We start from the raw sequence: 72,089 nt of genomic DNA, 5'->3' as shown, positions 1-72,089 counted from the left end.
CACCAGTAGGGGCAAGTGGTTTTTATCTGGCAGAGGCTGAAGAAAAAGGAGCAGGTGATATGGCAACCCCCACAGACTGGGTGTACATACGGGTGTGCATTGCAGAAATGCAGGCCCACACACACTTGCCAGCTTAGCTGATTGCCCTTGTGCAAGTGAATGGGGCAGAAGTGGTTGGATTAGTTGACTCTGGGTGTAGCCTGTCGATCAGCTCAGAGGTGGTCCCAGGGGAAACAATTTTTTTTACAATGCATCCACAGGGTTGTGAAACCCTAGATTATCAGCTCAGCCTGCCAGCTAGGAGGGAGGCACAGCAGGTCTCTCGTGGTAGGACTGACCCCAGAGCTTGCTTATCCAGTCATCCTAGGCCAAGACTGAGAACCCCTTTGAAGAAATCTTGAGAGACTGGGGTGGATTTTGTTGGAAGAAACCCTGGAGACCCAGGATCCTGGTGAGATTACCTCTGCAACTCAGCATCCCCTTTGCATTCTCAGGCAACCAGCAGCAGCACCCTCCGCCCCAGCACCTAACCCTAATCCTGGCCTGGTGGAGAGAGGCATCATGACGGAAGGGCACAGAGCCAAAGCTGACCCTATGTGCCAGGTTGCAATGCCTGGAGTGGGAAGCCTGGCCCAGCCCCGCGGGACAGGAGCAGCCATTGCAAGCTAAGCCCCCCTCCCACCCTGGGGCCTCCCCTTCCCTCTGCACTGGATTCAGATTAAGATGCCAGGGCAGAGGCTGCTGCTGCAGGTAGTTAGTGCTCCCAGAGGGGGGAGGAGGTGGCAGCAGCAGGGAAGGACAAGGATGCTGGCCTATGATTTGGGCGGGGCGGGGTGGGGGGGGGATTTGGTCCATGCGAGGTCACAGGGTTCAGAAGGGTCTAACAGATAGGGTGAGACTAAAGGGTCCTGGAAATGAATGGTGGTTAAGGAAGGAACCCTGATGCTGTACCTTTAAGGACAAGGGTCTCCTCTCACCCCATCAACTGGGAAGGAGTTTGGAGAAGGGGGCCAGCTGCCTCCTCCCTCACAGCAAGGAGAGACGGACAGGAAAAGACTGGCTTGATGAACACTCCTGACTGGAAGGTTATCTGGAAATGGTGTTCAGTTGAAGGAAGCTAGCAAAAGCCTTGCAGCTGACTATTCCAAGGCAAGAAGCCTGAGATACAACTCCCAGTCGCAGAGAGAGGAATGAGGGAGAAACTCCTGCTTGAAGAAGGCAAGAAGCATAAGATACAACTACCAGTACCAGGGAGAGGGCTGGGGTGGGGAGAACTCCTGTCTGGAGGAAGGAGATATCAACTGCTTTAAAGGACAAATACACTGCCCACAATACAGCCCCACTGCTGCAGAGAAGGCTCTGAGTGGTCTTTGAGAAAGCCAGCTATGAAGGGGCTAAGGAGAAGCTGTGAAAAACCACAGATCCAGAGTCTAGAGACCTGGTGAAGACGTCACCAAGCAAAGCAAAAGTAGGAGCAGCAGAGGGATGGAAAGAGTCTGATCCACCTAAAATAGGGTCCCTGGGTTGCAATCCAGAGGAGGGGGCAGGCCTGGGTTTCCCTGCTTTGCTCCAGACGTACAGGGAAGAGCACCAAACAGAATCACCTGCTCCCTCTTGCAGAGGAAGTACTTCCTGAGTCCCAGTGTGGCTTCAGACCATCAACATGATTTTCACAGCCAGGCAGATTCAGGAAAAATGTCAACACCACCAGGAGCTGTATATGGCCTTTATCGATCTGACCAAAGCCTTTGACTCTGCCAACCATGAGGCTCTGTGGAATATCATGTCACAGTTTAGCTACCCAAGCAAATTTATCACCATTGTAAGACTCCTCCGTGACCAGATGACTGCCTCCATCCTGTGCAGTGGCTCTACCTCTGAGCCCTTTGTCATCCGAACTGGCGTAAAACAAGGTTGTGTACTGGCACCCACCCTTTTCTCCATTTTCTTAGCAGCTATGAAAACACTAACCGAAGACTGTCTCCCACAAGGCACTGGCATCCAATATTGGACTGATGGCAACCTCTTCAACCTTTCTAGTCTCCATGCCAGAACTAAAATAATATTGGTGACAATAACGGAACTCCAGTACACAGATGATTGTACTGTGGTTGCACACTCAAAGGAGGATCTTCAACAGCCCTTAATTGCTTCTTTGACGCTTACAAAAGTCTAGGGCTAACTCTGATCATCGGCAAAACAAAATTTCTTCATCAGACCCAGCAAGGAAGATCTATATCAACAAAGAAGAACTGGAAAACGTAGAACACTTTGCCTATCTTGGCAGCCATCTCTCAGAGGGCAGACAGACATTGAGATTCAGCACAGAATTCGCTGTGCGAGCCTTGCCTTTGGCGAACTGTCTCGCCAGGTGTTCAACATCAGAACACATACTAAACTTTTAGTTATAAAGCGGTGGTAATCCCAACTCTCCTCTGCGGCTGAGAGACTTAGGTGACCTACAGAAAACACCTGAAAAACCTGGAACGCCAGCACCAGCACTTTCTTTGGAAGATCCTCAACATAAAGTGGGAGGATCATCGCACTAATGTCAGTGTCCTCACAGAGGCCAACATCTTCAGTGTTGAGGCCCTGATTATCCAGCACCAGCTGAAGTGGAGCAGGCACTGTGTGCGCATTCCTGATGCACAGTTACCAAAACTACTGTATGCCCAACTCACAAAAGGAGAAAGGAAACAAGAAAGCCAAAAGAAACACTTTAAGACACCCTCAAGATAAACACCAAGAGATGTGGCATCGACACCGCACACTGGGAGACAGCAGCCCAGGATAGGGATAACTGGCGAAGACTTGTCACGCAGCAATTGTGGTCCAACCCTGTCTTCCAACACCACCTACAATGTCTGCCAATGAGCCTGTGGCTCAAGAATCGGACTCTTCTGTCACCAAAGGACCCATGAAAAATTAAACCTGTGAAAGAGATCATTCTCAGCCTCGAGGGATTGCTGCCACCATCAACGCTCATTAAATAGAACATGCTGGGCCTGGTTCTCCTGACACACCAGTTGCATACCAGCATTGACTTTAATGGAGTTACTCCTGATTTACACCAGCCTCTCACCAGATGACTGACTGTGGCCAAACATTTAATTTGGATGTGCAGACTCCAATTACATGAGAATACTAACTGATCCTAATTCTTGAAAGAGCAATAGCCCAAGTTCCTTGTAAAAATGTGTGTCCAATGGTATGGACAATTTATATGTGAAATTCTCATAAATGTGTGTACATATGAGGTACCTGGAATAAGAATAACTAGATAAATGTCTAGCTAGCCATCTGCATCCACAAATACATGATCTGCAATTGTGGAAATTACACATGCAAATTAGACATATAATTGGAAACTCATCCGGTGTGCAGACCTGGGTTTCTTCCCTTTTGAAAAATTGCCCAGGATGTACAAGTTATTCATAAATGACAGGTAGAAAAATACATATGAAAAGCACAAATATAAAAATATGTAAATAGACTAAAACTTAAGTTATAGAAAACATGCAAGTACTTACCTTCCAAGCATAAAGAGCGAGCAGACATAGCAATGGATAGGTTTGTGTCTGTAGTATGAAGTCTCAAAGAATCTCCTGGAATTGCAGCACTCTGTTGGCTACTTATCCAGGTGGTGAATATACTCTCTCACCACACTTTTACAGAAAAATGTATTGATCTCCTATGTACTGATATTTACAGGTTCTTACTGGATGCATTGAAATACATCAGCTCAAGTTTGCTTCAAAAACAGCAACTCTGAGTGGTTTCCCCAGATGTTAAGAAATAATGTGTTTAAAAGTTCACTTCAGGGAGACTCCAGACAAGGGCAGTACTCCTCTCAGGATGCAGATTCTGTCTGGCTTTGATGTGAATCCACTGAGCCATCCTTGAAACCTTCCTATGTCTGTTGTCATTGTGCTAAACTGTTAGTTGTCCTAGCTTTCTACGTAGAGTGCATTAGTCATTATGATCCATCTCTCTCTTTGACAGGTTTTCCTCTCTAATTATTGTCTGTTTAAAATAGCAATCTGACTTTTAAGGGTCCTGAGCATCCACAACTCCCACGGAAATTTACTATTTACTCCAGTGGGAGCAGGAATTAGACATTAAGTAAGACATGAAGGATTTTCTGGATAAGAACCTAAAATTACAATATACAAAACACTTTAAAACAGGAAGAATGTGCTCACTTTACTGGGAAGTTCCAAGATGAGCTTGTTTATGCTCTAAAATGGCTTAATGTTTTTTCTACAACCTTATTCTATGGCAGGGGTGGCCAAACCGTGGCTCACAAACTGAATGGAGCTCTTTTACAGATAAAAAAAGTGCAGCCCCCTAAACCCACCCCCATACTCCACCTACCTAACTGGGGGGAACGTGGGACCTCTACCTTACAGCAAGGTGGTGGGTAGGGACTTCTGCCCAGCAGGGAGGGGGGTCTCAGGGCTTCAGCCCCATGAGGCAGGCCTGCAGGAGCTCAGGGCTTCAGCAGGAGTGGGGCTGAAGCCTCGAGCCCCAGCAGGCGCCTTCCACGGGGCTGAAGCTCTGAGCCCCTGCAGGTGTGCCCCAGTTCTCAAACTTCTGAAGATTGTTGTATGCTGCTCACAGGGTCAATAAGTTTGGCAACCCAAGTTCTATGGCAATATGTTGTTAACAGTTTGAAGGAGTGTGACAGTGCACACTCACCTCTCACAGGTGCCTCCTGTTGGCTGGGTGTGAACCCTGCACTCTTTCCTTTTTCTGCTCCCAGTAGCCCCTGTTGATTGTAGCCTGCATCAGGCGGGTCTTCAGTGGCTTAGCCCTCCAGCTAAGTCATTCAGTTAATAAGTGAATGGATGAAAGGCCCAACAGGGCCTGTCCCTGTGCCCTTGTTAATGTCTGTAGCCCTGTGTCTGGGCTCAGTTCTCAGCATCTTCTGGGCTAGCTTTAAGTCCATGCCTGCCCTGGTACAGAGCAGTGCCCCCAGGGCTCTCTCCCTCAAGACTCTTTGCCTTTAGAAGTTCCCTGGAGTCCCAGCTGTCCAGCCAGGTCACTCCCTGGGCCTTTGAAATTCCCAGCCCCTTTCTTGGGCTTTTAATACAGAGTCTTAGTCTCTTCTTGGGGCTTAGGCCACTTTTCCAGTGGGGGAAGAAGGCATCTGGGTCCACCCATATTCCAGGCCCCAACCCAAGGACCCTATATACAGCAGCCATATACTGCTTTCCTTTAATGGTTACTGCTGCTTTCCACTCAGTTCCACCAGATTCTTGGGTTCTCTGTCTCTTCTCTGTCTGACCAGGATCTTTCCCAGGCCTCTTTACCTGTAGAGCTTTACCTGTAGAGTTTCACAGCCTTCCATTCCTTCTGACCCCTTCTGGTCCCCACCAGCAACTTCCTTGTTTAAGTCCTGCAGTTCCTTTTAACTGAGCCTTCTGCGCTCTGATTGGCTGCTTCCTTGCATCCTTTCTAGGCAGGCCTGGAGGACCCATCTTCACTGCTCCTTTTCTGGGGCTGTAAGTAGTAGGAGGGGGCCTCAAAGGGCCTGGTACATCCCATCACAAGCAGACATGAGGGCTCCTTGAATGGATGTACTATGTAGAATGGTCATATGATTAGCTTTGTGTTCTCTGGTGCATCTAGTCCTTTTATATGAAATTTTGTTACCAAAACAAGTCACCATCTCGAAAGTTTTTGGGCCAGATTCTGTTTTCACTTATAGTGGTGTAAATTTGGGACATCTCTATCAACTGAGATCATAATGTGTAATGTAATTCCAAATTAAGGGGGAAAAGTGTCTATCAATGGTCTGACTGCTTTCCTAAACTGGTTCACGAATGTAGAAATACTTAAATGGTCATAGGTTTCAGAGTAGCAGCCATGTTAGTCTGTATTCGCAAAAAGAAAAGGAGTACTTGTGGCACCTTAGCGACTAACAAATTTATTTGAGCATAAGCTTTCGTGAGCTACAGCTCACTTCATCGGATGCCCCACTATATTTTCCACTGAATGGATCCGATGAAGTGAGCTGTAGCTCACGAAAGCTTATGCTCAAATAAATTTGTTAGTCGCTAAGGTGCCACAAGTACTCCTTTAAATGGTCATAAAATTTCTTGTACTGCTTCAATAAGAAATTAATAGAATTGATTAGCTACAGTATCTCAAGGCTCAGATCCATGGTTTGCGGAAGAAATTCATACTTTCCTGAAAGTGGAAATGCTGAAATATGATTTTACTGCTGTGAATGAGACCAAATCAGTTATTCATTGCACTGAGTAAAGATACAATACAGTGAACAGAATGATAAGCCTAGACACTGTTAGTACTGTGACGAAAGCTGCAAACCATGACTAGGTTAATCCCTGCCATTAAGAGTAATTCTAACTCACCTTGTTAATGTTAATATTAATATGGTGTCTGAGCTTTATTTTATAAAAGGCTGAACATGTCATAGTGTGAAGTTCACCCAAATGCTGCTGATGCATTTCTGTCATGGTGTGATATGCCTGCTTTGCAATTGGCAGAGTAGGATGCTCTGGAGACCACAGCGTCTTAGTCAGAAATTAAAGCAGCTATCACAGATCTAGATATGGAAAACCTCTAGGAAATAATGTATTACCTTAGAGTTTTACAATCCTGCTCAAGAACTGTTCTGAGACCCACAACACAGTTTATGGGACTCACGTTCAAAAAGCTGGACACTTTCTTTCTCTAATCTCTTTCACTAGCTTTTGTTTCTCTGTAATAAAAAAAGTAAAAATCCACAACATTATGTTTTCCTTCTAGCCCATCCATTTACAGGGAATACTTGCAAACCACCACTTCAAATGCTGAATGTACCAGGAACGTAATTAAAAATTTCAAAGGGAAGATATATTCTCTCTGGGTGCTGAAAAAATATCACCCAAAATACATGATGGGATGTCAACTCTGACTGTATGTTATGGGGAAAGTTAGGTGTTATCTGTGATCTTAAATGGCTGACCTGCTGAAATGCATCAGGATAAAAAGCCTGCCCACAGGGCACAGATCCATAGCCAATACTTTAACTACTTAACAGTAGCACACTGAGTAATGTGTACATGACAACCATCAGTTCTTACTGGATTGCAAACATCTCATTTATTTAAAAGTGATTTTTGATACATCCCAATATATAAGAAGTTAGATCTGAGCAAACATTTCCTAAGAAGTCCTCTATTTAATTAACTTAGCCTCTCTTTCAAGGCAGAAGTTCTCTATCATCTGTTTTCTTAATTATATTAATTATTCAAAATTATTCACCAAATAATTTCAGCAAATAATTCTTAGTTTTCATATTGTTTACAAGCAATTCATTGCAAGTGTCAGCTATGTGTGCTGAGTCCGTTGGTTTTGATTGGTCACATAGATCACATGGTATTTTTAGTGTCTCCATTCACACTGCTGGAGCATATATTCACACTTACCAGTTTTAACAATGCATACAATAGAAATATTCTCTAATATTTGCTTATGATACCCATGGCACCTGTTAAAAGTGAAGAAAGTTCACAGTCAAAATCTGTAAAATCAAGTCCTTGCCTTCCCTCAAGTCCCTCCTCAAAACTCACCTCTTCCAATACACATGGAATAAAGTACAATGTGGTGATCTGTGATGGGTTCCCCCTGGGGTGCCACTGAGCCCTTTGACCCACCAGCCTGAGCTCCCTCTCACACTGTGCTGCTGTGACAAGCTGCAAAGCCCTCCAAGCTTGCACTTTCACCAGCATTCACGCAGGTAGGGACATACACAGCTGCAGATACATGCAGGCCACCAGCCTCCCAGCCTAGGACCGCAGAGCAGTACCATCCTGCCCTGGTCTGAGAGGTTTCTATCACACACAGTTCCTGGGGCAATCTTTGTGCTTGTGTGCATTTCCTCAATAAGCCATTAACATTGTTTGGCCTTTTTCCTCTTGAACCTGAAAGGCTGCTTGTGCGTGTTTTCAACCTCACAACACGGTTCAGTAACACATACAGAGCCAAACTTCATAACTTCATAACTTCACCTACTATGATACCACACACAATCCAATGAGTTAGTAATGTCTAGGAGATCAAGACTTTTAGAATGATACCTCACAAGGCATACTTTGTGCAAAACATACCTAATTATTTGACAGTGGTGAATAAGAGTGTGCCAGGATGTCACAGAGGGGGCATGTAGAGAGCTGTGATCACTACTACAGACCAGCTAAGAATTGTGCACATCCTATTATAGCTGTTACCCCGTCTTCCTCACCATAGCCCACCCCACACCAGCTTGCTTGTTTGTCTCATTCACCCATCACATGTTATTTTTTAGACAGTAAGCTCTTAAGACAGGCACTGTCATTTATTATATGGGTATCCAGTGTACAGCACAACAGGACCCAAGATGGTTGTGGCCTTCTGGCACTGCCACAATGCAAATATAAGCTATTGGCTAGAATATCTGTGAAAAGTGAAAACAAAAAGAAGTATGAATACAGATCAGATGGATTCTATTTTTACAAAAGCAAATATTCACAGAAAAAAGAATGGTTTTGATATATGCCCAGGTCAAATGCTTGACTCACAGAAAACAAAGCTAGTACACCAGGGCCAAGAGATGACACACATACAACCAATTGGTTTTCCATTTTCTCAGCTGCTGCCATTCTTTGCATATGTTTATATATTAAGCTTTCAGTATGGTGCTTCTAACTATCCTATTGCTTTCTCTTTCTATCTATGGGCGTCTGGGGGTCCAAGAGTCTTTCTCCTGTTTCTTGGCTGATGTTGTTGACAATCCCAGCAACACTAAATTGGCTACAAGATGAGCAAGTGGATAATAGCTACGCTATGATTATATAAGACAGAAAACATAGCTTCTCACTGCATTGTGGATTTGTGACACAACTTTTTAAAAAACTGTACTAATAGACTTTTCTTTCTTTATCCCATAGCTTATGGTAGATCCTGGAAGATGGGGAGGGTTGCCTACCCTAACCTGCCCTAGCTATGCCACTGATTTATCTGTAATGAAATTGTTTATTGGAAGATTAAGGGAAATTTAAAGATTGGAAAAATTAAAATCCATGGTTGGTGAAGGGAGTTAGAACTGCCCCATGCTTCATTGGAGTGATTCTCCTTCCTCCCTCCCGACACACACACACACACACACACACACACATCTTATACAGCATGTTAGCTGCAAAACAAATTACTGGTAAAATATTTCTAAGCTATTCCTATTATAAAAGACATGTGGGAAGTTTCTGAGAAAGTTTGAGTGCTGTTATCACCATAAATAACACTGTTTACATGACCTTCTCAGCATGATTCACTGTGCATCACTAGACACTCAGTATTCACTATAACAGAAGGTCATTCAGTGTTGCTGGGTGAGTCACAAATAGAACCATTTCCTACAGAACTTGTGTGCAAAAATTTTGATTGAAAGAAATAACAATAAAATCATTTGATGGTTGAGGTTGTTGCTGAGGTCTAAGTGAAACAATTATTTTAAGCTGTAAGACAAAAAAAAAACTTTCCCTTGTTTTTCTGCTGGCTTTTCCTTGACTTTCAGAACTGAAAGAGGACTGAAGGCATTGGGGCAGCAAGGCTAGAAAAGTAGCAGTGGCAACTAGTTTCATACAGCCATCTTTGCAGCAGAGACAGACCAGCGATGCTGAAAAATCAAGTTCTGTAGAGGCCATTCCACCCTGCTGAGACATGAGAGAGGTTATTGGTTTCTGTGGAGAATGAAGTAGTTATATGTATTTTTATAAATATCATATGCCCCTCAGTTAATCTGTTTGAAATTAACTCCTTGCAGTCAGGCAGGATAAGTCAAAGGAGGCTGTCAGGCTTGGCTCCAACCAGGCTAGAAAGATTTACTTTTCCCCAGGCCTAAGTTCAGGATCAGAGGGAAGACTAAAACCTTAAAGGTGCTGGACTAGGCAAGAAGAAGAGTGAGAGGGTTGTCAGAGGCACACAGAGAGAGGGAAAAGCTACAGCAGTCTGCTTCTTCTGGCCAGAGAGAGAGGTTAGCTCGGCGGAAGGGAACTTATAGAAGCTTGCAAGGAAAGATTAATGTAAGATTATGTGTACAGGCCTTTTGTTATTTTACCTCCTCGCTTGGCATGCTATGTACCTTTGCGTGAAGAAATAAATAATGCTTTGTTCTGAAGAATCTATTTTTTGAGTCCCTTTAATCACCCATTGGCACAGGCTCCCAGACTAAAAGGGCAGTTACAAGTGCAAAACCCAGTTGGGCCTCTTGTGTTGGGAAGCAGGGTTGGGGGGCTAAAATCCAGAGTGGTTAACTGAAGTGCTTCCACCCTTGAGAGAGGTGAAGGAAGCCAGGTCCGTCACTTGAGGGGTGCACTCAAGAAGGTCTAAAGTGCAACTCACTTAATGACTATGACACTTCCATTTGGTGAGATTCTCATCCGTGCTTCATCCCCTTAACATCAGATAAAAGGGCTGGATCAGCCTAAAGGAGGTCTGAAAGCCCCAGATCTGGCTTGGGAAGGATTCCCCTGCTGTAGGAACTCTGATGACAGCCATAAGGCTGCCTTCCAAGATCCCTTTCCACATCCTGGCATAGGGATGGGTGAGGCTGGGGAGCAAGAAGGGCCTGTCAGGGGGTGAAGCCACAGTATACAGTGCAGTAGCCCACAGGGCAGCCTGAGAACAGGCTGCTATAATACAGACAGAGCTGGGGACCAGAGAACAATCCAGAATTGGGAGGGCACACAGGTGACTTACAGCTGCCATAGCTCGCTGGACTGTGAGTTCTGTACTGCACCTCTTAGAGATGCAGCACATCCATTGTCTCTAGATCAATTCAGGAAACCGACTCGTTTTTTGTTTGTACAGTTGTTCTGGCTGCTATTTCCCCTTTGCTCCTTTGCCCCTAATCCTACTATACTGAATGGACAGGTGCACTGAAGCAGAACTTCCTGTCAGTACCTAGCAGACAGCACTCCCTCCAGCAAGTGCCAGTTCAGTATGAAAACTGGCTAAAAGACAAGCAGTAGCAGCAAGACGGATGACAGGAATACTTAGATTCAACAGTAGCCTTTTCTTTTTAAGAAAGAGGGTAATATAGAAAAGGAAATATAATGGAAACCTAGAAGGTGGAAAGGAAATTTAGAAAGAGAAAGAAGGGAAGCGAGAGTAAAAGGAGGTAGAAGAAAATAAGTTAGAAAGAGGGATTAAAAGGGCAAAGATAAGAAAGGGAGAGGAAGATGAGGGAGAAGAAAGGGAGAAGGAAAAAGAAAACAAAACGAGGGAGACTCTCATATGTGCTCTCTTTTCAGCTAGTCCTGTGCTCCTTTCCTGTCTTATGTCCCTTTCTTTTCAAAAGTGGCAAATTTAGCTCTCCATAATCTCCAGTCAATGGCTAACATCACTTGCCCCACACATACTGGCTAAGACATACTTTTCTTTCTTCCAAAGAATGCTGACAAATACTGTATAGTGTTCAGTTTCTGGGACAAGAAGTTGTTGTACTAATTGCCCAAGGCTACAATAAGGTCTTATGTAGAACTGTGCAACCGATCTTGGAATACAGCACTGACTCTTCACTCAGCTCCTATAGAGAGTGAGTGGAGATATATTCCTTCTATTTAGAAAATCTTTTGTGATAACTTTAATTTTTATTTTTCCCCACAGGTTTATGACCTGCTTATGCATACACAAGAGTTTCCTAATTAGTTTCCATAGTCACAAGGTAGAGGACTACTTTATGGACTATAACTATATACATATCAGCATATAGCATTCACATGGGGTTGTTCTGATTAAAATTCATATTCAAATACCTCTCAACTGTCCCTCGTTAGGGGAGACATACACCTCAGATTAGCGTGCCATGGTCAAAATCTGACTTTCAGGCCAATAGAATTATTCTTGATTTCTACTGTAATTAAGATCAGAATCCTGCTCCAAAATATTTCCATCCCACACCAACCTGGTAATATCTCACTTTCATCATACTAAATTGTTACCTCATAATCACTGACTCAAAGACATTCAGCTAGAGACATTTTTTTCTAAATATATTATTTCTAGGTTGTTTAAAGCTGCACTGTGTTTTTGTGTCTCTCACATCTTGTGACCTCTTCCCAAATTGGGTTGCACATTGAGGTTCCAGTAGGTTGAGAGGTTTATTCATATTAATATATTTTCTTGTGATTTCTAAAAGATTATAACAGATCCAATTACAATAATATATTTATGCCCAGACTTAGAGATATGTACACACAAACACATACAAACCTCTTTTAGATCAGCTGTTTATAAATGAATGTTTAGTAATGAGTAGCTTATTCTTCCCTTATTGCAATGAGGTAAAATTACATGAAACTCACAAGGGCAAATCCAGCAATGACCTAAATGGTGGTATAGGTCGCATGTGGGTGAAAATATTGCAGTGTATTCCTTTAAACAAAGCACATACTAAGTCAGGAGTTATTAGGTTACTATAGATTTACTGAAAGATTTGTAGCTGTACATTGATAAGACGTGTGCCCCTCCAGCTCTCTGAGCACTGTGCCTGAGGGACAAAGATTAGAACACAAGTTCTAGACGCAACTATATTCACCAGCTTAAATTGTATAGGACTGACTTTCTCACTTACATTGGCCTTGTATTAGAATAATTCTGTTGACTTGGATAGATTTATAGCCAGTTTGCACCAGCATAAGTGAAAGGAGCTCTGTATGAAGTGTAGTTGTAGCCACATCGGTCCTGCAATATTAGAGAGACAAGGTTGGTGATGTATTATCTTTTATTGCACCAACTTGTCTCTCTCACCCACAGAAGTTGGTCAAATAAAAGATATTACCTCACCCACCTTGTTTCTCTGTATGTAGACATTCTGCTGGTTAACAAAAAACAGAGGGAAAACTGAATGACACCATTCCTCATATTTCTTCCACCCCCAAGATGTTAGAAGATATGATCAAATGCATTGCAAGATGTTTAATCTTATTTGCATATTTTCTCATCATTTTATGCAAGGCACTGGAAAAAGTTTCACATCCAAGCCACCAAGTATGCTTTGCTTTGCATGGATAACAAATGTAAACGATTTAAGGTGAGTTCAAGGGCAGTTCTATTCATTTTATTCTCTCCTTTTGATTCAGGCTTTGCAGCTTCTGCAACCAAAATTGTTATGCAGGACATGGGAAGCTGCTGAAAATTTCATGACATTTGTGCTTGACAAGCACAAGAGGGTAGTAGCATAGGTTTGCTTACCTTGGATTAAACCCTATTGATGCTACAGTATTTTTTTCTCTGTGTGATTCATTTCTGGCTTACTTGTGGTGACTTGCAGAATGGTTAATTACTGCATGGAGGTTAAAAATGATGACATATGGGTCAATTTAACAAAAAGATTTAGGGAGTGCAAAAACGCCAGTTTTTTAGATCTGGTACAATTTTTCCAGATGGGGATACATTTTAATAGCATTCATAAAGTAGGAATATTTATTTTGAAGTTAAAACATATCATTTTCCTTTCTATTTTTAACCCATACATGTAGTACTGGGGATTGTGACTAGTTTCTATTTTGGTTACAATACTTTTTTTCCCATTGAATGTGGAAACAATTAAGTTATTTTATATGTTAATATGATATTTCTCAGCTGTCCCTAATGAAATCCGACAGCCTTATTGGCTACTCATACTTTCATTGAATAAAAATTTTAATCATTTATCCCTTGGGATTTAAAAGATCCCAAAGGAAAATATGGATGGATCTATCAGAGAGAAGGAAGAAAAAGTCCTACATTGTTTTGCTCTGTTTCAATTGTATTAGAGATTACAATGCTTGCAACGCAACAATAGCCTTAAAATTGACATCTATCCTGTTAATTAAGGTTGCATCTTCATTACCTCTTCATGGTCACATAATGCCCAATGCTGAATACCTCCTGCAAAGCGCTGAGAGTTTCTATTTTCCATAGATTTATTTCACTGGGAATTTAGGCCACTCAGCATCTTACAGAATCTGGCTTATTATGCAAGGCAGGTCATTGTGAGAACACTTCGACCTAATAAAACAAACAAACAATTGGGTTATATGCAAGAACTGATTGGAAATAAGATTTCACTTCTCCGCTATATGAAGCTTAGACGCTTGCATGCCTGAAAGCCAGTAAAACCCAGTGGGCCAAGAAAAAGGTTGAGTTACATGTGCTGGGCAATGGTAACTAACGGAAGGGGATTGTCTAAAATGTATGAGACCCTGAACAGCTTATTTTTTTAATGGGAAACATAAATACTTGGGTTTGTGGGAGTAACATAGAGGTGTTGAATTTTCAGAATTTGACAAGAAAAATGTGTTCCTTGTTTAAGTGCTCAGACTCTTACACAGAAAAAGAAATGTCTAGTGAATATATATCACTCTGTCCAGCTTGCATGCAATTAGCGGGGCCGGTGCACTTTGCTGCTGTGGACAAAGAAGCACTTTTATCCATCTTTTTCTGTTTAATCAAAAGCTTAAATCATGAATCTTGCTAACAGCAATGAGCCCTGCATCAGAGCATATTTTCATTTTCCAAGATTCCACTAACAAGTCACCATTGTGAGTTTTGGCCAGATCCTCAACTGGGGTAAATTGGTGTGAAAATGAAGTCACTGGAGCTATTCCACTTCACACCAGCTGAGAATCTGACCCATATATGTCTTAAACTGGTAACCTTTTATGAATTTGTGAATGGTAAGGCTTGTGGTTAGCAAAAACCTCAGCTTCAATAGGGTTCGGATGGGGTTTTGCTTCTTTATATATTCAGGTCTTTATCATTTCCCCCCATCCCCGCCACACACCTTCTTTTCTCCATTAGGAAAATTACCCAGGGCAGACACCTCTCCTCAGCAAGGTTGAACTGCCAGCTTTAAATATTCTTTTACATTGAATGCTCTTTATCTGACCAATTTTATCTTCTTATACGGACATTTGTTCTCATCTCTGGTATCTCATCTTTGTTACATGTCCATTGTAAACATTCAGCACTACTTATGAAATGTACATATGTGTGTGCTTGCACACACCGGACTTTTATTTTTCTTAAACCATGTTGTTTTACTCCCTGTACGCCCCAGAGCTAAAAGACGTAAAAGAAAAAGAATCTCTCTGTTCCCCCTGTAGGAAAAAGGAGAAAAGTTAACTATTGCAGGCAGCTTTATTTATGTAAATTATATTTTGCCCCATTGCAGTTCTTGATCGTTTTGTTTGTGTTGATTTTGAAAGTTATATTAATTCATACATGTTGTGTATTTATGAAAGGTATAGTCTGGGGAAAGTGGGTCACCCTAATCTGACAGGTATGTAGTAGATTGTGCAGGTAATGAGCCCAAATTCAAGCAGGGACTGTGTAGGAGAGAACAGAGACTCATCCAGGATCCCTGTCTGGAGCTGACTTTATGGGACCAGACCTGATAGGAGCAGAGTTGACTTTGTAGAATCATACCATGCTGCACCTAAACTGGTCGAGTTCAATTTCCAGGACCTGGCAGTAGCAGGCCTGGTAGCACTAAATTCACTAAGCCAGGATATCTCAGTAGCATACCTGATGGAGCTGGCTTTGCACAACCACCAGACCTTGTAGCCAGAGATCAGAGAAGGACCTGGTGCTACAGACTTTGCTAGAATGCAACAGATTGGCTGAGGAAAGTGACCTCCTGACACCCACTTCACTACATCTGAACCAATTTGCATTTATAAGTGAAGCTTACTGGGTTGTGATTGTGTTGCAATAGAAGTTCTGGGCTCCCAGCAGGCTAGGCAATAAATAACTGGGCCCGTGGGGTTGACCATATCCCTCCTACACTGTTAGAGGTTTGGTAATTTCATTTTACAATTTGAATATATGTTTATCTTGTTTTCCCAAATAAAACTTGTGGTTCCATGTTCCCAAGGATTCCTGAGTACTCGTTCTGAGGAAGAAACGCCTATATCGATGACTAGATAGATTTTAAATTTTAAGTTCCTAAAATCAGGGAGTAGATAAGGTTTTAGGTGGGGGCTTGAACTGATCATTTTATTGATTCTAAATGAAATTCATAGACATCATCTGAGGCAGGCCCTTGCTGCTGCCAATTACACCTCTCAGAAATGTTAAATGCCTTTACTTTTTTAGATATAGTTTTATTTCTCCTGTTTCCTACTCAATATGCCGTATTTCTGCTGTGACTGCTTTTCCTGTTTTATGGCCTCGTCTGTGAGCTCAAAAACTCAAATAACTTCCATCTCTAGAGTTCCTTGTGCATGTGTGCTATTTTAATTCAGGAAAAGTGCAACATTTTATTATCAATATCTCTAGCTAAAAAGAATATCAATTCAGATTATATAAATATGATTCACAGTGAAATTTCATGAACATATGAGTTATCACCTTCCCTCCCATCATCATTTTGAAGCTCTGTTTTTTCAACCCTTCTCCTAGACACATCTTTGAGAAAAATCAATTGCCTTAACAACACAGGCAACATAGAGGTCACATGTGGGACCAGGGAAGCACTGAGCACTAGTACATGTGCAGAAGCATACGTGCAAAACAGCCACGTGTCTTAGTAGTCAGCTGATCAAATGGCTCTACGGCAAGGCTATTGGACAGAAACTAAAGTAATTTATTACTGGAAATAAAATAACTAAAAGACTTAAAACTTTTTTTTTTCTGTACTTAACTTGATATACTTGAGTGAAATCAAAAGTTTTCCATTGTTTTTTAATCAACCAACCCAAAGATACCAGGGTGCTGGGAAAGATAATATGCAAGTTGATGTCTCATTCGGGAAAAATAAAATTCTGTGTCAATAATAATATAAGACAACGACAATAACATTTACATTTTCTTCTGGGGCATTCTCTAGGATCTCCCAAGCTTTGTCTTTTTCTTCCCTCTGTGGTTGAGCTCTGAAATATGTCTTAACTCACTAGTCTTCTCCCCAGAGAAGACAGCAAGATGCAGCTCTCTCTAACAGCCATCACTGTTACTCCTTCAGTCACTCAGAGGAAGAGTCAAAGGGCCACCTCCACTAATATTCTTAGCTTCCTTTATATTAGGATGCATGGGACTGTGAACTCGGATCTTCAAGCCTGCACATGGTATTTCAGTGAGTTGCCACTGACCAGTGACATACTTTTAAAATAGAAGGAACTCAATAGAATTATGAGTTTCATTCCACAAGCACTTCCCCATGCTGCAGAAATAAGACCAAACTTATTTTAATTCCTAAGCATTCTTGTTCAGTAACTACTAAATATAAGCCTGAGGATGAATATCAATAGGCAATTTTCATATTTAAATGTGAAAAGAGTAGAGATATTCTAAGATAGCTTACTTTGACTGTAAAATTTTTGGGGTAGAGCCCATTTTTTCATTATGTGGGTATACAATGCCATTTACTCCTGCGGGTATTCTGCACTACTGCACAATATGTACAGATTTAATATTCCCCACAGAATTCTATCTTTTACCGCAGAATTTATTATTTCCACCAAATTGCTTCCTTTTGGTGGAAATCACAAATTTCAGCCCCACATGCAGCATGGACAGGGCTGACAGCGGGAGCCCCGCCATGAACAAGGATGAAAGTCAGAGCCCTGCCATACATGGGGCTGTCAACCGGAGCTCCAGCCACCTGGGGCTGACAGCGGGAGCAGGGATGCCAGAACCTGGGGGCTAGTCAGGCCAGGGCCCCCACACACACACTTTTAAAAGTGGGAGGACCATGACAGCCCACTTTTTAACATGGGCATAATAGCCTCAGGCCGGCATGACAGGGGCTTCACTTCACAGCAGGGGAGCTGATAAGGTGCCATGAAGCGCAGCCACTGCCAGCGGCACCAACCTCTTCCTGATGAGGGGGCTGTGTTGGGCCTTAGCCCCTGCCCTCACCACAGGGCCCCCCCGCCCCTGCTTCTCCTCTCCCTCTTCCCCCCAAGATCCCATCCCCTGGCCAGGCCAGAAGCTGGAGCTGGACTATGGTAAGAGCCACCCAGAGAGCCCAGGCTACTGTCAGGAGTCCCAAACCCTCCACCTCTCCTGGGCAGCTCACCCCGGGCGGGGCAGTATATAAAAGTCAGTGTGATAGGGTGCTTGGAGGGCCGGGCAGCCTACTGGTTGGCCCACCTGACCTCTAGCCTCTCGTTTCCCTGGTCGAGGTGCCTCAGACTCTTAGGTGGTGGAGTAGGGGGATCCAGCCCCTCCCTCTCCACCAGGTCCCAGTCCAGGGCCCTGTGCAAGCCAACCCCTGAACAGGGGACCCTCCCAGCAGGGAGTCTAAATGCACTTCCCAGGCTACTTCCTACCACTGTCCTTTCAGTTTGGGGCATGGCCCCTACAGTCCAAACCACTGGGATGGCTTGCCTCCAGTAGTGCCCCTCATGGACCTTGGGCAGCATCCTGCCATGGTCCCAGGCTCCTTCTGAGGGGCAGTCACAAGTTTGGTGAGGCTGAGCCCCGCATTGTCTCTGGGCTTCAGTTATCCAGTTACCTCAGTTACAAGAGGCTCCTAGGTCTCCTCCCCAGTCTCCCTTGGCCATGGAGATAGCACTTAGTCCCTGGTAGCAGCCTAGTGAGACTAGCTGGGCCCAAAGGCTCTCTTTAACCCCTACCATGCTGGCAAGCAGTTTCTCTGCTTCATCCCAGTCAGTTATCATTATTATTATGCCATACACATCTATTGTCATAAGTGGATCCCCAGTCCCACAGCTAGGACTGTTTGACATAGTTCTCACTTATTCCACCTGCTAACGCTACTCCATGGATCGGACAAATGCTTGGCTCCCTATTGCGACCTGGCACATTCAGTTGGCCCAGCCAGTCCTCCCTCATGACAGAGGGGCAACTGGGTCAAATTTGAGTTAATGGTATTGCAACATTATGCAGCACCATGTGACCCTTTGCACCAGGTCATAATGCCTGGAGCTGAGAGGTGGGCCCAACCCCATGGAACAGGAGCAACCACTGCTGGGTGAGTGAAGGGTGGACTCATTCTCCAGCCCTGTGTGAAAATTCATGTTGGACACCTCCTTTTGTCAACGGGATAGTATGCTTAAAAAGGTGCCACACAGACACAAAAGACTGCTGGGGGTGGCAGTCCCTCCACCCCCACCTTTTAGTTCTGCCATTGACAAGAAGTAGAACCCAGGTCTCCTGACTACCAGATCAGTCCCTATCCACTGTGGGGCAGTATTTGCCAGATGTGAAAATTAACACAGCTGTTACCTAGTTACTAAGGCCCAGACTCTCGAAGGTATTTAGGCTTCCCTAACATCTATTGAAAGTTGGGAGCCTAAATGTCTTTCAGAATTTGGACCTAATAATCTACTTTTCTATAGCAAGAAAAAATAATGAAGTTTTATCAGTTTATTAATGTTATTAATCTTTGATCATCAGTCACAAATTCTGCTGCTGACAAAACATATTTTTTAAAAAATAAAGGGGTTTTGAAAAGTGAAATTAAGTAAATAAAATATGGTTTTTTTTATTATTCATTGGGCTTGGCAGTTGTTAGTATGTGAAGTCTGTGTTTCTAAGAGATTCTGAGAGTGAAAAGCAAAAAAGGAGAAGAACATTTTTGGTTGTTACACTGAAACCAAGGTAACATCAAAATAGCAATTATCTAGTAGACAGTATGGGTTAAATTCACCGTAATGGTTCAGGTGGTGCAAGCTGCATCTCTTGGCACCAGCCTGACTCCTTGCACTTCAAGAGGACTCACTCCAAGGGAGCTTGGGTGATGTTTTCACTACCACCCAGCCCACAGGTTCTGCAAGTTAAAGACAGTTATAGTTCACACTGAAGGCTTTACAAGAGCCCTGCTACTGAAGGCCACCAATGGAATATGCTGAATCAGTGTGTGTCCTGGTTACTCGCCTCACCAGTCAGCAATAACTACTTTTTGAATTGTCCTCACCACCTAGAAATGCCCTGGTGGAACTAAGGTTGTAGGTACCTAATGCCACAACCCTCTTCCAAGTCTGGCAGACTTTCCACCCCTAAGGGCTCTCTGCCAGGAGGAAAAGAGAATGAGACTTAAAAAAATTAATAATATTTAACGTTTGTATATCCCTTTGCACATTCAAAGCACTGTACAGATATTGACTAAACCTCACAAGCATTATCATTTCCTATGTTAATGATGGAGAAACCAAGGCAGGAAGCTAAAGTGACTTACCCAAGGCCATGCAGAAAGTCCGTGGCAGAGCTAGGATTAGAACACAGGGCTTCCAGTCTGCCCACTCTGTGCTTAGTGCTCCAGGACACACTACATCTCCTTGAACCAGAAACCACATGAAGATAGTTTTAAACAGTCATTTAAGACAAGGTATTTCCTGTTAGTGGTGGTCCTCAGGGCTGTCTAATAGCCTATAATACCAAGCAGTCAAATCCAGACCTGTGGTAAGTGAAGGTGCTGAAATGTCACAAAAGTACAATTGGCAATGAATGGAGTTATTTTATCTGGGAGTTGTTATTGCAATTACTGAACCTGAAAAGATTTGGCAGTTCAGTTCTTTTCAGACAAGCATCCTAAAATCTGGACATTTACCCAAAGCTCATAGAACTTTTCCAAAACTTTCTAGAAATTAGGTAGGAAATCTCATAACAAAAGGCTCTCCAAGGACTTCCAATGTTTCCTGACTTCCTTCAGGGTACTAATACCACATAAACACCTGTGAAAATTTTGTAGTTCTGCTTCTAGTCCGAGAGAACTGCAAGGAATGTTGAAGTGTAAGAAAACATAAAACTAAACAGAAAAGGAGGACTTGTGGCACCTTAGAGACTAACAAATTTATTTGAGCATAAACTTTCGTGAGCTACAGCTCACTTCATCTGATGCATTCAGTGTAAAATACAGTGGGGAGATTTATATACATAGAGAACATGAACAATGGGTGTTACCATACACACTGTAACCAGAGTGATCACTTAAGGTGAGTTATTACCAGCAGGAGAGCCGGGGGGGTGGGGGGTAGGGAGGAAGGGGAACTTTTGTAGTGATAATCAAGGTGGGCCATTTCCAGCAGTTGACAAGAACATCTGAGGAACAGTGGGGGGGAGGGGGGATAAACATGGGGAAATAGTTTTACTTTGTGTAATGACCCATCCACTCCCAGTCTCTATTCAAGCCTAAGTTAATTGAATCCAGTTTGCAGATTATTTCCAATTCAGCAGTCTCCTGTTGGAGTCTGTTTCTGAAGTTTTTTTGTTGAAGTATTGCCACTTTTAGGTCTGTAATCGAGTGACCAAAGAGATTGAAGTGTTCTCCAACTGGTTTTTGAATGTTATAATTCTTGACGTCTGACTTGACGTCTGGGTTAGGACAGGCCCAACAAAGAAAATAACAGAATGCCACTAGCTGTCACCTTCAGCCCCCAACTAAAACCTCTCCAACGCATCATCAGGGATCTACAACCTATCCTGAAGGACGACCCATCACTCTCACAGATCTTGGGAGACAGGCCAGTCCTTGTTTACAGATAGCCCCCCAACTTGAAGCAAATACTCACCACCAACCACACACCACACAACAGAACCACTAACCCAGAAACCTATCCTTGCAACAAAGCCGGTTGCCAACTGTGTCCACATATCTATTCAGGGGACACATCATAGGGCCTAATCACATCAGCCACAATATCAGAGGCTCGTTCACCTGCACATCTACCAGTGTGATATATGCCATCATGTGCCAGCAATGCCCCTCTGCCATGTACATTGGTCAAACTGGACAGTCTCTACGTAAAAGAATAAATGGACACAAATCAGACGTCAAGAATTATAACATTCAAAAACCAGTTGGAGAACACTTCAATCTCTCTGGTCACTTGATTACAGACCTAAAAGTGGCAATACTTCAACAAAAAAACTTCAAAAACAGACTCCAACGGGAGACTGCTGAATTGGAATTAATTTGCAAACTGGATTCAATTAACTTAGGCTTGAATAGAGACTGGGAGTGGATGGGTCATTACACAAAGTAAAACTATTTCCCCATGTTCCCCCACCCCCACCGTTCCTCAGACGTTCTTGTCAACTGCTGGAAATGGCCCACCTTGATTATCACTACAAAAGTTCCTCCCCTCCCCCTCGCTCTCCTGCTGGTAATAGCTCACCTTAAGTGATCACTCTGGTTACAGTGTGGTAACACCCATTGTTTCATGTTCTCTATGTATATAAATCTCCCCACCGTATTTTCCCCTGAATGCATCAGATGAAGTGAGCTGTAGCTCACAAAAGCTTATGCTCAAATAAATTTGTTAGTCTCTAAGGTGCCACAAGTACTCCTTTTCTTTTTGCGAATACAGACTAACACGGCTGCTACTCTGAAGTAAAACTAAACAGTGTTTAAACCTGAAAAAGGCTTCAGGTTTGGTTCATTTGTGTTTTGGGTGACGGTGCATGTAGAATGATATTTTATGTGAACTGTTTAGGCCAGCCCTAATTATTGCTCCCTCTGGATTGCTGTAACAATCTGAATCCATTTTGTATAAGCTGAAGTTCTGACATCAGTATTCTGCACAGTATACTTCGACCCCACAGAGTTTTTGAAATTCATCTCCAAACCAGAATTTTGAATACGACAAGGTCCAGTTTCTTAGGCAGTAGGTGACAAATACATGGTGGTCTCAGTCTAGTGCCTAAATGATTGGGTCCACATCCCAAACACTGTATTACAAAGGATTGGATGGCTCAAAAATTTAGCAATACACTCTGGATCATTTCATATTTAGGGTACAGACTGAAATCCAGTCCAGATCAGTCCAAATCAGAGCTGAGTGGAAGTCACTACCATATATGCTTGTTGGAGTTTTGTGAAATAAGTCTGTGGTTCAAGTACATTTTCTAGTGGACAAATGGTCTTGACTCAAACACCAATTAACACTAAAGTGGCATTTCTGAAGGCAGTCTCAGCAGAGAGGCCAAGATTCTGAGTGAGTGTGGAGTGGGGAGACCTTCTTACCACTCAACGTGGTATACGCGGGTCAGGGTTGATGCCCAGAGACAGTGTAGGAAATGTAGTACTGTCCATGCTATACTGATTCAGTTGCTAGAGAACTTTGCAGCTCTGTTAATCTGACACTATTCACTGAATTTATTTTATAAATGATGACAATTTTAGGAATGTAAAGAGAACTAAGTGTAACTGATCCATTTGACATTGACACAAAAGTATAAAGAATTTTAAATAAAAATATAACCCCAGTAGGACTATCACTCAATAACTTTGAAACACTAGGCAGGCAGATTCTTTAGAAGACTAAAAAGACTAGGATTACTTAGCTAGGAAAAGTAAGAGGAAATATGATAGATCTATATAACATAATGAATGATACAGACAAGGCAAGATGGGCTCTTATTTACCCTTTTCCGTAATTTACCTTGGGTCATAGTACAAGAACTGAAAAACTGTTGAGGGAATTTTAAAAGGCAAAATAATGAAAATGGATAAAAGCAAATACTTATTAAAATAATACTTTGCACTTCTATATTGCCTTCCATCAGACAATCTCAAAGCACTTTACAAGCATTAATGAATGAAGTCTCTATTTTGTAGATGGGGAGACTGAAACGCAGGGAGTTGAAATGATTCAACAAGATCATGCAGCAAGTATGTGCTCACTCTCAAATCTAAACAAAAGCCCAGACTTCCTTTTTAGATAGTTTATAGTTGAACTGTGGAATTCATTGCCACTTGACTTTGTTGGAGCAAATAACTTAGAACATTTCTATAACGGATTAGATCTTTATATGAATAATATCTGGCCTCAGGTCACTGCTGTAAATTTCAGTATATTTCTGTGTGTTAGTATGTGTACTATGTGTATATATATATATATAGGAACATAGGAATTGCCATAGTGGATCAGATGAATAATCCATTTGATCCAGTATCCTGTCTCCAACAATAGCTAGAACCGGATGTGTCATGATTCATTTGCAGTAGGCATATGTGGAATAATCAATACACATGTACGCCACACACACAAGATTTATAAAATTTTGGAAGCTGGAAAGAGATCCATCATTAATCCTCTGAATTAAAGGCAACAGCACTCAGTAAAAAGGAGGTGTTGTTTTCATCGAACAACAATTCAATCAGGAAACAATTTAAGCGTTAGTGAAATGTACCATATGTTTCAAAGCAAATTTTAGCACTTGTACAGTACTTACTAGTAAAGAAGCAACAAAGAAAAAAATTAAAGTGTGTAATTAATGTTACAATGTTACATTAACACAAATAATTTATCTGCCAGGTCATACAATTCACATGCATATTTTATTAAAGTGTAAGAAATAATTTTTCAGTCTGACCCTGATCCCTCTGCATGCTTTGAAGTTTGAAAGCCAGCCTATAGCCTATAAGTTTAAAGAAATTTAGAAAGAATTGTGAAGTTAAAAGGTACTTTTGATGTTTGTTCTTTCTATTGCAAGGGCATTCAATACAGCAGAAGAAAAGTAAGTAGAAAACATTAATGACTAATAAATTTTCATGGCAATCATGCTTATTTAACCCTTCCTAATCAATTAATATAAAGGGATAGAGGAGAACTATTCGTTTAAGGGTGGCACAAAGGTGACACTAGAAATTTCTGATTTTATTGACAGCATATTCATTCCTTATGCTCTTGTGCACGTTCATTGGAGTTACACCCTTCAACTGTTAATTAACGCAGCAGAGTTTCTCTCAGGGTTCCTGGTGGTGGAATCAGACAATACTATTTCACTCTAGCAGCATTACTAGTATTTCTGATCAAAGGGAAGCATTTAAGGTTGCCAAACCACCTGAGCTTTTTTGTCCAAAAGGCCTTTTTAAAAGATTCATTCCCTACCACCACACAAAATACTGTACCAGACAACACATGATTCTGAAATGGGACGTGTCCGTGTGGCGCAATGGTGACATGTAGTGGTCAATCAGATTTTTTTTTCAACGCTAATTGCAGTGTGAATGTATTGCTTGTAAAAGGGACAAGACTGACGGAGTTACAAACACAAGGCCTTCCTTTGCCCTACTGTTTCATACTTGCTTGTAAAGCCTTCAAAGTACTTGGGTCCGTTTTCTGGCATACACCTAAAGAAAAAGTGTTTTGTTAATTTAAAAAATCAGCCAAGACTACATTCCCTGTATGTTGAAATGCAGATAGGGCTTTTTGAAGCCCATTGAAGTTAATGGGAGTCTCCCATGGGACAGACATTCATTTTGTGACTAGAAATTAGTGCCTGGTCAGAATGTTTCTGACTGGCAGCCATGGCAGGTGCTATTAAGCAAATTCCTTTGTGAAAACATTTCATTTTCGAGGTAGACAGCTACAAGCCATGTAATTATACACTTGACCTTTTCAGTGCTTATTTCAGAAAAACTCTGAATCTTGAGCCATGTAACAAAGTGTAAGTGGCGAGAAAAGAAGTTTCAATGGGGTTTAAATAGAGTGAAAAGTAAGAGAAGAAACTGAAAACGTCTCAGCAGATGTTATAGGCCCAGTTCTGCAACGCTAGTCCACTGAGAGTATTGCTCATTCAAGCACTCCCACTGAAGCCATTGGGACTACTTACATAAGTAAGTGCTACTCACCAGAAGCATCGCAGATTCATGTCTTAAGTGCATATTCCTTTCGACGCTGAATTGTGCCTAGCACTTTAAAAGAATGTAAGAATCACACCTACAAACAATTGAATTGATCCCTATCTGTATGTAGTATATAATCTTGTTAAATATTTTGAGACTCACAAAAAGCATATATAAATCAATTACTCATTATAATAATTTCATAAAGGAGATTTCTCAGAAGTATTGATTAAAATGTCTGCTAAACTGTTAAATAAAATTATCTGACCGCCAAAGATGGTTTTAACTCTCCCAACTGGTGCAATGGTCTCTATTTGCCAGCTGTATTGTAATAACAGAAAAGTTAACATCTGTGGCTTTATAAGTATTTGAATTTTAATGAACAAGATGAATTAAATCTTTCAGCTTAGCTGCTTATATTGTGAACCAGCCGGAGCTCCTGAAAGATAAGAAATAGATTGTGCTTATTCAACAGCTTTTCACTGTTTGGAGAGAGAGAGAGAGAGAGAGAGAGAGAGGAAAAAGCCAGGTTTCAGAGGAATTTAAACCCTTCTGCTGTTTAAAAAATATGATAATGGTAATTACTGAATATGAGTTGTAGAATTAATTAGTGAGTTTGAGAACAGCTCAGAAATTAGGACATGGAGCAGTTACCAACTGCAGAGACAGTGAGCTTAGTTAGAGGGTAGCCTGTCTTTGTAAAATCTTTTTACAGCATCCATATATTCATCAGCAAATAATTCTTTGCAATCATGATGATCCAAAAAACATAGTTGAGAGAACATTTACTTTCTGCCAGCATTTATTTGTTTTGTTTAGTTGTTGTTGGAGCTTTTATCATTCTGACAGCTATCTAAATTTCACACAAAACATATTCATATATTTTAAGTTTTCAAATACCCTTGAGAATGAAGGGATGGCGGTATGTTGGAGCCATTTGCCAATAACGCTGAGCAAACTAAACAAAATATAATAGATGGTAAAGCTGGCTGATGTCCAGTCTGCAAATTTATTGTCATCATGCCAGATATTCAAGCCAAAAGAATCACATCCTCTGTAGACAGCAAAACAGAGTATGATGAGTATATTCCCAAGAACCTAATTTTTTAATTACACTTTGCATGTTTCAAATACATACACAGACCTACGTACATGTGTATATGTGTGTGTATGGATATATACTCACACCATGCACACACATCAACATGGAAATCTACAGGACCAATTCCTAACTTTAGGGATCAGAAATTGCTTTTGTATGTGGAAATTCCAGTAAAAGTTTCAATAGAGTTATTGACAAAATGGTTAAGAATGCAAAGAGTTCCATCCACTGTTGTTTTACTTCTCCATTTTCAGAACATGTTAAACAATAGGTAATCAGAGTATGTTCAATTATGGTTCCTTATGCTAAATACACTTATTTTCTGAATAGGAGTTGTCAATGGGAATTAGTCTCTCTCTCTCTCTCTTTTTCTTTTTTATGTTGGCTTCTTTTCCTACCATATATTTTTCTTTCTCTGGAATTTTTAATGTGCTATACACAGCTGCAAAACTCCTTCATTCCACTGATTTATAAAACGCTCTTAAAAGAGTGAAAGAGACTCTCTGTCACATACCTTTAAGTTGGAATATTTTGATTTCCTGTGTAATTTCAATTTAGCTGTGAATCAAAACCATCTACAGTAAACAGAAAGCGGAACTGGAGTTTGCTGATATTATAGTGTGCCAGGAACAGGAGCTGTTATTGCATGTCTGAAGAATTTTATATCCCTCTGATAGCTTGTACGCCATCTGAATCTTATTAAATTGTCTGTGACCAACCTGAAACCAGAGTCAATTTATAGTTGCAGAGAATCTTAATGCTAATAGCAAAATAGCCTTTAATGAAGCATAGCTTCAAAATGAAATAATTTTATGGAAACTGGAATGACATTTTGGCAAAGTTTTTATTATCAGCGTTGACTGACAATATAAATAAAATGCCAGCTAACAAATTGCAGTCTGTAACAGCTGTATGTTCCAACCTGTATGTTGGCTGACTGACCTGTGCCATGGCATTCATAACCCAAAGCCTCAGTGTGCCATCCTCCTGCATCATGCCACAACTCTAAGCCAAGATTAACATCCTGGTTCAGATTCCTGTGCAAAACACAGCAGGAGGTCAACATTAGAGCTGCATGATAAATTTGACCTAACATGTAAAGTGAAACTAGCAAAAGTTTGTTGCTTGATGGTTTTATTAAATGGTGAATAGATTATTACAAATTAGAGACACCAGGTCATATGGAACCATCTCCTGCATATTCAGGATTGTTCCCTGGAGATGCTTTGGTTGCTCGATAGTTAAGGTTAAACACAGTTTCCTTTTTGAAGCCCTATTCCAAATCCCTTTATAACTTTGGCTTAGGGCTTATTGATTTGGCCTGCAAAACAGCCTACTTTCAAGACAATTAACCAAAGTTATTAACAGTTTTTATTGTGGATCATTTTAAGCCCAACGCCAATTTTGTTGTTGCCAATGGGCATTTTTGCCACTGACATCAGTGAGGTCATGATTGGCCACTATAAGCCTGATAAAACTTCCATTGAAGTCAAAGAACTACTGCCATTTACTTTGACTTCAATGGGAGCTGCATCAAGCTGTGCAAGACTGCATACGCACACGCACATTGGCTTCTAATGGCTGGCTGCAGTTTAGAAAGAACATGAGTCCCTGAGTCCTTCTATAGTTGCCAAGTAACTCAGATGGTGGCCCCCAAATAACTCTAAAGTAATTTTTTTAAAAGGACAAGCCTAGGAAGGCAAGAGTGGACCCACTTTAATTACACATTCTGCCCTCTCTTTTATTGTATTTCAGCACCGAGATATTACAGTGCTTGGCAGTCTATCAATACCTTAGGCAAACAGACTAAATTAAATAGGACTAAACACAACAACATTATTCATTGGTAGTAATAATCTAAAATTCTGTCACCAGCAAAATCAAGCACTGCACAACAGTACAGGAGGGTAGAATTGTGTTTCCATCTTTCCCAGTTTTACTGCCTAGACCTTTGCAACTTGCTATATCCTTTAAAAATCTAGTAAAATACTGTATACTATGTATGAACAGCATCTGCATTTCAAACACTTATAACTTTTAATTATATGAAAATATTTTTAAACATGTCAAAAGCATCTTTAAGAATGAAAGGCCAAATTCAGCCCGGGAGTAAATCAACCTACTTCAGTGGAATTATGCCTGCTTCCAAAAGCTGTGGGTGGCCCAAAGCATGGCAAATGTGACATTTTCATAAGAAGCAATTTTTATTACCTAGGCACAAATAAAGCATCTGAAAATCTTCTTAATTAGTGAGAAAACACAGGGCTCATTGCTACCTTCTATCTCTAGGAGCACAGGGTAACAGCACCCAGAAGATCTGACACAGAAGGGGAGTGCCAGCTGCATAGCATACTCTCCACTTCTTTCCTGCCCCTCTGACACCCCCTCCATGGAGACTGACATCTGCAGTTTTGATGCAGGTAGGAAATGTCAGGTCTGGAGGGACAGCTGATCTTCCAAGCTAGTTTTCAACCCCAAAAGCACAAGGAAAACAGGCATAAGTTAATGTTCTCCCTCTACACCCCCTTCACTCCCCTCCAACCCTCAAACACACACAGAGCAGGAATGGACTTGAGTTGCAGGGATACTAGCATGTGGCAAAGTTCTTGGCAGCATAGTTCTACTTGCCATGCTGCCTGGAGCCAGGGACATTGGCAGAGGGAGGCTAATGGCAGTGTGGAGGTGCTGAGGACTCAAGGAGCTGCACATTTCTAGGAGAATCCAGGGGTTTCAGGAGCTGATCTCACTGCCACTTCCACAGATAAACTCTATCCCACCCATGGGAAAAAAAAGCAGGAAACTGAATGAAAACTTGCGGCATGACACATCTTCAATGCTGTAATAACCTTGCATAGGGACTATTGGACCCACAGTTGTTAATGCTCAGATATCTCAAAAGTGGCTAAATCAAATTTAGTTAGAATTTGAGATGGGAAAAATATCATCTTTGGGTTGAGTATTTTATCATCCCAGTGAGTATTTTATGTATGGATGTCAAGTATCAGAGGGGTAGCCATGTTAGACTGGATCTGTAAAAGCGGCAAAGAGTCCTTGCCGCTTTTATGTGTGGATGATAGCCATAAGTTATTGAAAATAAAGGACTTTAATTTACAATGTTGCTAGCATGACAACATAATATAATAACAGCATGGAACTGATTTCAAATCATTGCACCACTTTGCCTTTATTTAATGGTTTGAGTGAAGTTATTAGTGACTCTGAAACAATGCCATTCCATGCAGATTCTATGTTTATTCTTTCAGTGACTTCTGAATCAAATCTATTCAGTTTACTAGGCAAATGATTACTTTTATAGCTGCCAGTGCTGCAGACTCTCCCTTGCATCAGAAAAGCAAGCTGCAGTTCTGCCTTTTGCATCATAACTAGCCGGAGTGGTTAAGGAAAGCCTTCTTGGGGTCCAGGATTTGTGATCAGAGGCAGTCCAGATGCAGCAGTGAGACAGAGCAGCAGATGAATGGTGCCAGAGCCAGCCAGCCACCTGGTGGGCTGGGCTCAGCTGTCTCACTTGGCTGAAAGATGAAGGAGGCAAGAGTGAGAGGAAGACAAGAATCCATTGTGTGGGGAGGGAGAGGAAGAAAGTACCCATTAGGAAGATGAGCTGGTAAGAGAGAGCAGAGGGGCCTACAATTTTGGAGAATCTGATCACAATTTTTAGCTTGAATCCACACCAGCAGTAAGCACTTAAGAGATATTGTGATAGGCATTAGAGAAAAACCCTGATAGAGATAGATTTTGATTGGTAATTGCGATCAGAACATGACTGACAATTCTATTAGTTATGTTCAAGTTAGAATCCAGTTAGTGTTCTGTAGCTTTGTTGACTCTGCTGTGCTTTCAACACTGAAAATGCATTTCTGTCAGTCAAACAAGCAGATATACCATAGATGCCCAGAGATCATCTCTATTGAATAAGAAGCTGTCATTTTTATATAGTCACTTTTCTATCCATTACCACACTTCAGTGGTAAATTCTGAATATCTGACTGTCTGAGGGACAACTTAAACCTTTGGATAATCAAAGTTTTAGATAAACAGCATTTCCTTTTCTGTATGAATTTCCAATCTAAAGAGATAGATACAAATTTTGGGTAGCCTAACAATCGACAAACAGAGATTTATATGATCCTGAATACAGGTTTAGCTGTATTCCTGGTCATACATTGAGACTTATAGAGAACTTCTGCTTTTCCCCTCCCAGAAATATATAAAATTACTATGACTCTAAAGCATTACCTGGTATCAGAGGCCTTTGTGACTTTCCAGCTTTGGACTTCATTGCCAGTTGAAATGAGGGTTAGGGCACTGACTGGTGGGACCACTATAATCCAGATTTACCTGCTATTTGTTCTGTTTAATATTGTTTTACATAAGATCCTTTTAGGAATGTGGTGTGTTTCTGTGCCATTTTTACCTTCTAGCAATTGCAGGGCACCCTGGAGTTTTTATCTGAAGGCTGCCACAGAATTGTAAGATTGTATGTGGTTTTATAGAGTCAGACTGATTCAGCCCTGTGCCATTTGTGGGTATTTTCAGTTTTACCTGACCACCCATGGAATTGTGAAATGTTTTTGAACAAGAAAAAGTACCTTTGTCTGCTACATACCTATTAATTTAGATTTCCTATGTAATTACGATCTAGATGTGAATTAAAACCAACGTCAAAAAGGAGATCTGGGATTTCAGGTTTATGATGTTGTGCCAGAAATGGGAGCTCTTCTTGCATGTTTGAAGAGAATTGTAATCCCTGTGACCACTTGTGCAGCACCATCTGCACCTTATTAAGCTGCTTGTGACCAAGTGGAGAGCCAACACAGATTTACATGCAGACTCTAAATGCGAACAACAAAATAACCGCTCTTACCACAAACTTAGTGGTGACATTGTGGGACCTACTAGCTTGGCTATCATTAATGGCCTGACAAAATTTCCTTCACATTATTCAGCACAGTTACTGTGAAAATTCACTTTGGCTAAAACTCACCATAGAAGGACTCAGCCCAGGAGCCATCAATTCTCACAGCAGTTAAGCATAGCACAGCCAGCAGCCATGGTTTCAGTCAGTATATTCTCTCTGGAACTCAGCCTAGAAACCACCATGGTACTGCCCTCTTATTTTTTATTACACCAAAACAGAGTGAAGCCTTGCCTTGTCTTCCCCTTTGCTTTTAGTCCATGAGGCAGTTTATGAACAAAATCCTTCCAGGTCTCATAGCCCTACAGAAAAAACAACAAACGGAAAAAAATTTCTCTTAAACTCTGCAAATATGAACTAGCACCATAGAGAAGCATAGAAGTGAGAAGGTGCATGATCTGCTCTTGTGGCTACCTGGAGCCCAAGAATCTCTGGCAAATTTGGTTCCATCCTTATTGATCTCAGAGGTCTACAGGGGAGTGAGCTTTACCTCACTGATCCTCACATTCCCCATCTCTTTAAGTAGCAGGACTCATGTAGGACCCATAGTACCATTGGCTTCCTGTCATGATTGCTTACTACCTCAAAGCTTTGGGATCAATGGCACTGTCACTCTTCACAGAGCATGGTGTATTCACCGATGATTCTTTGATGGCTGCTGAGTCCGATGCACAAGTGACAGTCCTGTTCACAGGTAGGGCACACCCACGCACCAGCAATGGTCTGAATCTGAGCAGCAAATTCTTTCCTTCTCTGACACTTTGGAGAGGCATGCTAATCCACCAGCTGCTAGTAGGGGATTCCCTTCGTTTGACCCTTTGACCGCTCTCCTGTCCCTGTTATTTCATTAGTTGTGCCCCGTACTTATTTGGTTTCCAGGTCCTGTGGACCCCCCTCTTAGGCTTGGGGGGGAGGGGGGAAGGGCGGAGATCCTTTGGCAGTCTTCCTGGATCCCAATAGGGCTAGTAGGGGAGGCTATGCAGAGTGGCTCCCCTCTAACAGTGTTCCAGACACATTTTCCCCCTAAAAACCTGCAGAGTCCCAAATGCACATCACAAGGGAAAGTGTCTATGGGCTCAGGGAGAGGGGACGAATACGAACAACTCCAATTCCACTACTGCAAGCTTTTTACTCCTTGAAACGATGTGATCAAGAGGAGTGCCCGTAGCACGAAGTCCTGAGTCCCAAAGATGTCCCTACCACTCCCTTCTGTGCAATTCGGGGCAAGTCACTTCACATCTCCACCTTAGGGTCTGTCTACACTGGAGGTGGGTTTGCTGGGTTGAGGAGGCGGTTTTTTCCCTCAGGTCTAGCAACACTGATGTAGCTGCAGTGGGACAACTTTGTCAGTGTAGCTACACTGGTTAAAAAAAAGCAAACGAGCAAGCTCTCAGCTTCCACATCCTTAAATTGGGGAAGATAATGAGGCATTATGAGGATAAATTTGTTTGAATAGCAAATTTAGCAAGTATTCGATCTTTCTAGGTATTCATAGCACACCTGAATTATTTTTTGTTCCCCTTCTCGCTGCACAGTGGATGGGAGCATCTGGCCTGTGTTACTGAACTATTAATTGTATTTCTTGGCACGGTATGGTGCTAAGATGTCTTGGTATGATAAGGTGCTATGTATATAGAATTTTTCATTGGGAATTGTTTCCAAATCCATCTGGCCACACTGGAGTGAAAAATAAGAAAAGAAATTAGTTAACCTGAGATTTATTTATTTATTTTTGCATGAATGCAATGCACAGAGATGGTAATATACAAAAATGTATTATCAAAGTAACACACACATTCACACCAGCATTTCTTAGTCCATGCACTCAGATATGGAACTCTTACCATGGATTTCTACCAAAAATTATTGTGTCAAAGATTAAGAGGTCAGCTGTACAGAAGATGTGCTACACAAGATACACTTAACAAAATCACAATTATATACTGCATACACAGTTTCCCATTTAAAAGTATCATCTACCAACAGTCACCATTGAATGGTATCTGAGCTACCACAGCTTTCCCCTATATTTACAGTAGGAAATAATTATAGTAACTGTGTGGCATTTCTTACCAAATACTCCACATTTTTGTGGGAGCCACCATATAGGTCAGGGAGGATGTGGCCAAATCAGAAACTTTGAACATATTATTTGTTCCTGCCTAATTATCAGTAATTTTTGGTCTAAAATTCAGGATGTTGTATGCAGTAAACTTGGTAAAGAATACATTCTTGAAAACATAGAAGCAGATCTTGGATTGGTCTCTCTTTCTGTCTGGATCTGACTAATGCTTTACCTCTAGTACCAAATGGATTTGTGATTTTAACAAAGTGGAAGAAACTTTTCTTTTGCATGAAGAAGACATGATGTCCACAAATCTGGACAATGGCTGAAACGGAACATGTGGCCTTAAAAATTAAAGCTAGATATGGGACTTTGTGTAATTTTGGTCAAGGACTGTGTTTTCAGACACAGCACTGAACTACCAGTACGATATAGGAAGAGGATTATCCAAGATCTATTTCCACTAAAAATGGATACATTACACATCTAGAGTCTTGAAAATATTGCCAGTGGTTCTGGCCCAGATCTCATCATTAGTGTGATATCTGTACTCTACAGAGTTGCAGAGTTAAAGGGTTTTGTACCTTATTCTGTGAGTCTTTCTGTTTTAACATCTATCTATATGTGTGTGTATTCTAAAATAATGCCCCTGTGGCTGATAAAAAAACATGTCCACATAACAGTGCCCCAAAAATTGCTTCATATCAAATCAAACCCGCACTTTTCTACAAAATACCCCAGTGCCCATGTATTAGACCATGGTTCCCACTGAATAGAAATAACATGTATTTTGAACATTCCCTGATAAATTCCCATTAATTAACCAAGAGATTGTTATTCTAAAAGTTTGTGTTACTTAATAGATGGATCTTGTTGTATATCAAATTGTAAAATAACATAAACAACGGGTTGGCTCTGATAAACTCTTTTTAAACTGATCTACATGTGTGACAGGCTTATTTCCTTTTTTATTTTATTTTTAACATTAATCTGATACAAAGGTCTGTAGGGAATGAAACCATAAAAAAGTGTTCACATAACATGGGGGTCTAGATTGAAACAAGAGTTAAAGATGACTACATGCACTTAACTCAGCCTGTAGTGCCTCTGTACTGCAGAGGTCTCAGAACAGGATGAGTAAGTAGCGATGCCAAGACACAAAGGGCAAGTTGCGGATGGTGTTTCAGCATTACCTATGAATTTACTTGCAGTTGGGGGTTTATAGGATCATAGGATCATAGAAATTAGAGATGGAAAAGACATATTAGGCCATCTTGTCTATCCTGCTGCCAATGCAGGATTGTCCCCTAATCCCTACATTATGTTTTCAAGGGCTTTGTCCAGTATGTCAGACTCAATGGAATCTGAGGATTGTTGCTTGTGGTTTCAGATGTCTGCAAGTTTTCCAAATGTTAGATCCATTTTTTAATTTGAGGCTTGTATGAGTTCTGCATCAATAGGCTTTGTTTCTCCTTGCTGGGATATTCCTGGCCCATACCAGTTAAAATAATGAAATAAACACCATGCTGATTTTATGGCTCAAGGAAAGAACTCTCAGATTTACTTTTAATACAGGACTGGTTTTAGGTTTGTGCCAAACTGCATCTGCATAGGGCCCCTGCATGTTTGGGGACCCCACTGTGTTGGCTCTCTTTCCCTTTATGCATTTGCCACCTTCCTTACCCATTGGTCTGTCAGCATGACCCAAACTTGAAAGGAGAATGTATAGCTCCAAACCTCCCTGGCGTTAACACATTGATACCCCTGTCAGATGTTTCCTCAAGGGTTCAACACACACACGCACCCCAGGTCTAAAGCTGCCAAATCCTGTTTTTCTAAATACATAATAGGAATAGGATTATCATGACAGATCAGACCAGTGGTGCACCTCGCCCCGTATCCTGACTCTGACAGTTACCAGTACCAGATGCAAAGTGCAAAAATCTTTGTGGGGGAGATTTTCAAAGTAGAACATCTTCTATTGCTAATCCACAGGAGCTGCATGCCTAATTCCCTTACATTCCTTTCAAAATCCCAGCTGTAATGGACAATGATGAATCATCTGTACATAGAGGAAGTTACTTCCTAAACCTCATCAGTTAATGGCTGGCTTTGCCATAAAGCATGAGCGTTTATAAACCTAAGTGGTTTTTAATCACATGTAATGTAATTGTGAATATTCACATTATACATATAAATGTATTTTACTTTTAAAAGTCTTCTACTTTCTTATCTTCAATTATAGCTAGTGACAGACAGTTCCACAGGTGTCTTGTTTGATGGTACAGAAGTATTTTCTTTTAAATGTTTTAAATTTGCTAGCTTTCAATTTTATTGAATGCCCCATTATCCTTGTGTTTTGAGTGCCTTCTTTATATTATTCATTTTTGTGTGCTTCTATCTGTTTCCTGGCTAAGCAGTTCAGACTGTAAGAGACTGGGGCATAGGCAGTCTGGCCCAGTAGTTACTACTGGGCTGGTGCCACAGAGTCAAGGGGTAGCCATGAGGCAGTGGTCAGCAAGTAGGGGTCAGAGGCCAGGTCTGCAGCACATGCAAGCCAAACATCTGTACCGTTGCCCAGACAACTTTCTGGGGCAGCTTCCTGGGTTGAGTAGTAAGCATGAGTCAATCAGAGGACTCCAGGGTGCTCTCATGCTGGCCTCTTCAGGATTCCTTGGAGATGGCTCTATATGGCCTCCTAAGTGGTAATGTAGGAATATCTGCTGCCCTAAGTGCTATAGACCTGGGTTCTAGTATTACCGAACCTTACACAGTCCAACTGTTTCCTCTCTAAATAGGCCAATTTTTTTCACTCTCTATTTACATGGAGATATTGCCATGCTGCTAATAATTTTCATCACCTGCTTCTGACCCCCTTCTATTTCTTCTATGACTTTTTTTGAGACAGGGTGACCTGAACTGAACACATGAGGATGTACCATTAATGTATATAATGGAATTAGGGATGTTTTCACTGTTATTTTCTTTCCAATTATTGACCTAACCTAACAATTTGGGGTTATTTGACCACCATCACATACTGAGCAGAGGTTTTTAATGATCTCTCCATGAGGACTTCGTGCTTGTCTACACTTAAAATGCTACAGCGACACAGCTTCAGTGTAGACACGACCTACACCGATGGGAGGGGTCTCCCATTGGTGCAGAAAATCCACCTGCCCCAGGGGCAATTGGTAGATCAACAGAAGAATTCTTCCATTGACCTAGCACTTTCTGTGCAGGGGGTTAGGTTGGTACAGATACATCTGTCAGAGGTGTGGATTTTTCACAGCCCTGAGAGACGTAACTATACCAATCTCCAGTTGACATTTTATGTGCCATAATTTGCACTCTGTTCCATTGGTCTCCCTTGGACTAGATTTTCGTTTTCTGAAGGATAGCTGCTTGACTTGAGTAACCTCTTGGGCCTTGCCATTTCATTGTACTGATTTTTTCTTGTCTTCATACTTCCTTCTTTGTTTAGGGGTAAAAATGTCTTCTGTGACTCTGAGATGGTCTGCTTAAAAAGTGTCCAGATTGAAGCTAGGGGGAGTTTAATGTCCTTATGTTTGACATTAGAGCCTTTTTGACTAGTTTCCTCATTATTTTAATTACCCCCATGTGATTTGTGAAAGACCTCACACACAGCTATTTTTGAAGAGGGACAAACTTGTATCTGAGTCATAAAATTCCATTATGACCTATTTACTGTGTACTGCACCTTAAAATGAAGAGAAATCCACCTCCATGCTGCAGAGGGAGCTACAGATACTATTCATGTGCAACCTGCTACAAAGGAGACACATACAACCTGCACTTTCTCATGAATACCTTACTTTTGTTCTTTTTTGTTTCGTCTTTCTCTTAATGTAATTATATGGTTGTTCTTGTGTATTGAAAGGCAAAACAAGTGTAAATAACATGTATTTGCTAATGGAGACAGGCCCAAGCCACAAAATTCTGATCCAGACCTGAAGTTCCCCTAACATCTGGGATATTTGGATCCATGGTTTTGGTTTGGTCCACTATGGAGAAAAAGATTCATCACAAGTTAGGCTTAGTTGTCGTTGTTTGCATCTGATGTTTTAGTTCATATTGATCTCCGTTCAGAACAACAAAGGCACCGAAATAGAGCTAAGACTACAATTCTCAACAATTTATTTTGAGAATTTAGCCTTTCCCACCCGGCCCCTGCTCACAGATTGTTCATTACTCTTGTGAATGTGTTCACTTGTCGCAATTGTTGAACAAATAATTTTTGCATTTTGGGGTGGCCTAACCTAATTTATAAATTACTTCTGCTTCTGCCAAAATTAGCTTTGTTTCATCCCAAAACGAATTCTGTTTTGTTACTAGATGAATTTCAACTACAGATTCCATAATGATGTTTCTCAAACATATTTTTCCACTATCAGTATAAATAAAACTTCACTTCAACAAACATTCACAGTGAATTAAAATGAGTTGTAAACACAGTTGAAGCAAAATTTTGTTTAGAATCATGCAAAGTTCACAGATAAGTTTCAACCAGCTTTTCTACCAAATATAGGAAACAGCTGGATTTTTGTAACACGAAGTCTAATGCCAAATATCTTTTATTTCCTCCTTAGACTTAGTCATGCATTTGGCATCAGATCATTAAAAAAGCAGCATTGAAGATTATGTTTTTTAAAAAAACATATCAGTGAAGAAAGAATGTGTTCTCAGATAATACTAAATGAGGAAAAAAGGTCATTTGCCGGGTGTAAATAGTCATAAAAGCCCTTGAAAATGTGCAAAATAGGAGAAGAAGCAAGACAGTTTTCAGAAAGCAACTGCACAGTTTCCACAAATTGTGTGCATTAATTCACTGAGTCCAGTGTGGCAATGATGAAAATTCCCTGGGTTTCCTGATTGATGGTGTCTGAACAGGGGAAAAGACATCATCTGTCAAAATCAAATTTATCATGCCTTTTCCTATATTTCATAACCGGCTCTAATTCAACAAATAATACAAAACATGCATAAAGCAAGCTGGGAGCCAGTGTCATGCAATATGAAACACTTTCAAGAAATGCATTTTAAGACCATTTTCAGTTATACCAGCATAAATACATATCAATGATTGATCATCTCATATCGTCTGCAGTGACTAACGATAAGCATGATGAGCTGACATGGAATTTCACACTATCTATAGGTTGCATTGTTTGTTTTGTCACCCAGAAACATTTCTGCTTATTGTAACTATAGCACAATAATTCATTTGCAGTGCACAAGTGTGGGCCAAAAAGCAGATGTTCCAGACAATTATTCTTTTTAGTGATAAGTAGACGTTATTTTATTTCATCCCAAACAGAACTTTCTCTTACACAGAAATGATATATGCATGACCTAGCCTGGAGCATATTAATTCAGGCAGTTGAATGATGCAAAACAAACAATGGAGACTATATATATATATATATATATATATATATATATATATATATATATATATATATATATATATACACGGTATGAATTACTTTTATGTTAAGGTTAAAACAAAAAGGATTATAGCAAGAACATGTAGGGTTTAGCTTCCATTCCAAATTTACCACATTGCACAAATTTTGGTGTACAATCTCAAGTCACATGTTTATGACACATTCACAAAGGGCCTTTCATTTATTTTTTCAAATGAGCAGAGGATGTGACATAGAATATATGTTAAAACATTTTGTTTAGACCTGTATGGTTATGTTACTATATTTACATCTATCCTGAAAAAATTAATGTTATTAGAGTAATAAAGGTCTCTTTAACCAGCAGAGAAAAGCATAAAAGGAACTAGTGGCTGGAGGTTAAAGCCAGACAAATTTAAATTAGAAATAAAGCACAAATTTTTAACAGAGTGGGTGATTAGCCACTGGAACAAACTACCAAGGAAAGTGATGGATTCTCCATCTCTTGAAGTCTGGGTGCTTTTCTGGAAGATACGCTTTAGTCAAACACAAGTTACTGGTCTCAGTACTGGAGTAAGTGAGTAAAATTCTACATTCTGTGTCATACTGGACATCAGACTAGATGATCTTATAATGCCTTTTGGCCTTAAAATCTGTGAATCTATGAAACACTTGTGGAATATCAGGAAAATTGCTTTCATTTCTTTTATTCATACTGCAGATTGCAGAAACAACATTTAATAGAATTAAAAGCGGGACAGAAATAGTTAGTCAAAGAACCAAAACAACTTTTGAAGTGCGTCCATTGCACATACATATTTCTGCCACTTCAAGCACCATTACATTTAGGCCCTAAAAGCAGTTTGCCAGCATCCTGGGGTCGCCTCAGACTACCAGCTTTTCAGCTAACAGTCAAAACTGCTGGCCAATTAATGTCCTTTACAATATTCCATACAGCTGAACTCCACTCAATGGTGCCCTTGGAAGAAGTAACCACAACTCTACAAACCCAGCAGGCGGGCTTTTCAGTTCAGTGCCGTCAGAAAGCCTGGTCTGATCTTGCTATGTTTGACCTAGTTTTACTGAGGCCAGACAAAATGCAGTCCTGAGGATCCTCACTTTTCCCTTGGCAAACCAACATCTTGCCCTCTCCATAGGACCAGTCCATTCTGATGGAAACAACAGCAGTAGTCCAAGACCAGATACCCTGGCTCAGCAATGGATTCAGGTGTTTGTGTAGCAAATGACCTTCAGTCTTTCCACAGTACAGCTCCTTCACTGTAGGCATGAGGTTCACCAGAACAGGAAGCCAGGGAAAATTGGTGGCTCCTGAAGCTAGTTTATCTCCTTCTTCAATATATGCACACAATACACAGTATGGCTGCCAACCTCATGTGGAAGTTTGCCCCAAATAACAAGGTGAACAGTGTGTTCATTCACTGTTAAATTTAACAAATGATTCCTTCAGGGCAAGCAGAATGTTAATGTCACTTGTAATTACAGTCAGGAAGTGCTGATTACGGTGAACCAGCAATTATTCACCTTTTATCTGAGCCATCAGTTGCAGCAGAGATGTTTTGTCTGGACATGGGTGACCTATGCAACCTATTGTTTTGGTTTCAGAGGGTTCACAAAACTAGTTAAAGTTTGTGAACCTTTATTCTTTTAATTAAAACCCATGGGTTTGGAGTGATTCACTTTTAAAAATCCTATCTATAGGGAATCTTTTAATATTTATTGATTATATCCTCCCCTTGGCCCCAAGTGTGAGGCTGAACCAAGATGATAACATTATATATTAGACATAAAAATAAATTAATGGATATTTTTAATTAGAACTTTTCTTTTATCCCCTTTACAACTCAATTGTCCATCTCTCTGTATTTGCTTTTCATTCTACCCACTCTCTGTTCCATATTTTACCCTGTATTGCACTGGATTTGTCCTCTCTGGCCTCTTTTCCAGATCTTTTAAGTGGAATGCAAACCAAATAATTTTCTAGCTGGAGTCAAACTTGTGAATCCACAGTTTGACTGGATCCAGAATCTGGCAAAAAAACGTTCACTGTTCCCCAGCTTTTTCTCTGAGGGAAAGTAGAAACATCAGTTTTCTTTTGTTTGTTTTGTGAACTAGTTAACTATTTAATGCCAATTTCTATTATCCAGACACGCAGTTAAGAGCACATATCACATAAGAAAAATCTCTTCAAATGGCAAGCTTCCCCTTTAGTTTGAATCCTACATTTAGCCATTTTTAAAAACAAGTATTTAACCAGGGGACACCTCCAGCACATACAAAACTTCAGTTAAAAACAGAATTGGGCTACGGCAGGAAAAAAAATTCACAGAAATGTTTGTGAATTGCAAATTGTGATTTTTCTCCCCCTCCATGGTCATGCATTTCCAGTGTTGCAAACACTCATGATTTTGTTGCGAGTCTCATGATTTTTTGTGTGTTTCTTAAATCCCCAATTCCTGGACTCAAGAGATGGAATAAGATTCTGAGCTTTCATTCAAAAACAAAACAACGTACGTTTCTAGCCCTCGTGGATGCGGAGAAAAGCTTGAAGTAAATGTAAGGCTAGGAACTGGAAGACAAATAAAAAGAACTCAGAATGTATTTTTTTTAAAAATATCATGATTTTTAAGGCAATCTCATGAGGTTTTTGTTCCTGACACAATATCTGAATACTTGTGATTGGTGATACTGCATTTTTCTGCTCGCTTTTCTGTTCATATTTATGCAGCAGGACTTTGCTTGCACACATTATTAAAATATCATTTTATCACTTAAGTGGAGCTGCACATTGGGAGCACATTAAACCAGTGCTCTGTGATCTGCACTGGCTTCCAATTACCTTCCGAGTGGAATTCAGTGTGTTGGTTTTAACCTATAAAGCCCTATATAGTTTGGGACCTGGCTACCTGAGAGATTGCTGCTTTTCCCCTGACACATTGCTGCAATTGAAATCCATCAGAGGCCCCTGAGCTGAAGCTCCCTTAATACAGATGTGAGGGATCTGCTGGACCAATGCGCTCTCTGAGGGGGCCCTGGGCTTTGGAACTCACTCCTCCCCTTTGACCACCAGAGCCCAGATCTGTTAATTTTCTGAGCACATTGCAAAGCCCATCTGTTTCATCTTCTCTAACACTGTTGGGGGCTAGGTTCGGATGGGTGTGTATATATATATATATATATATATATATATATACACACACACATAGGCAGCCCTTTCTTTATGTTCATGTTCAATGTACTGGACAGGCATCCAGAGCACTGGATGGTGCCTATAGTTGTATTTTCAAAATGAAGAGAAATATATACTTTTTAAAATTTGCATGTCACTTTGGGCTATAAGGACACAACAGAAGAATAGAAGACAATGAATGTTAGTGAGGTGCAGAGAGTATAAACGGAATTGAGGGAAGATGATCAAGCAGCAGATTCCATCTACATATCATCTCTGGGTAATCTCATCTGCAAACACAAATTCAACTACCATCTCTATGCCAATGATTGACAGATCTACTTCCCTACTCCAGACCTGTATCCTTCTTTCCAAATTAAACTCTCTCTGACATCTCAAGATCAAGGAGCCATCAGCTCAAGTTCAGTGTGACAAAAGCAGAGCACTTAATCTTTCCCCACAAGCCCTCTCCCTTCCCCACCTTCTTTCTCAAACACTGTGGAAAACACCACCATCCTGCCTGTCACTTGGGCCCCTAATCTGGGTGTTCTCTTTGACTCAGACTTCTCTCGAGATCCTCACATCCAAGCTATGTCTAAATCTTTGAGATTCTATCTCCAAAATATGGCCTTTCCTACTCATCTACTCTTGTCCAGGATCTCATCATCTCATGTGTCAATTACTGCAACATACTTTTCTCTGACAATCTCACCCACTCATTTCCATTCAGATTGCTACTGCAAAAATCATTTCCCTAGACTGTTGGTTTGACCATTTCACACCTCTCTTGGCATCTCTCCACTGGCTCCCCCTTCTCCCTGGCATCAAACATAAGCTGTTTGTCTTCACTTTCAAGGCCCTTCACAACCTATCCCCACCTTACCTATCATCTGTCATTTGGTATCGAAAGGTTGACTCCTGCTCCATGATGCCACTTTCCTCCTAGGCTGGCTTTCCTCCTAGGCTGGCCTTCATGCTTGGCAGTTGTGCCCCATGAACCTCTGCAAAATTAATGCATTACCCCGCTTCAAATCCCACCTTAAAACGCTTCTTTGCTACAAAAAACTTGACCACAGTTGGGCTGCTGGTGTGGTGAGATCACTGCCTATCATGCTGACCAATACAGTCCCATTGTTTCCTTGCACTCTCCGGCCTATCTGTCTGTATTCATCTGTTATCTCTTATATTATGCTTAGATTGTAAGCTGTTTGGGGCAGGGACTGTCTTTTTCTTCTGTGTTTGTACAGCATCTAGCACAACAGGGCCTTTATCAATACAAATAAAAATAATAATAATGACTGGCCTCTTTCTTGGACCTTTTGAACATGTATCAAAGTAAATTCAATGTAACCAGATATACAGGCAGAGAAAGAAGGGTAGAAACAGTGGCCAGGGATAACTTCTCTGGGGAACTACCTCTACACTCAACATAGGGCTAAAATATTATCTAGCAGCCACACTAACATTTGCAAGGTGAAGAGGAGGAACTTCACTGCTGGCATCAGGGAAAAATGGAGAAGTGGGGAAAACGCCAACCTTTATCTTAATGCAGGGAGACAGCAAGGAACCACAGTAATTACTTTATGTTAATGTGAAAAGAGAAAAAATTGTGTCAAATATGTTGAGCTGCCAGCAAACTTAGCTTCTGTCTTCGGGTCAGGTAGAAATCCACATATTTTTAAATGTGGGGGCCACATAAATATATAAGTTTAAAATTCCCTGGGCCTGCATATTTCCAGAACCTCTCTCCCCAAAATCTCCCCACCATTCCCTTGACAGAATCAGAGCTTCTAATGGGGTCTACTAACCCATACTGAACATAGAACGGGGAGGAGAACCTTTCCAGTGTATAAGCAAGCGACATGACCACACCCCCACGCAGCTGCCAGAGCTGCCAGTCACGGAGGCAGGCATCCACAGCTGCAGCCAATAGAGGAAACAAGGCCTGCTATAAAGGAGAGAGTATAAAGAAAAAAAGGGAGGCAGAAAGGCCTGGGATAGCAAAGGGGTGACACCCCTAGACCAGCCTGCCTCCACAAACACAGCCAAGAGACTAAAGCAGACCATCAGACTTAACTAGAGGTGAAGGTCAAAGAACTGCCCTGATGGAGGACAAACTAAGGAGAAGCTGCGGAGACCCCTTAAAAGACCATGCCAAGACAGAGCCCTAATGAGTTCTTTGGCCACTGCTCCTGTTTATAAGAGCTAAGTTATCCAATCAGGAGACAGAAACCATACCATGTGATTTAGATGACTGTAATATTTTCCCATATGCAAAGAGCAGCAATATACTGTCACTTAGAGGGGCATTTATTTTATAAGAAGCAAATAGCCAGACAAGAACATAACAAAAGCAAAGCCCCCATAAAAAAGCAAGGGTATATCTTCTCTGCAGCAAGCACCTCATGCAATTGGTAGAAATTTAAAGGTGCAGAACACAAAAAAAGGCATATTCATTTAAAGGGGAATGTTGACAATTTGTGTACGTCAAGCACTTTGAAATGGTTGGGATGAAAAGATTATTAATTATTTATTAATAATTCATTTTCTATTGCATATTCTAAAATTGAGAACCATTCTGTTGGAGAATGCCATGGTTAGTTTATTCTTCTATTACTTATGCGTATGTTCAATGTGACCGTAGTCCCATTTTCTGGCTCTGCGGTGTGAACTATGTGTGTAGATCAGAAGTTCTTGGTCAAATAGGTTTTGAGAGATAGTAAAGGAATAGAGGTAAGTAATATGTCTGAGCTTCCAAGATGCTTCTTTGTTAAACCACTCACAATGCTAATCTGGTTTCACAAGTAACAAGAGAAATGGGTTAACTAGTGAAGTATTTCAGAAAATTAGGGAGTCAAAATGCTGGTGAAAAGAAAGGCCTTTCTGTTGTGGGGTTTGCTTCTTTGTTTGTTTATGTAAGCAGGGTCTGAATGAGTTCTACCCTGACAGCTAGCTGGGAGTGGGAAAGACTTCAGGAGCAAACTGTATTTACACAAACACACCTACTCTGCCAAGATATCCAGCACATAGAGCAGTGTTGGTCAAAGTAATCAACTTTGGTTGGTGTTGGGTTACAAATCACTATAGTACTGAATGCAGGGGTCGTAAAATTCTTTTATCAGTGTTGTTGTCTTTATTGTTTGAATAAAGGGGAGCAGAACTATGCCTAACCAGTCCCAAATGAGGGGGTCACCCTCAGCTGAAAGGACCTTGTTAAGTCAGGGGATCGAATGCCAAACCCCAGCCAGTAGATGTGCACTCTCCCTAAGGGTCCCTGGTCTGGTTTAACCTGTTCCTCCCCACTGTTCAAAGACAGAGCTAAATAGGTCCCAGTAGGAGCCTTTGTCATTTTAAGTGCTTAAATGAGAGCTGAAATCACTTGTCATATTGGGTCCCAGGAACTGGGCAGGCACAAGTCCACCCACTGCTAAAGGACCCTCCCCCAGCCTGTGGGAAGGATCCAAAAGGTCCAGAAACTCAAATAATTACAGGGGACAACCAAAAATGTAACAGACAGGTGTGAAGGTCTGTAGCAGGTCGTGGACTCACTGGTGTGGCGCCTCCTGTTGGTTGCCTTGGGAAATAGCTCAGTTCCAGCCTCGGAGCACTCCCTGCTGGCCAGTGTCTCGCCTGCCTCAGGCCCCTGTGTCCCTCCCGCACCCTGGTGCCCTTTACCTTGGGGTTCTTCCCCCAGCAGTACCCCCACACTCTGAGTGTTCCCTCCCAGGGGAACCCCCCCAACCCTCTATGCCCACCTTGCCTCAGTGGCTACTGCCAGTCATCATCTAGCCCCCTTTCTCTAGGGCAGACTGCAGTCTGTAATGGCCACTCATCACTGGCAAGGGGGTTGGACCTGCTGCCTTTGCCTATCCCCAGGTTGCACCTCTGCATTCCCAGTGCCTGCTTAGGCCTTTTCCAAGGCCTCAGCCTGGGGAGTTACCAGGCTGGAGCTCCCCAGCTCCTTTTACCCTTCCCCCAGCACTGCTCTGTACAGTATCCTTGTGCTCCCAGGCAGCTAGGCCCTTCTCACTCCAGGGCTGGAGTAAGACTCTCTGTTTCCTGGACCCACAGCGCTTTTATCCAGGCCAGCTGTGGCCTATTAAGTCAGCCACACCTGGGGCCAACTACCTCACCAGCTGCTCTTAATCCCTTTTACCTTGGAGTGGGGCAACTGCCCCACTCCAAGGTCAAAGGGTCAAACAAAGGGGACCTGAAGGGGACACCGAGCAGAGAACCCCAGACAACGCCCACTGCTCCCTGAAGTTGTCAAGGGAGCCAGCAAACGCCATCCAGAGGAACTCTGCCCCGATATGTGAGCGAAGGCGGGATCGGAAATAGGCCTCACAGTCACAGGAAACCCCTTCAACCAACCTCCTCTTCTTGGTCTTATAGATGGCTACTTTGACCAGTGCTAGGAGGAGGTTAACAAGGAGGTCCCGTGACTTTGTGGGGCCACTTTTGGTGGGACAGCATTTCTGCCCATCCTGCTGTGTTAAACCCAGGACAAACAACTACAAAAGAGGGGTAGTAATTAGTCCCAGGGGTTTAAAAGGCCCCTCCCTATCCACTGAGGAGAGAGAACCACAGGGCAATAAGGTTCAGCTGGAAAAGGGGTTGCTCGGGAACCAATTAGGTTCAGCTGACTTCAACTATTTGGGACCTTTTTAAACCCTCCTAGAGGTGGTAGGAGGAAAAGAGTGAGGGGATCAGGGAAGTTGCCAGTAGGCTGTTTGCAGCTAGACACCAGACCTTCCTAATAGGGAGGCTGCACTCGCTCCCCAGAAGGGAAGGAAGACAAGCACAAGGGACTGACTGAGGAGAGGAGTAGCAGGACCCAGTGCCACCTATAAGGATTTGCCTTGCCCCAAACCTGAGTTTCCAAGGCTAAAAAGGACTGAGCCTACTGAGGCAAACAAGGTATTTTGCCACACTGCTAAAAGCTGAAAATCACTAAGAGCTGACCATCACTAAGAGACTGACCTGCAGAGGTCACAGCAGAGAGGCAGGTGACAGCAGAAGGTAACTGACAGTCGGCCGGCGGGAGCAGCCAGCAGTCGTCTGGCGGGAGCGGCTGGGGTTGTCCGGCAGGAGCAGACAGTGGGAGCAGTGAGCAGTCAGCCGGCAGGAGCAGCAAACAAGCAGCTGGTGGGAGTGGAATGAGCGGCTGGCAGAGCGGCCAGCAGAGAGGAACCACAGCTGGCGGGACAGCCAGCCAGAGCAAGTGCTCAGATAGCAGAACAAGCAAGGTAGGAGGTGAAATCACATAGATGCACTTCTGAATCCTGGGTCCTCACTGACCAAGAACAACCACTGTGAATGGGGTATGGTGAGGGAGCAGAAAGGGGCACAGAAAAGGAACTGTTGGTTGTAGAATACAAGGACTTGAGGCAGAAGGCATTGCCCCATGCAGTCTGGGGTGGGTGTCCTGCTCACATCTTTAGGTTTATGAATCCTGCTTGTTGCACTTTCCCTAATTAATGTCAGGTGACTTCCCTCCTTTCATTAAAAGTTTCTTTTCTACATTCAGACGCTGTGCTTGCAAGTGGGGAAGTAGAGACTCTCAGAGGTGCCCAGGGGCGGTGTGCAATTTTCTCAGGTTACTGTGGGGGGGCTCGACACAGTTCTGTGTTGTGCTGTTGAAAAGGAATCCCTAAATATTGAGTCTGGCCCTGGTTGCTGCCAGATCCACCTGGCAGAAGGGTTACATTTATTTCACAGAATTCCCACTGAGGTACAAATCATGCCCCTTCCTCTCCCAGAGGCAGAGAGGGCCTTTACAACAGTGGAACTGGGGTAGTCCTGCTGGGCAGGACAAGGAGGAACAAGAGTCTGTATACTTGGGACCAGCTCCACAGGGGTTCCATGGTCCCAAGCACAAACTGGATTTTGAGGACATAGGAAGCATGGGGGCAGAGATGCTGAAACCATGATTACATACATCCCGTGGAGATCAGAGGAGACTAGGGATCATACCGGCAGGGCCGCCGATGGGGGGGGGGGGGGGGCAAAAGGGGCAGCTGCCCCAGGACCGGCGATTTAAAAGGGCCTGGGGCTCCCAGTCACAGCCACTGCTACCGGCAGCAGCCAGAGCCCTGGGCCCTTTTAAATCACACCCGGAGCCCAGGGTGGCATGGACGAGGCGGTGCGGATGGGCTGGCTGCGGGAGGCTGACCCCCCAGCCCTGCCCCTTCTACCCGAAGCCCCACCCCTTCCGGGGGCTCGGAGCTGGCCCCCGTACTGGTAAGAGATTAATATTACTTTCACCCTGGTACAAAGCCCAGTGACGGAGCTGTGGGTCATTTCGTCTGAAAATCAGGCCATAGGATCCAAAAGAAGTAAATGACAGAGTTGGGAACAAACCTAGGAGTTCTAATTGCCAACCACTGGATTAAATTCATCCCTTTAACTGATCTTTAATGGAAAAATCTACCCAGCAGACAAAAGCTGAATGAACTGCAATCTTTGCAGAAGGAGCATTCATGATGGGTTTGATAAATGAAAAGTTTCCACAGCTTTAAAGACTAGGGTTTAATCCCAAAAACCAACTTTACTTTGGGAACCCACCTTGCACAACCATGCTATTCCAAGTCAGCACCTCACTCGTGCATTAAAGCCCTTAGCAATTTTAGAATCCAAATGATTTATGTCAATTGTTTTTGGTGGCAACAAATTTCGACTTCACTCAGCAAGAAAACATTTCCTGTTGCTATCTCTTAAAGCCTGCCTGCAACATTTACTATCAACTGCTAGCATCACGCAGACTGGAAGGTGACCACTGGAATGTGTGAGAGGAGATTAGAATGAATTTTTGATGTGTGTTTTCATTAAATAAACTCTAGTCTATGCAGCAGCAAGTTTGTCGTTTGTTGTGTTTTTTCCAAAGGCAGTTTTGTCTTATCTGATGTTGAAACTCTTCCACATAGCTTTGAACACCGAAGCATAAAAAAGAGAAATCAGTTGGAAATTTGTCCATGTCTACCTCTGTGCTTGACATTGCTTCACTGATAAGGAACAGCTAAATATTGACTTTTTGGTTAAGTTCAGATTAGCTGTCTGGTCTGTGAGCATTGATTGCAAACCATTATCTTTTCCATATTCAAGGGGCCTGGGCTCTGTCCTCCCTATCTCCCCCCCCCCCCCCCCCCCAAAAAAAAATAGGAAGGAAAGAATGGATTGGAAGAAAGAAAATTAATAAAGATGTCATTGGTTAGATGAAGGCTTTTACTGGGGGGAAATAAAATTGCTGTTGACCTTTGTTTTTTTAATATGTACCTTTCATACTTTTTCATTCCAATAAGTCATTCATATCTGACTCATTTCGAGGAAAATGCCAACCCAATATTGCCATTCTTCTTTCCACAGGACACCAAATTGGAAAAGGTACAATTATTTTATTAGTGATTCATGAAATACAAAATACTGCAAAAAGTAAACACTCTGAAAGGTGGTGTTCTGTGATACTGCTAACTCACATTCAGTTCATGATACCAGTTTCCCACTCTAATCTAGGAGAATTCTTTGAGCATGTCAACATAAGAATAGATTAAAGAAAAATGTCTTATATAATTATATGGAATTTCAAAAACCTTTGACAAAGTCCCTCCCCAGAATCTATTAAGGAAACTAAATAGGCCTGGTGTGAGAGGTAAAGTATTGTCATGCATAAGAATCTGGCTAAAAGAGAAATTAAAGAGTAGAAATGAATGGTACATTTTCAGCTTGGCGAAAGATTGCTAGTTGGGTGCCCCAAGGGTCTGCACTACGGAGGTGGCATAAAGGGGGCATGCTCAGATTGCATGATGCTTCAGCTATCACCCGCTGGTGGATGTCCCTATAGGTGTCACAAATTACAGCAGCCCACAGGCTGCTTAAAGGGCTTGTTTACACAAGGTGTTATTCTGGAGTAGCTACTTCACTTTAAATTCACATCATACCTTAATCAAATTAACTTTCAAGTAGACAAGCTATAAACTATGAGGATGTGAAACTCAGGCTACCCTCACATATTTGGGTGCAACTGGCATTGACTTGAGCAGAAGCTGCGTCCACTCTGAACATAACTGGCCCACATCTGTGTAAATAATGTTGGCTAATTACAGTAGAGTATATGTATTGGCTCTTCTCAGTGAATCTGTACCATGGGATCATGAACAAAGGTTTAGGCCTGGATTCTCAGCTCCAGAGAAATGTAAAGAGCTCTTAAACCAACCATAGACTGCTAGGGATAGCAGTGTAGGAGGAATCTCTGGTGGGGTAGAGCTGGCAGAAGCAGCATCTCCTGCCGACATAGCACTGTCCACACCGGCACTTCTTTCGGTATAACTTATGTCACTCAGGATGATGGCTTTTTCACACCCCTGAGTGACATACATAATACCAACAAAAGTGCTAATGTTGACCTAGCCTAAGTAATGACATTACACTGACCTGTGAGCTATTGTTATAATGGTGCCCACAGGTCAGCGTAATGTCATTACTTAGGCTAGGTCAACATTAGCACTTCTGTAAGAGATGTGTTAATATTAATGATATGTTTTCACTTCAAAATTAACTTGGATGATTTGCACCTGGGTTAGTCCAGATCATGTATGAGCAGCTATCCTGGAAAGTCATGCCTGAGTTACTGTGTCCTCACTAGTGATGAATTCACCTGTGTGTGTGTTGCTAGGACTTCTGGTTCTCTATGCTGAAATATGCTGAGCTACTGCAATGGTACTTTCCCAGTGAATTGTGGGACAACTTGTCTGTCCTTCTGAGCACATGGAGGGAATTGTTGGAAGGCATTGGAAGACTATCAGCATTTCAGTGATTTAGCCTGCATACTCACTGGAAAGTACACAGGTTACCAACCCAAGGGAAAGTGGCACCTGAACTCTAAGCTACACCCCCAGCCAGGCCAGCTAGCCCAGTTTGAAGGCATCACTAAACTTGAGGTGAAAGGTTATAAGTGTGAATGGGATGGGGGTTGGGACAACACCAGTTAAAAGTCTGAGTTAAGTGTAGTTAAGAGGTACCCGAACAGTCTAAACAATTAGACCCTGCATATGAAAATTAAGCGGTCTTAACTGTGTGCGTGGGTGGTACAAAAGGTTAATGAATTAGATTTTCCTCTCAGCAGAGCTGAGCTCTAATCTATGTTCAATCTCAAGTAAAAAAAATGTTTGGTTTGAATTTAGGTTCTGACTAGATAAAATCTGATACCACCCAACAATTTGGCATGATTGACAGTTGGTGCTTAGCAAAGGCCTTGGACTCAAATGACAGGGATGTTTAACCTGCATTTAAGGCAAATTACCTCTTCTGCTGAGGTCCAGTACAAGGCCTAAGTACCACTGAAGTCCCACTTAAGCCCTCAAAATATATACATAGTCCTCCATCTGATGCTCTGCACATACAGATCTGTATTTGTATATTGCCTGCCCACAGCACAGCTGCATTCATTAGAGCTGGTAAATATTTTTGTTTAGCCAAAAAGAAATGGCTTTTCAAAGGAAACAAAAGACTCTGGATTGGGCCCTAATTGCACTATTTTTTATAATTTAGAAAATTCACTCAAAAAAATAAAAATAAATGAGAAACCTCTGGCTCTCCAAGGAACTTATCTGAATAAATTCCAGAAGACTAAACCAAATTCAGCTTTCACTAACACCTCAACTCAAGCAAGTCCACTGAAACCAATGATGTTTCAGAGGATGAAGCTGAAGGCAAAATTTGTCCCAGTAACTGTTTTACAATCAGTCTACATTGAACCCTATCATTGACTTCAATGGGAATTCCACTCATGGAGCTATGACAAAATTGGGTCTTATTATGTACAGTTAAGATATGAAGAGCTAATAAAGCATGCAAGAATCAATTCAATATGTTAGGTATTCTCTCATGACTGCCTTAGATAATAACTTAAGTAGATTAGGAGTTATAAACACCATTCTTCGTTTCCATCCTATAATTAAATAATGTCTAATTTACACCAAAGAAGTAGAATCCTTCCCGATCTAGCAAGTTCATGAAGTACTAATTTAATCAGTAAATAAAATACTAGGGATGTCTTTCAGTCTAAAATGTGTTTGGTTTTGTCCCACAGAAGTATGTGGACCAGAAAACCACATTATCTACTCTCATTTATGGTTAAACATATCTCCCATAACTCTTTTCCAATGCAGAGAACAATAATCTACAAGCCAGCCCTGAGAAGATACAGAATTGATTGTTTTTGTATGCCCACTTGGGAAAAAAATCTTGGCACTAAATGGTCAAGGCTCCGGTCAAACTATTGATGTATAATTTTCAGATTTGTCAGCAGTTATTGAAGGTAGTTCATATTACTCTCACACACATAGAATAAAAAAAGCATTGGAGCAATATATTTTTTCATTTCTTTGCATGTGTACCTGACAGAGGTGATGGACAAACTCTGCATTTGGGGAGTACAAGGAATAGGTTGGAGAGCAGTTTAACAGAAGTTTGCACAGACATCTGGGACCAAGCTCATAAAAGGTCTTGAATACTTTGGACATTATTCTCATTTACACTAATGCCACTTTACACCACTCTGGCAGTGTAAAGAACTGTAAGTGAGAAATTGGCCCATTGAATCTAATCATGTTATCTGTTACACCAGTGTAACTAAATTGCCTTTGGTGGAGTTGCTCTAATGCAAGTAGACTTTGGCCCTCAAATGGAGATTATGTCCTATATTTTGAAAAAAATAAGAAGTCAAGCAGGTTTGCTGAGGATGCTGGTTGATGTGTTCCTGTTTCCTGGCATGAATAAGGAGTTGAACAGTAGTGTTTTGCACTAACACTAATCCTGCTGTCAATCTGAATTTGGAATTCCCACTGACTTGTAATCATGGCAGAAACTGGGACTATTATTATTATCCCTCACTCTCACAGACCTTGGGAGACAGGCCAGTCCTCGCTTACAGACAGCCCCCCAACCTGAAGCAAATACTCACCGGCAACTACACACCACACAACAAAAACACCAACCCAGAAACCTATCCTTTGCCCCATTGCCAACTCTGTCTACATATCTATTCAAGGGACACCATCATAGGACCTAATCACATCAGCCACACCATCAAGGGCTTGTTCACCTGCACATCTACCAATGTGGTCTATGCCATCATGTGCCAACAATGCCCCTCTGCCATGTACATTGGCCAAACCGGACAGTTTCTACGCAAAAGAATAAATGGACACAAATCAGACGTCAAGAATTATAACATTCATAAACCAGTCGGAGAACACTTCAATCTCTCTGGTCACTCGATTTCTGACCTAAAAGTGGCAATTCTTCAACAAAAAGACTTCAAAAACAGACTCCAACGAGAGACTGATGAATTGGAATTAATTTGCAAATTGGATACAATTAACTTAGGCTTGAATAGAGACTGGGAGTGGTTGAGTCATTACACAAAGTAAAACTATTTCCCCTTGTTTATTCCTCCCCCCCCCCCCCCTCCACTGTTCCTCAGACGTTCTTGTTAACTGCTGGAAATGGCCCACCTTGATTATCACTACAAAAGGTTTTCTCCTCCCCCGCCCCACTCTCCTGCTGGTAATAGCTCATCTTAAGTGATCACTCTCCTTACAGTGTGCATGATAAACACCCATTTTTTCATGTTCTGTGTATATATAAATCTCCTCACTGTATTTTCCACTGAATGCATCTGATGAAGTGAGCTGTAGCTCACGAAAGCTTATGCTCAAATAAATTGGTTAGTCTCTAAGGTGCCACAAGTCCTCCTTTTCTTTTTGTTGAATCTTATGTTCTGCTCAAAGGGAAAAAAGGATACTGGTAGGAGTGCTCAATGTGCCGTATGCAGCAAGCGCACAATTGCTATAAAGGAATTTTCACTTTATAACTGTTACTGGATATGGCTTTAGAGGTTAGAGTCAGTAGATTCTATGGAAAGACTGCAGTTGTTTATATTCAGAAAATAAAGATATTGGCCCAGATTCTGAGCTGGAGCTGAATTGTACTCTGTACAGATTAGGAGGGTTGTGACAAAGGTGACTGTCTGCCACTTTTGTCACCCTGGAATCTGGGACCAGCCAGAAACTGGTCTGATTCCACCCTGAAAACTGCTCTAAATTACACCCAACTACCCATGGACCTAAAAGAACTTTCTGATAGACAGGAGTAGCAAGAATGTGAGGTGCTGTAGCAGACACGACTGCAATCTCCCTTACAATGTATAGCTCTGCTGCTGGCACCACTGCCGATATATCTATAATATTTAATTTAATATTAAATTAAGCCACATTTTGCAACAATTTTGCCATAACATTGAAACTTTTAAGTTAAAACGTGACCCGTCTGGTGAACAGCTTGTTTATACGGTACCAAGTTCATTTTTGAAGTTTGGAGAAAAGTGTCTGTGTACGTACACACCCTGTTTATACCTTCTTGTCACTCCAACTCAAGAATATTTTTGTTCAAACTTTCCAGTAGCCTCCTCCGAATTTGTGCCCAAATATTTTAGTGGTTCCATCCACTTGCATGTTCAAAAACCTGTATTTTCTTTCACAACCCTGTATTTACTGTTACCTGTTTTATGCACATAATTGCCTGTTCATGGGTTTTAGTCGAATGCAACATTAACCAGTGCAGTTTAAGAGGCCCTTTGAAAATGACTACCCTTCATCATATAAAATGCACAAGCTACTGTGGCGTTCATTTCTGTTCTAGGGCTAGTCTTAAACAAAAACAAGGACATTACTGAGCTCCAAATCCCCACTCTGCTAGAATGAAACCATAAATAAAAATCTAACCTTTATCATTTGAACTGGCAGATACCTATCATTTTGGAACACTAAGAATCGCTTTTGCAAAAATAAGTCTCTGGAAAAACCATTGTGTAATGCATGTATTCTCAATTGCTTTTGCTGAGTTCCCTTTTCCTCCTGGCATTTGTATTTAGTAACAATTTCATAGCACTCAACGATAAAGCCATATCGTACTCGGGCTAGTTCAAAACTTTCAAGATGGAAAAATTGTCTTTCATTTTTCATTTGTAATTAATAGCCTAAGCAGTTGTTTTGTAATTTGGGGCATAAAAATAAATCCATTGTAATGGTTCCCTTTCATTATTAATTAGGAATGTAAATGTTTTTATAACACCTCTGTTTTTTACAGCAAGTTCTGATGAAACAACCGTGGCACTTGTGAAAGAAATTAAATGGATAGCTGGTTCTTGGAAAACTTTCTAGGCCAAACTTATTCTTAGAGAAAGCCCACTGAAGTCAGTGGTATTACACCAGAGTTGAACTTGGTCCTCTAGATTTAGTTTCTTGGTATCACGTATTTCCTTTAGAAGCTTGCCCTTTAAAATCCAAGAACGTATTATGTCCTGGCAAATTTTTCCTGGAGATTAGGTAAGTGTTTGGCAACTGAACTTTAATAATGTTAAGTAAAGAACCACTCTTTTCCAGTTGCCCCTGTGCCATGCCATGGTTAAGATATCAAAACAATCCTCCTTATAAACACCCTATTTCACAGACTTATATTTAATCACTGTTTGAGTTCACTTTCTCCATGGTTAGTCCCTTCCCGTACTAATATTTATTTAAAGTTTGAGCCAAATCCCTTTATTCGTTTTGGGGTTACATGAGTGAAAAAATATACACTTTTCCCTTTGTACAAAAACAAATATCTATTTTTAAGAAAGCTTCAGCAAAAGGAGCTGAAGCTTGAAACTTGACTACAACATAGTCCTTTATGAAGCATGCACTTTACTCAGCTTGAAAACAATTGGTTTTGATTTTACAAAGATATTAATGTGTCTAAATGACATACTGGGTGGCTTGAGAGGTGTGCACAACCATGGTTAGGAAAAAGGGAGGTGAGGGGCTTGCAGTTATCCAGTTGTCCTTTGCATTTATAATCCTCACCTCTTGTTTACCAAAGGAGGGGAATGAGGGAAAGGAATGGGAATTACACAGTAAAAAGAAAGGGTATCCACAAAAAGGAAGGATGTGAGCTAACTGGGAAGAGAGAGGAAAGGTAACTGCCTGGGGTGGATGGGGTCGGGGGTAAGAGAAGAACGGAGGTGCCAGCAGCAGAAGGGAGAAGGAAGGGAAGGGAAGGGATGCTAACTTAGGGTAAAAGGAGGGAAAGTTGCTTGGAAAAGGGAATGAACCAGTGAGAGGGAGAGTGGAGAAGTGGATGGAAGGCAAGGGTAGGTCTCCTGCATGCAGCATACATTGAATGCAGGTGGTAGTAACAGCCCCTGCTGGCTGCACCCAATCCTTCCCTCAAGTAAGAATGAGGAGACCCTGGAAGTGATTGTCCCCAAGTCACCACTGTCCAGTTTCTTCCCATGCTGAGCCTCATCTCACTCAGGTGCTGCCTGAAGATAATCATCAGTGTGCTGGCCTGTAAGGACGGGGCTGCTTTCTGAAGTTTCAAGTTTTAAGTTCTGAAGTAAACTTGAGCTGGCCATGAGCCTCAGGCTGGCTTGCTTCATGCTTCACACTTACAGCCCATCAGTACATCTTTTAGGCAATTTGCTGGATCCACTGCTCCAGTTGTTTTTCTTCTACATCCTCTGGCTCATGGCCCATATCCATCTCTACTAGGGTTGCCACCTCACAGGTACAAAAAAACCCAGGACATCTGCCCTCTTGAGGTACAAAAAATTCTGCCTCACCCCACCACATACACCCCTGGGTACCACCTGCCCCCATAGCTAGGGTACTGTCTTCCCATCCCACCTTGGGCAAGGGCACCAGTATCCACAGGCTCCATCTCCTGGGACCGCCCCAGTCACGAATCTTGCCAAACAGGATGCAGCACCAGCTGGATCCACCCTGCTCCCACCTGGCAATGACCCCCAGAGTCAGTACAGGGTGCAGTGGTGATTGGGTACTGCTGGCCCCAAGCTCTCTGTCCTGCTCATTGCTCCTGAGCCGCCCTGTCCCTAAGGCTCCTGGATACTACAGAGCCAGAGTTCCCTCTGTGGAAGCATCACTGCTCCACTACTGCTACTAGGGGCTGGGGGAGCCATCAGGGGTATGACTGACCAAAAAAAGGACTCTTAATGTGCCAGGAAGATTTACAGATTTCCTGGGACAGCTGCCTTAAAAAGCGATGACCCTGGAAAACCCAGGACAGGAGGAAACCCTAATCCCTAACCACCACCTCATTTAATGTCTTTCATATTATTCTGCAATTTTTTTCCTGTGCTTCTGATTCAGTCTCCTATCCCATTCTACAAATACTTAACTCCTGCTTCATTCCTAAGGAACACACTGTCAATACTGAAATGTAGATGGAACTAATGCCAACATCAAGTGCTAAACAGGTATCTTACAAGGACTGCACCATTTTACAGCCATCCTGTGGGATTTTAATGAAAAAGCCCAGGAAAAGCACTAGGCCATTCATTATAAAATGCCCAGGGGGAGCTTCTCAAGAAATCTGATGAGGTTCAACAAGGACAAGTGCAGAGTTCTGCACTTAGGACGGAAGAATCCCATGCACCGCTACAGGCTGGGGACCGACTGGCTAAGCAACAGTTCTGCAGAAAAGGACCTGGGGATTACAGTGGATGAGAAGTCAGCAGTGTGCCCTTGTTGCCAAGAAGGCCAATGGCAGATTGGGCTGTATTAATAGGAGCATTGCCAGCAGATCAAGGGAAGTGATTATTCCCCTCTATTCGGCACTGGTGAGGCCACACCTGGAGTATTGTGTCCAGTGTTGGTCCCCCTACTACAGAAGGGATGTGGACAAATTGGAGAGAATCCAGCGGAGGGCAATGAAAAATTATTAGGGGGCTGGGGCACATGACTTACAAGGAGAGGCTGAGGGAACTGGGGTTATTTAGTCTGCCGAAGAGAAGAGTGAGGGGGGATTTGATAGCAGCCTTCAACTACCTGAAGAGGGGTTCCAAAGAGGATGGAGCTGGCTGTTCTTTGTGGTGGCAGATGACAGAACAAGAAGCAGTGGTCTCAAGTTGCAATGGGGGAGGTCTAAGTTGGATATTAGGAAACACTATTTCACTAGGAGGTTGTGAAGCACTGGAATGGGTTACCTAGGGAGGTGGTGGAATCTTCATCCTTAGAGGTTTTTAAGGCCCAGCTTGACAAAGCCCTGGATGGGATGATTTAGTTGGTGTTGGTCCTGCTTTGAGTAGGGGATTGGACTAGATGACCTCCTGAGGTCTCTTCCAACCCTAATCTTCTATTATTCTATGATACATAATAGAATTACTGTTAGCACAGACAGCCTCCCTTAGAACCTCATTCATCCCTACGCTAGTACAGGGCCCAGCACAGGGACCAAGGGGAGACAGTTTTTACATCCTCTGACTGGGGCATACAGAGCAGATTAGGGTGTCCCTTAGAGCTGCCCTAGTTTGCATTGCAGCTATCATGGCCCCTATGGGCCCTGTAACATCTGGCAAATAGCCAGAGCACAGGAACTTCCCAGTCATATTCCTCCCTTCCTCCATGGACTCGCTGCACTGGGGGTTCTTGCTGGTGAGAGGGAGTCATAGCATTGGGAAAGCTGGCTCTACATTTGCCAATGAGGCTACCTAAACCCGGGGCATTCCCTGGTAGGCATGGGGATGCCATGTGGCCCCTCTGAACAGAATATGCCATGAAAACACAATGAGATTGCCAAATCAGGCATCCACTGATACCCCATCTAATTTGGGGTAGCTCAATGGGTTGGACCCTAACTTGACCCAGATGGAGCCCGGTTTTCTGAGTTGTTGAGTACCTGTAGCTCCCACTGATTGCGGGTGTTCAAGGCCTCTGAAAATCAGGCCCTTTGTAGCTAAAATTGGGCACCCAAAATTAGAGGCCACTTTTGAAAATTTGAGCCAGTATGCAAAGGCAGTATGTTTTATGTGTTAGTAGTATTAGTTTAAAGAAAGTATCCGCAGTATGTGTTTCATTAGCTAGATAGCTCATCAAGAATTGCCTTGTATTTTTATTAATTCATTATGGTCGCTCTATTTATATAAACAGGAACTGGCAATAGATTAGCTCCTGGAGCGTGCTTTATATAGGATTACTTTTAATGCTGGAATTCATGTCAAACTCAACTTTTAAAATACTGATAATACAGTACATACTGTGCTGTTTTTCTAACAGTTAAGCAAAACACTAAAAGCCTAATAAGCAAGATTGCATTTACATAGGCTTAATTTTTATGTGATTACTCTCTTCAGTGACAAGGGCAATTATTCAGTATTCACCAACAAGCAATCCCACTAATTTGCACAGGATATCAGGGCATTAGAGTGGGCTGACTGACCGCATGGAGAGGGGAAGCTTTCTGTCATCCATAAATTACTAAGCAGCTCCTAAATCAGACTATACATCGTACATATTGCATCTAAAATCCTCCCTGCCACTAGTATTACTTCATCTGCACTCCCCTCCAGCCCAAATCCCTTCTCTGACTTCCTGTTTTATTTTGCATCAAGTTTAAGCTCTTCATTCTGACTTTCTGGGTTCTGCACAGTACTGCCCATCTGCCGTTATTCCATCTGGCACCCCTGCTCATGAACTATACACTCTGCTAATGGCTTCTGCCTCCCTGAATCCTTCATCTTATTCACCATCCCTTGTCTCCATGCCTTTTTTTCATGCTCCCTATGCCTAACACAGCCTCCTTCACATTACACATTAGTAAATCAGGAGGCCAGCATTTAGTTATGGACTAGTTGAATGATATAATAAATTTTAAATTGTGACTTGATTTTGTTTGTATTGAAACCATTTCAGTCGCTGGGAAGTTCAGAGAGCTTTTTGACTACGACATATTTGAAATCTCAGCTGCAAGTCTCTTTTTCAATAAATTGCTTTTAGAGAAGCAAATGGAGAATATGAGAAAAAGTAAAATCTGTACAATACCTTGGTTGTTCAAAGACATTCCATACATCTTTGAAAGAATAGACCTACAGAGCTTATGTAGAACACGTGATCCCAATGTTTTTAAGTAGGTAGGAAGTAATTTAGTCCAAAATTTATGTATCTTATTTATTTGCTTTTCTGTAGCACACACATCATATCATCAGAGTGCCCCACGTACCCACACAGCACACCTGAGAGGTGGGAATGACTATTATTCCCATTTTACTGATGGGGAACTGAGGCACTGAGAAACTAATATGTAGAATTTCCAAGCAGCAATCTGGGCACGAAGCAGAGATTTAAGGGCTCAGTTCAGGGTATGCTGGAAATCTGGGAAATTTTCAAAACTGAAGATGCTGCTGCTGAATTTTTGAAAATCCGTCCCCTACTCTGCTTAGTTGTGTGCTCAGCCACAGGGAGGGTTAGAAGCTAAATATCAAAAAAGTCTATAGTACCCACCCATTACTGTGACCACTTGTTCCTAAATACCAAAGCACCCTTGTTGTGATCTGAGCCTTAAGCACTTAGCAGGAAGCCATTCAACCTGACAGTCCTGGAGTCTGGTGAAAGTGGCTGCTGTCCTTGCTCCCCCGTGCTGTCAAATCCTTCTTGTTTCTCTTCTTCCTGTAGAACCTCCTCATCTGCATCTTCATTTGCATGGTTAATGACATCAGTAATGTCAGCTGTCTCCTGCAAAGGTATTCAGCAATATCGTGGAGCATGAAACTTACCTGGAATATCCTGTTAACTTTTTCAAGGACATATTGGAATGTACTGTTAATCTGGTGCAGACATTTTGAAGGTGCCAAATGTCTGCACTATTGACCATTCTTGGGGACCTGAGAGTACTATTATACTTGGGCTGGGATTATATTTCAGTTTTTACAGTTTGGGTGAGAAGCCACATTTTGAGAGACTGTCAGGACCCAAAACAGGGCAGTTTCACCTGGTGGTCAGAACCAAAGTCAGAGCCAGAAGCCACACCAAGGGTCAGGGTCAAAGCCAGAGCCATGTCAAGGACGAAGCCAGAGTCAGAAGTCATGCCAAGGGTCAAGGATGGAGTCAGCAGTCAAGAGTCATGGCGAGGAACCAGGAACAACAAACAAGGAGCAGGAGGTGGTACCAGGAGCAGGGACAAGGCATGGTAACAGGATCCAGATGAAGTAGCAGGATCCAGAAAAAAGGAGAAGGAACTAAACAAAACGGCAGAGACTGAGTCTCAGGGATTTAGGCAGCAATATGCTGAGCAACTAGCTAAGTGGTTCTTAACCTATTTACCATTGTGGGCCGCATCCAATACTGCCTGTATAGCCCTGAGGATGTCACATGGGCCACAGGTTGAGAACCACTGAACTACCTGCTCAGAGAAGGAGGACAGGAACAGGAAACTTTATACCCAACCAGAAGCCCTTTGCTAGTCACCTGACCCTACTGAGATAGAAGGTGCAGTCTCTAATGGTGGGGCATTAGTGGCAGTTCCTCCACTTGACCATGCAGCATGGTGATACACAAGGTAAGGATCTTGCTTGGCAGTCCTGTGGGCTCGTGTTTGAGATCTGCTATGCCTAACAGTGTGTAACTTCTGTCCTCTGGGGGGAGATACAAAAGGTAGATCATGCCAGACCAACCTGATCTCCTTCTTTGAGAAGATAACTGATCTGAGCAGGTAAGAGGTGCATCTGGGGAGGAGGTACCATGTTGGGAGGACGAGGCAATTTGGAAGCTCCCTCACCATAGTCTTCAGTTCAGGCTCAGTCCCAGGCTCTCACAAGCAGCTTTGATGGTCCCTCAAGAGAGAGTGTAATTGGGTTTCAGCCTTAAATCCAATTCCAGAGTGTTTTGGGGACCCAGTAGGCAAGGCCCTACTGGCATCGCCATCCTAAGCAGATCGGGGGGAAAGGAAGTGCCCTGCAATTATTCGTGTCCCACCACTTCCCACAGGCAGGGAACACCAGGCAGCCTGTTCCTCTTGGTAATGCAGGAAGTTGTGAGAGATGTCCCACTGAGATAACGTAGGGTGAGGTAGGGTGCCATTTTATCATACCATTCATAACCCCATTACATTTGCCTTTTACTGAGGGACAGTTATTTATTTCATAGAAGTTCTGTATGATTTAGAATTCCTTTCTTTTTTTTTCCATGGGGAAGTTGGTGTATGCTATTGCCCTTTTCTTGGTGGTGTTGAAGACATCCTCGGGGCGGTGGGAGGCAGCTGACTGACCAATTCCCATTGTGTCTCCTAAGGTATTCCTAGTGCTGTGGTGACCAGACTGGAACTAAAAGGGCTTAGGTCCTGTTGGTCACCCTATCAAGATTCCACTTCAGCTTACCAAGGGGTATGATAGCTCTGTGATGAGGCTGTACCTCTGGATGATATGCATTTATGTGAAGTCATGGAAGGCCTTTCATGGTTCATTGTGTGCTATAGAGTAAGTCCTCCAGAAGGGTGAAGATGCCACACTTCTGTATACTCTATGCCCTCTTTACTTTCCAGTGCCATACTCCCTGCTGGGCAGAAACAAAGCAGCCCAGGACAAGGCAGTTGCAGGCTACAGCTACACCAAGTAGCTGAAAGTTTTGTTACCTCATTGCTATTTATAATGAAGAATTCAGCTTGACTGCTCATCTGTAAGATACTACGCATACATTCTATTTATAGAATAATGGTGTCTTCTCCGCATCTGAGCCAGAGTCAGCCTGGCCCTCCTCCTTTTCATCAGTTACCTCAAAATATACCAGTACCACCATAGCATGGCTGGGAGTTGAGCTGTAACTATTGGCTGTTACAGTGCTTCACCGTGAATTGCTTATCCCTTGATGAACCTGCCTGTCCCCTTCAGCTTTCTTTTCCTGCCTATCCCCCCACCCTGTCCCCTCCACTCTGGCTCTGCCCTAGTCCCCAAGCCCCTTAGTTATTGCTCATTTGCACAATGCCTGTCTGAGAATCACTCTCTCTCTCCCCCTCTCCCTTTCTCCAGTGTGTCTGGAATTTTTTAATCAGTTTGCAGTGGGTACAGTGGTGTGAGGTATGTAGAGCAGCCAAAGAGTAGCTGGTGAATGAATGGCTTCACCAGTGCCTCTGACATGACAAAGTTGGGAGCATCTGACTGGGTGTGTGAAGGCCTCTGAACTCTTTTCAATATACTAACTGATTGGCAAGCCCTTTAACCACACCTGGGACCTGCACTGTTGAAGCACTCAGAACCTAGACTGTTCAGAGGAATTGGGCATGACTAAACTCCTGTTCTTAAAATCACCTGAGTGCCCAAAAATTAATTGCACTGTTGTTTGCATGCCCAACAGGACACTTGGATAGCATAGACTTCTGAAAAGATTGACATAAGTGACTTGCCTAAGGTCACGCAAAGTCTGTGGCAGAGGTAGGATTAGATCTCAGATCTCTTGAGTCCCACTGTGAGTGCTTCTCTGATGTGGAAAACAGAAGAAGGCATTATTATGTTAAACAGTTCATAAATTAAACTATAAAGAGAGAGATTTCTTGTGTCTTGCATATACTTGATAAATGGGTACCAAATTTCAGCATATTCCGCACCCATCGGTATTATTCTTAATTCTGGTAAACTTTTCTACAGACAGGAATTCCCATGACTCACTAAACACTTATTAGCAAACATAATAATAGTTACTAATAATAAATGAAGTAAGAGAAGGCAATAGGACCCAGAATCAGAACCATCAGCTCATTCTAAAAGTGCCAGTCCTGATGCTAATTTAATGTCTGATTTAAGAAGCTTCGAGCAATTTAATTGTATTCTCCAGTTTTATTGCTACAGAATACAGCTAGCAATGGACAGATGGCATCATGGATGAAGAGTGTTTCTTACCCAATCCCTGTACTCCCTTTTATATGTTTTCTTCAGCGTCCCTGGACAACTATGAGAGGTATTTAAAAAAAAAAATCACAAAATACGTTATTAAAATTGTAAAAGACTGGTCCCAATTAGGGCTCATTGAAAAGTTTCCATCTGAGCTAGATTTTCTCTGATAATTGGGTTTTCAGCTAAATGAAGTTTTTCCATGAAAAGTATCTGCTTCCTATGGAAAACTTTGACTTTTCATTTAAAAAAAAAAAAAAAGTCAGCCAAAAACTGAAAAACTTTGGTTTGGAAATGACACCAAGAAGTTGTAATTCAGGTGTCTTGTGCCTCCATTCTCCTTCATGGGTCTGGTTCCCCAGCTGATCACATCTCCCATGATACACAGTGGTGTGATGCATTATGGTGCATATAGTCCAACCAGGGAGCCCAGCCCATAGAGGCGGGGGACATGATGCTATCAAACATTTATGAGGTACCTCACCAGCATTTCCTAATCAACATTTATCATTTCTCAGATGAAAGATTTCTGTCAGCAATTTTGGGGTTTGGCCCAAAAACTTTTGGTTTTCAATTTTTCATCTAAAAGTCAAAATTTTTCCACCAGAAAAAAAAATCATTTCTCAACAAGTTCTAGTCCCCACTTTTAATTATCTGACCTGGTACAAGTACCTCCTCTGGACTACATGATTTTTGTCTGTGATTTTCAGTTTCCAGTGCAATATTTCTTAGATAAATTATGTTTTTAATCACTCAATCATTCTATGAAAGAGCAGAATACTGCATTAGCTTATCTTTCCAATATTCAATAATGTGACTGGTTTACAGTCCTTTTACTTCCCCATTTACAGATCTGGCAACCTGTGACAAAGAGGAAGAATGACCAGTTGTTCAAACTACAGCACTTTTAAGAGTTTAGGGTAGTGTATCATACTACCATTTTTATAGGCTACAGAATGCAGGGAAAACATGTACTAAGGATACCATGTGGTTTAGTAGTTATATGAAAGGGTCGGGAGCCAGAAAGACTCTGGTTCTTGTTCTGGTTGAGCCAGAGTGTAAAACACCCAAATATGGTATCAGCCAAAGTAGAGTGGCTTGCTGAGGCAAGAAAACCAACTTGAAATTCAGAGGTCTGTTTGAGACAAGAAAGAGGGAGCAGGGGTGTTAGAGGAGAGAGTTGGGGAGAAATGGAAAAAAGGATCTTCTTGGCTTGGGTGTATGGAGGACAGGAGATTAGGCAGGCAAAGGATCAGAAAAGGGAGACCTGAAAAGGTTTAGTTCAGTGATTCTCAAATTTCAGCTGCAGGAAAAGGCACGTCAGCATCAAAGAGGAGCCTGTTGTAAAAGTCACATTTTTAGTACAAAAACTGAGATACTTTCACTTGTGTCCTCCATCTTATCTGTAAAGAGCAGGCACACACTTCCAGTAGCAGGAGCAACCTTTGGGAAGAGGCTGCCCCCAACCCTGCAGAAGGAGCATCTTAGTGGGAAGGAGTCCAGGCCCTGGAGATCCTCCATCTCCCCCACTGCTCAGCCTTCAAGGTTGAGGGGGGAAGTCTCTGAGCAGAAGGGTCTTGGGAACCTCCTTTTTGTTATTGGCACTAGTCTGTGGTAGAGGGGGAAACATGTCAAGACACCCTGCCTTCTTCTCCTCCAGACTTAAGTTAGTCCCACCTACTGTCCTTAGACAGCCCTATGTCCTCTGACCAACACAGCCTTGTCTCCTACACCATGTAAGAGTTGAAAGTTTGATTTCAAAGAAGCAACTGAACTTTTAGGTATTTCTTCTAAGTGAACCTCTACATATTTTGAGATTCATCCATCACTGCATAAAATTGTCCTGAGTTACTAGACATGCCTGAAACACCTGGTGTACAGAATTTTCTCTTAGCAAACTCCTGCTTTATTTGTTTTGCCAAATCCTCAGGCAATGTGCGGATCAATGAATCAGACAATGTAGTAACTCAGTGTTTATAATGCATGTCACTTTGACAGCTGGGGGGAAAGGGAAATCACACTTTGCCCAATCCTTTCCTAGAAAAAAACACTCAAGAATTTGGGGAAACTATACATATGCTATGTTACACTTGGAATTGGAACCATCCAAACTCCGCTTGTACCCACCCTTCTTATGAGCAAAGAGCTTGAAAGGATTTGGGGACTGAATGAGGTAAGTCTTCATCTTCTAATGCCAGCAAACTGTAATGTGACCAGTGACACATTGAAGAGAATCAGCTCTGATTGCAGATCACATATATGGGCAAAGAGCAAATTGGGAAGCAAACACTAAAAACCTTCAGAACTCATTGGCACCAAATTCATTGACTTTGTGCTAAATTTCAATAACTTCATGTGATGGGATGCCCAGACAGCTCCACTCCAACACACCTGCAGTACATGTGCAGGCTGGAGGAGGAGTTAAAAGGGGGAGAGAGTAGCTCTCTTACACATAGCTAGTGGAGTTGATCAGATTTACTTACACTCTGAAGTGCTGCAAAGGGAACCCTGTGGGTGGCCCAGCCACCCTTGATTTTCCTAGGGAAAAAGACTCTGGACATATGCAAGGTTGAAGGCTTCTTCTCAGAATTATTTTGTTTACTAGTTTTTGTTTTTTATGCCTTGTGCAGGGAGGCTGGTAGGAAGTGATCCAGGGCGACAGTTACATTGTACAGGTACTCCTTTGTACCTAGCAGAGAGGGTGGGGCTGGATTCCCCTACCCACCACCTGACAGGGCTGAAGGTAAAAAGCCTATTCCTGATTTGTCATGATACTACCACTCTTCTTCACTTCTAGCCACCTCTTTTAGCTCACTAACAAGCCTGGCTCTTTATACAACAAAACTTCTTTAACTTCATACATCAACAACAAAAAAAAATCACAGCTATTTACTGGAATTGTTAAATAGACATGTTAATATTGAACAAGCTCAAAAAGGCAGCCCAAACAGCAAGTTCCTCTCTTAACTGTCTTATTACTCTAATAGAAAGCTGTCACTTTTTTCAATTTGAGGCTGTTAGGCAGAAAAAGCTATTTCTGTCAGAGTCACTCTATATCCCAAAAGTGAATTGCTTACTTCTGTGTGATTGCTGTAAAGCCAAGAATGCTTTAACTAAAACAACTACCTGCACATCAGGAGTTTATCCAAAGAAAAATAAGACTTTGTCCCCAGACTTGAGTTCAGTGCCTAAAAATGTATTTTCCCCTGTACTGGAATCCATCATTTTTATCTGACAAAAGAACTGCAGATTCACTGGATATCTTCTGAAGAGTCTGGAATGCTTTGTGACATTTACAGTAGTCACCATTTACCAACAGTTGCTGTACTATAATAGGTGAGATAATGATAGGGCCTGATCCTGAGATGTGCTGAGCAACTACAAGCCTCCTGTAGCTCAGCTCTTCTCAGATGTTTGCCATTTTTGTATTTCCTAAACTAAATGTAAGGAAATACTACTGATCTCAAATACCACAGGGTGGTTGCCATTAAAAAGCCAGAATTGGCTAGCAGTTATTACACTAAGAATTGCCATTGAACCCATTAGGAGACAATACTCTAAAATACAGTAATGTAAACAACTTCAGATTGTAAACAATGTAATCATGTATGTAAACAACTTCAGATCTTTCCAAATATAGCAAGAGCAAACATGAAATGACATCTGCAAGCAAGGGAGAACGTCAATAACTCCAAAAAAGGCTATTCTTGAGGCAGGAACTATAATGGTAGATACTTAACCCATTCTCATTAGTCTTATGACTGCAATTTTGTTGTTGTAATCTAATGTGGTCTTGGTTATTAGTAGATTTTCTCCAGAGTCTAGGCAGAAGCAGATGTTTTCAGAGAGACATCAAGTATGTCCTGTTTTCCTAGCAGTTTTAAATGGACTCCTCTTTAGGGTTAACTCTTTTTCTTAAAGCAAATATAATCTGACTGCAAAAAGTCACATTAAATTTGTAGAAAAGTTTTGAATGGTAAGGAAGCACCCTCTTTGTTCCATTGTAACAAGCAACCCTCTCTCCTTTCAAATCTCTTCTCCAAACATACTACGTACCAGTATTAATCCTCCACCTGCAGATGTGCTATTTACTATGTTTTGGGTTTTTTATAAAAAAGGGGAGGGGGTTGCTATGTGGTGGTTCTTGTGTCTGAGCTGTGGTCTTTTGTTTCAAGTCCGATCTGCTCTTTTTAAAAACAATGGCAAAAATCCTATTTCCTTCAATAGCATTGAAACAATTTTTGTAGTGGGGGTTCTGAAAGCCATTGGACAAAACTGTAATGGAAACCACTTCACGCCTGTGGCTGCTCCCGCACCCCTAGTTCCAGCACCTCTGATTTCCTTCAATGGGAGTTTAAACCCTGTGGCCTGAAGCTTATTAAACAAGGGAGGTGATTGAATGTGCTCCCTGATGGCATCTGCTGGAAAGCAAGGGGAGTCAACTGAGTAAGGCAGTACCTTATTTGCATATTAACTGCAAGTAGGTGGGGTCATTGGGGTATAATTTAACAAAGTTTTTACTTGGGGCCCCTATTTTTGAGAGTACTGTTAAGAACCTGCCTGGACAACAACTGGGTATGGCATCATCCTGATTAAAACTGATGTTTGCCTAGGTGGGGTAAGAGGCCTTGGACAGAGCTAGGGGGCAAGGGGAGGGGGACTTCTTATTTGTTGTTTGTTACCAGGAATATTTCTCTGGGTGGCAGGGACTCTGACGGGTTTCTAAGACCCCAGATTCCCTTGTATCTGAAAGACCTGAGCTAAGAGTTTGTGATGGTTTGCACTTGTGGGGAACATTGTGTAGTGGTCAGGGCTTAGGCCTTTCAACATGGAGGGGGGCATTTGATAGGAGATGCCAAGCCCGCCCACTTCACCAGGCTCTGGCCCAGGGCCCCCGTGAGAACTATCAAAGGTCTGACACCCAGGAGTACCTTAAGGCTGCCCTCCCTTGGCCACTTCCTACCACCCCACTATTGTCCAAAGTTTGCAGTCTGTGGCAAGGTGGTGTTAAGGGGGTCAGCTTACCACTGGGCACCTCCTCATGGCCGTGCTTGGCATGGCAGCTCTCTCTCTCTCTCTCTGCCTCTCTCTTGGGGCAGCTGCTGGCTCTTCCTGTGACTGGGCCTTCTGGCCAGGTCAGTTCAAAGTCTCTCCCCTGCCAGGGTAGTCCATAAACAACACAAGGGGAATTAACACAAACTGAGTTCAGATGAGAAAGGAGGAAATGCCGCAGGGTGTATCTGAAGCAGGTCCTCCCTGCCCTCAGAGAGGGACCTTCAGCTAGTTGTTGTGGGGGTAGATCCTGCCTTTCCTTGGGAGCTGTGCATTTGGTCCGCAACCAAGTAAGCTGTTCTGCTCTCTTTAACTCCTCCCCCCGTCTGTGCATCTCTTTCAGGTGGGGCGGGGCGGGGCAGGGCAGGAAGGAAAGGGCTGGCTGAGCCCTGAGCTGATCCTTAAACCCTTGTTGCCCAGTGTGGGGTTTGTATACCCCATCACAGAGCTGTAATTGCTTTACGTAGGCAGCGGCCACTAGAGGTTCCAGTTGTCTAGCCAGTGGCAAACAGAGCCCAACAGCAGTTCTGGTCACCTGAGAACCAGAAAACGGCAGCAGGCAGCAGCAGTTGAGCCTAGCCACAGCACCCAGCAGGCAGAGCAAAGCAGAGAGAGAGCAGAGAAGAGGAAAGCGGCAGTTGGATTCACCCACAGGCCATAGCTTCCAACAGGTGAGCAGCAGAGTTAGAGCAGAGGAAATCATAGCAATTCTGATTTTCTTGGATTCCTGAAAGCACAAACTGTGAGTGAGGAATTCAGGGACCCACAAACTGAGAGTGGGAGGCAGAACAAATTGTATCAGCCATTCAGGGTTCACTTTGCTTGAAACTGTGACTTATGCAGCTTGAGGTAAATGATGATGGAATGTGTAAAATTGTAAATATGTCCTAGTTCAACCTGTTCTTTCCCTTATCTCCCCCTACCACCAAAGTTCATTTGTTTAAACTTCTGTGCTTGAGTGGGTACAGATTTGCCTAATAAAGGTACCCAGAATGGTTATAGGTTCCCAGATTACTGGGTAGGGGCTTGAGCCATAATTGAAGAGAATCCAATAAAATAAGGACCAAGCCCTTGACACTGCCAGCATGTTGCCAGAAGGATTACAGGACGAAGACTGGGGCCTTAGGAAATCAAATTCAAGGACCATGTCTTTCTATGGTCCATAAAGTCCCATACACGATATCGGTATTGAACAAATATTAAACACTAATAGCAATGGAAACAGCTTATAACTGTTGCACGTTTTACTGGGGGTTACCTATAATAAAACAGGTCTCTGTAGGTTACAGTGCCTTTAAGGCACAGCCCATAATAAGGGACAGTGCTGAACAGCACTGCCCCAATAAGCTATTGTATCAGGAAGGTACAATGGCTCCCAGAGCTCCCTGGAATGCAGGGAGAGCGTACCCATTACATTCCTTTATGGCGTACCTCCTGCTCTGTACTGTAGACCAGTCGCCCTCCACTGGCTGGTGTGTAGGGACTGAAGCCAGGGTCCTGCCTTCTGCCAACCTATCTCCTCCCCATTTGGAGTAACACTTCCCTAAGGAAGTAAGACTAAAACAATCCCTGTACACCCTGAGCACAGGGCTTGTAATTGCGCCTGGCCCCTACATGGGCTACCCAAGTGGGGTGGGAAGGTGCTGTACCGGTTCAAGGACCAGGGAAAAGCTAGCCCTATGTTGATCTGTCTGGTGGTGGGTGTTTAGGTTTCCTTTGGATTTTTGTTTTATAAGGCAGTGGCAGATGGCTCACTGGTCTGACTTGATGTGGCAGTTCCTATTCTCCTGTGTTGCCTTCATGGATCACTCCATAGCCACAGTATTGGGTAGTTTGAGAGCTCTCTGATGCATAATTGACATTGCTATTGAAGACCACAAACTGAGATACTGAAAACACTAGGTTATTTAAACTTCTAGGCTTCTTTCTATCTAGGTTTTCTTCTATATTCAATTTCCTTGTAAGCTATGAACCATTCAGACTATACTTTTCATATAGCTGAAAGCAGATTTGATTAATATGATTTCTTTGTGAAAATCTGAGAAGATTAAGGAGTGTTGATGTAGAGAACATATGCCCTTTCTCAACATGACATTCTCTAACATTATACAGAGGTCTGCAGATCCTTCCAGTCATTATATTGTTCCCACTAGCTGCCTCTAAGAGGAAAAAAATCTATCTTCAGGGAATTTCATTTTTCATATTACAGTTTCAATCTCATGCGTAGGTCAACAAATCTGCAGCTGTGTATCGATGTCACTTTGTATCCAGGGGAAAGACCACGTTTCAAGGAAGCATTTGCAGATTGTTTTTTTTTTTCTTTGTCTTACAGGGTCTTTTTGTGTTGCTTCCTTAGAAAAAAAATTTAAGATTGGACAGATGACTTCTATGCTCAGTGAAACAAAATGCCAAATAAATACGTTTACAGGCATTTCTGTTAACTGTTTTCTATCTGTATGTCCCAGAATATTACTAGCCAAGCAAACACCCTTCAAAAAAATCAGTGACGAAAAATCGGTTCAGTATTGCTTCAACATGGTTTCTCATCTGTTTCTTGACCTTATGTTTCATTTATAATTAGAAATTGAAAGGGCTTGGCTAGCTACTCATAATATCCTCTAGAATATAGATAGGAAGTTTGGCTCAGTCCTGGGATACATCAGTGGCAGAAAGATCACAAACTGATGTGCCTGCATACCCAGAGCTAGCCAGTGGAGCCCCCAAGGTGGGCAATGCTGGTGGTGTAGGAGGACATGGCTAAGGCTCTCAGGGAGTGGGCTGATTCAACATAATCACAGGAAGCCTCATCAGCTAGTCAAAGTTATTCACCCCAGGATGAATCCCCATTTAGATGCAAAAATTCTTGCTGACACGGGTTGCAATTTGCAACCTCGTATACCAAAGAAGATCATCAAGCTTATGCATTGTATGATATGCCCTTTGCTACTTATTGTTAGTGGTATTGCAATGTTGACCAGCTAACATATGTCTAAAATAACAGACTAGGGAAATAAATTATCATGTAGCAGTAGGTATTCACCTTTAAAACGT

The 72,089-nt window shown here is 42.1% G+C and overlaps 1 long non-coding RNA gene across 1 annotated transcript; it reads right to left on the bottom strand.

Annotated features, from left to right (window-relative positions):
- Positions 1-31,668: 31,668 nt before the first annotated feature.
- Positions 31,669-69,305, bottom strand: LOC122464344. The gene is made up of 3 exons (XR_006288289.1): positions 69,012-69,305; positions 33,100-33,276; positions 31,669-31,901 (listed from the first exon to the last, which is right to left on the bottom strand). It is a non-coding gene; the product is annotated as an uncharacterized LOC122464344 (long non-coding RNA).
- Positions 69,306-72,089: the final 2,784 nt, after the last annotated feature.

Source organism: Chelonia mydas, chromosome 2 (genome assembly GCF_015237465.2).
Source record: "Chelonia mydas isolate rCheMyd1 chromosome 2, rCheMyd1.pri.v2, whole genome shotgun sequence".
Lineage (NCBI taxonomy): Eukaryota > Metazoa > Chordata > Testudines > Cheloniidae > Chelonia > Chelonia mydas.
This window is presented reverse-complemented; position numbering and strand designations above follow the sequence as displayed.